Genomic DNA, 51104 nt, shown 5'->3' with positions numbered 1-51104 from the left:
ATATATACATTTTTGTTTTATTAGGTAAACGTCTGTTCCCATGACGACATCTTATCCTGGACTGTGGATAGATTATTTGAAGAGGCCATTACGGCTCTCCTCCATGAGATGCATTCAGCCAGTGATCTATTCAGCTTGAGGCTATCAGGACAGCCATTCCCTGCCAGCTGTTGTGACCGACTTTGCTTGTCTGTTCTGGACACATATGCGAGACCTCCGCTTCAGCCAAAAATAATGTAAAAATGTTATTTTGTTCCCTTTCACACACAAATATTGTTACTGACTCTATAATATTCAATGCATGTCGATGACTGTATCAAGACATTGTTTATAGCGGCTGTTCCTGAGCTGTGTGCTCCCCCACTCCAGTTTCCTGTTTGGGACATGAAGCCATGGCTGCTAATTCATTCACTGTCTGATCGCTGTCATCTCCAGGCTCTACCCCAAATTTTACACAAGAGAGCTGTGGTTACTGACATAGTAATCCCCTGTGTAGACTCATTTTCTATGATTCACTTCTCTTTCAGTGTGTCTCCATAGCAGTGTTCATTTAAGTGGTAAACATATTATACAAAGGGGTATTTTCTAAATCAATATGCAGCAAAATGGACATATTTTAAACCTAAGACTGAGAATAAAACGGGTAGTTTCCAAGCATTTACACATCAGCATGGATTTTTATATCGTCCTCTTATTAAGCAAAGGTCATAATGATGATTATATTTGTATCTCCATTGATGACATTTGACCCTTTTAGAAAATACTTTCACATTAATACGAATGCTGTAAGGACTTCTTTTACTCCTAATGGAGGATGATCTGTTCATATTGTTTACTGTGTTATTATGGGATTTTACTCATCTTATTAACATATGCAGATATAGATTACATTTGAATCTGAAGTAAATAGAGATTGTGGCCCACTTCTGTTAAATAACAAATACTTTTAATTTATATTGACATAAACCATACATGTTCATTACATCTAACTTAATTCAATCAAGGGATTAACCAGATTATAATTATATATGCAAAGATCAGAAACCAGGTCAAACGCATGATCAGACTTCCTTAAAGAAGTAATCATAGCGGTAATTACACAACTGCTCCGGGTTTTTTTTGGGGGGGGGGAAAGAGTTTTGTTGTTTCCTCACCCACCAATTCATCTTTTCAGCACCAGGGACAGCTCCTTGTGTTGAGCACAAACAGCTGTCCCTGGTGCTGAAAAGATTCTTTGCAGATGCTTACTTTGCTCTGAAACACATTCCTGGTATATGTGTAAGTACTGACCCACATTCAGCACGTGAAAAATAAGGCCAGACAGAGAATTGAGTGACAGATCGGTCAGCATTTGAGAGCAGCTTTTTTCCTCAAAACAGTCCCTTACAACTTCCTGACATGAGGGCCGTGTTTCCTCCAGCACGGAATCCATAGTAAATGAACACAAACACAAAATAAATGCGTAGAACAAATTTTATACCCATGAGCATGTGTATTCTTTATAACCTCCATTATTTTTCTAGTTTTGAGACAGAAGTTTGTGTGACATCATGGCAAAAAGTGTACTGAGCACAACACTTGATGACAACAACTCTAAGCATGGAACTGCTTTGTACTAAATGGGTCTTAGCAGCATTTTGCAGTGTTAACTTTTACCATGTTATCCTAAAAAACACCAACCCTGATATCAACCTTTCCAAATATCCATCCCTTCAGTTTCTATAGCTGCCTGTCCTGCATTGCGGGGGTCTCAAGGGGGGTTGTGGCCAAGTCTCATCATGCTCTGGTTGAGATACAGTGAACACTCTCGTCATGTCATCTTGTAACACGCATGGACCAACACATTCACACCTTTGGGTTACTCTGATTTTTCCAGTTCAGCAAGAGGGTGAACATGCAAATTTGGGAGGGGGCGGGGCGCATGCAAATCTGTTTGTGTCTCCTGTATTTTAGTTTTGTCTATGGCGGTATTGATTTAATTCCTTGATGATCATTTATTTTACACAAATAGTGAATGGGACAATGTGCTTTTTTTAATGGATGTAAATGAGAGTGAACCTTGTAGACAATACACAATTGTCGTCTGTAGAATCTCCCCCCTTCTCCACCAAGCAGGCTATGTTGAATTACACAGCCAGTGTATATACATATATTTATTTTTTAATTTTTTTAGGATGTATTCTGCACACCACCAGTCGCACTGGTTCTATAGCTACACCCCGATATCATGTTTCTCCTCGGGACATATTCCAGAGAGAGGAAATGAGTCTCGTGCATTATAGGGTCCACCACAGGCATTTTAAATACGATTATGTGACCTGACAGTCTGAGGTCTATCACTGACAGTGATCCATGTGGAGGGAAGGTTGTGATTGTCAGTGCGAGGCTTTCTCGCCGCTGCGCCTGAGCCAAGCGCTCAACATGCGGCGCGGTGCTGCGCCGCAGAATCGCTACCGGCAAATTAAGCCTCCTTACGACTCCAGCGTCCAGGCCTGTACAGACAAAGGAAGACGCACATATGCGAGCCACAGAACATGTGTCCATGTTTGCGACCACGTTTTTTCCCGTATGTTTTTTTCATTTTAGAGGAGGTGATGCTGAATATTCTGACCAATATAGCCATGTCCTCGCTTTTATGCGCAACAGTAAGAATTACGCACGAGGAGTAAAATCTCTGGGTTATATTCTCCATTTCAGCAAGTCCTCAATGAATGTGCCAGCCATGTGCTGCACAGCAGTTGTGATTTATTTTTACAAACTGAATGACTGGTGTCGCTGGATGCATTAAAAATTGATGCAGCCGTTCTGTGTGGTCGCCTCTCCTTCATAATGGAGGTGCTTTTAATGTGTAGGTTGCTCATTATCTCCCAGACCATACACCGCCGTCGCAATGGAGGGACGAGAGGAGGAGAGAGAGATGGGTGGGGAGGGAGGAGGGCAGCTGCGCCACGGCGGAGAGGAGAGCGCTGAAGTCTGGGTGCGCGCTAGGGTGGGATACGGTCCCTCCAAGGTCAAGTCACCTATATTGAATTTCGAGTGTTCCGGTAAATCTTCTTCAAAATAAATCCCGGATAAATTAGCACGCTCTTAATTCTCAAATAGACAAGCTTTACGCAGAGCTGCTATGGCACATAGAGTATGGTGACTTAAACAAAATAAAAAAGAGTTATACAGCCGAAATAATTGTTTATTTATTCCAAATAGACTAACAAACTTGGAAAACCCCTATAGGTTTTGAACTAACTAACCCAAACAAACAAATATCAACCCATTACGCGCAGCTCTTTTTTTGGCACATTTAACCGAAGGAGCTCCGAAGTTTTAGCTCTCTAAGCCTGTACTACAGCTACGTGAAAGAGACCTTTGACACTTTCCTCGCCTTATTTTGAAAGGCATGCCTCTCTTTTCCGGTTTGCAGGGGCAACATTCGTCAGTCTTGACGGAGTTCACAGCTCCAGCAGCAGGGAAACACACCCGTCAGCAGCGCGCACTGGAGACAAAAAAAAAAGCGCATCGCGGACAAAGGAAATATGGGTGCGCTGAGGAGGATCCACCTCAGCCCGGTCACACGATGGATGAGCCGCTTCTGTTTCATTTACCGGGAGACCAATTAGCCCACCTTAATGAGGTGCTGGGATGCGAGGTACTGCAAGCTAAAAAGGCGGAAGGCTGCGTGTAATCCGTCTGCGGATCCTGTGAGCTTGCAATGGCTGTGGCGGGGATATGCAACCGGATAGGGAATAATGTGCCTTTTTATTTTGTGATATTTTCCTTATTTTGTGGCCTTTCGTGCGGACAATTGCGTTATTCTATTGCGGAAGAGCTGGAAAATGGGGCACTGGTCGGCGATGTGGCGCAGGACTTGGGGCTGGATATTCGAAAGCTCGCCACCCGAAAAATTAAGGTAACCTCCAACAGCGGCAAACGCTATGTGATTGTGAACCCCAAAAACGGGAAATTGCTCGTCAATGAGAGGATCGACAGGGAGGCACTGTGTGATCTGTCCAGCACCTGCCTCATTAATCTGGAGGTGCTGGTCGAGAACCCCAGCGAGGTGCACCATGTCGAGGTGGAGATTGTGGACGCCAATGATAACGCGCCGCAGTTCCCCAGAGAGGAGTACCAACTGGAAATCACAGAATCTGCTTTACCGGGCTCTCGGTACCCGATTGAAAACGCTCAGGACCCAGACATCGGGTCCAATTCAGTTCGTATGTATCAGCTCAGCACAAACGACCATTTCGCGCTGGTATCCAACAAACCCTCCCTAAATACAAAGCACATCGAGCTTGTGCTCAAGAAGCCCCTGGATCGTGAACAGACGCCTTACCACCAAATCATTCTAAGTGCTGTGGATGGTGGGACCCCAGAGAAAACAGGCACTGCTAAAATCAATGTCCGGGTCCTCGACTCAAATGACAATGTCCCCCTCTTTGACAGCTCGGTGTACAAGGTGAAGCTGTTGGAAAATTCACCCAAAGACACCTTGGTAATCAAACTGAATGCAACTGATCTGGACGAGGGCACAAATGGAGAGGTGTATTACTCCTTCAGCAGCTACACTCCAGAGAGAGTGAGGCAGATGTTCAGCATGGACACTAATTCGGGAGAAATAAGAGTGAGGAGCAATGTTGACTACGAAGAGACCAACTCCTATGAGATGTACATCCAGGCGATGGACAAGGGGCCCGGGGCCGTGGCAGCACACTGTAAGGTCGTGGTTGAAGTGGTGGATGTGAATGACAACGTCCCTCAGATAGTGTTGTCATCCCTGTCCAGCCCTGTGAGAGAAGACGCCCGTGCAGACACAGTCGTGGCCCTCATTAGCGTTACCGATCGGGACTCTGGCGCGAACAAGCAGGTGAGCCTGGAGATCCCAGCAGGCCTTCCCTTCAAGATCAAGTCATTCAGAAATTACTACACTCTGGTTACCTCAGCCTTCCTGGACCGTGAGACCACTGATGCCTACAATGTCACTCTGAGTGCCACAGATGGAGGAAACCCTCCCCTCTCCTCCCAAAAGACCATACAGGTGGACGTGGCTGATGTAAATGACAACCCACCTCGATTTGAGCAGACTTCATACACGGTCTATGTGGGTGAGAACAATGGCCCCGGGGCCTCTTTGTGCACCGTGAAAGCTCAAGATGCAGACATCAAGGAGAACGCGCGCATCACCTACACAGTGCTCAATGACAACAACCATGGCATCCCTGTCACCTCGTATGTGTCTGTGAAGGCCGATACTGGGGAGGCTTATGCCCTGCGAGCCTTCGACTATGAGTCACTGAGAGAGTTTCACTTCCAGGTCAAAGCCCAAGATGGGGGCATTCCTCCGCTCAGCCGCGTCGCCACTGTCTACATCTACATAATGGATCAGAATGACCACGCACCACTGATAGTCAACCCTCCTGGCAATGGCACGCGCTCCTTGGAGACCGTGCAAAAGAACGCAGAGCCCGGTGCCTTGGTGACCAAAGTGGTAGCATACGATGCAGACGCTGGTCCAAATGCCTGGTTGGTGTACTTGCTGGAGACAGCCACTGACCTGGACTTGTTCAAGGTCCATGAACACACCGGTGAGATCAGAACCACTCGGAGGATCCTGGAGGACAACTCCACGTCCTTTGCTCTGACTGTCTTAGTGAAGGACCATGGGCAGCCTGCTCTCTCCTCCACCGCCACCATCAACGTGGCTGTCATGGAGGTGCCACCCAAAGTGGTCCCGGACCCCAAGAGGATCATCCGGCCTCACAGCACCCTGCTCTTCTCCAACGTGACCCTCTACTTGATTGTGGCTTTGAGCGCCACCACCTTTGTGTTCCTGGTTACCGTGGTGGTGCTGGCCATTGTCCGCTGTCATGCCTACTGCACCCAGCCCGGGTCCTGCTCCCCTTGCTGCGTGTCACAGAAGCCCCCTCCAGATGGCGGGAGCAACAGCGTAAGTGCTGGTCCGCCAGGCGGAGCTGGCGCCGGGGCACAGCCCAATAGCAATGTGATGCTTCGTAGAGACCTTAAAGTGGAGCCTCACTACATCGAAGTGCGGGGGAATGGCTCCCTGACAAAGACTTACTGCTACAAGACCTGCCTGACAGCCACCTCTGGCAGTGACACTTTCATGTTCTACAACACAGGGCGTCCCATCAGTGGCACCTGGGGCAGCGGTGCCGACCGCTTCTTCACCAGTGGAAGTGGATTCGTACGCAGACTGAGTATGCCTGATGCCTCAATGCAACTCTGCCCAGAGGTGTGTCATTAACTCTTTATGTTTATCTTTGTCTGCAAACCTAGGAGGACATGAATCATCATGTTTACATCTACGTCACATTTGAATTAAATGTTATTTAGCTGCAAACAACTATTTGAAGCACATAGTAAAACACCCACATTATTGCTAGTCAGTTTTTTTGCTGCTGCAGGATGATGATATTCCTGCACGTACCCATTCTCTTTGTGCAGCTCCCAGTTGTACTGTGCAGTCACTCCTTCCAGTTCAGCTCAGCACTCACACTGCATCAGTGTCAGTCCTGATTCCTTTCAAGGCTCCAGTGTTATTTCTGATGATTCAGAGATTTGAGTTTCAGTTTGAGGTTGTCATCACATCTACACGAGAACAGGTCACGCCCTCTTCACTACTCGCCCCGTTCCCCGTGCATGTGGGCTTGACTTCTGTGCGTGGGTGTGAGAGAGAGTGTGAGTGAGTTAAACTGAACAGTTACACTGAAGCAGTCGGGGGTTAAGTGACTCGATCTAAACCATTGCAAGACTCGTTGATTAGCTGTTGAAAAAGGACTTGAATATCTTTTTGGTTTGCCTGTGTGACAGTGGGAGAGATGTGCACGTGTGTGATGAGACTAAATATTGTGTCAGAGTTTGTCATTACACCCTAAATGTTTTTCTTTTCCTGCTCTGAAAGGCTGTGCGCCACTTCAGTGACACAGTGCTCCTCACTAATAAGGACTTCTGGATGTGTGAAACAGTGATTGCCTTGTCAATTAACAAAAAACTATTAATATTGAGGCAACAATGAAAAAATACTGCTATTAGGTGTTGAGTTGGCACAAGCTCAACTCAACAAAATTAAGTCTGGCACCTGCCTTTCTTGCCAAAAATGATCCAAACGTGCAGTTCCTAAATTCTGAAATCTTGTTGTCTGTTAATCTTGCATTCAAGCAGTCTGTCTTTGAGTCTAACTTGAACAGATGAATCCTGATTTTGTGGAGTAACATTATTTATTGTACTATATCTTTGAATCAAAGGCTCCTCAAGTTAGTTGTTTACCTCTGGATGCATCATCTGAATCATGATGTGCCAGTCTCTGGTACATTAGTACCACAATGAGAAAATCTCTCACAGAGACAAGTGTAGCAGTGACTTGAATTAACCTCCAGCCTGTGTTCCTTAGCCCCGCAAATTAGATTTGCACACAGAGGCTGGGGCGGCCGGCTGAAAACACTCCCCTCTGAACTGAACTGAGGAACAACATGTGCCATCTTTATCTGGGACACTTGCTCCAGCAGGTTGTGTGCGTCTGAGACCCCCTGATTTTCCCTTTCAGTGTCCTTGAGATCTGAGGCTGTGACCCACATGATGCTGACAGTTCCCAGTGTGAGCTGCACTACCAATGTTCACAGTCAGTTCACACAGTGCATATGCACGGCGCCAACTCATGAGGAAAATCATTATGAAAGGGTCAGGCACAATTAATGCTAATGAAAGATTAGCTCATTAAAAAAATAGGACTTTCCCCCCCATGAGGTTTCTATGGGTCTTTGAATTTAAAGTCGTAATCCTGAGGCTAGCATGATAACACATAGGGCAGTGTGATACAGCCCAAAAAACGCCATTCAACACTACTTAGATAAATATAGTTTGGTTTAGAATGCACTTAAATAATTAGCCAAAAAAAATCTCAATCATATCGTGAATAATATCTATATTACCTGCAGATGTATTCTTCCACTAAGAAAATAGAGTAGAAAGAAAGATAACACATTTGTGAGTGATTGCTCTTCCCACTGATCTAAGATAAACCAGAGGATGTGGTTGCCCTAGCGACAATGGCTCATCCTTATTTTCAATAATTTACTAGAGGGCCAATCAGAGTTTCAAACACCTCAGTCCAGGTTCATCAGGAGCAAATAGATTTACTCAAAGTTGTAGACAAACACACGCACAGAAGTCTGTACAAACACCTCAGCGCTCAGGGAAAGGGCATGAACCTCCCAGTGCTCCCATTTACAGAGCCACCGAGTGAGAGTCTGTCGAAAAACCCATCAATATGGCTCTCACTCACTGCCCTTTTTAAAGCCCTCAGTGTGGACCTCAATATGTACGCATGCGTGTGCGATTCTGTGCTTGCAACAGGGGGAGACACAACTGCAGTGCTCCCACCACGTACAGTGCTGGGATATGCATGATGATTAATTGATGAGACCATGGCCCAGCCTGGCTCTGCACTGTATGAGAGCAAACTAAACCCACACTCTTCCCTCTCTCTCTATCTGTCTTTCCATCCCCCCACCCCTCTCTCTCTGTCTCTCTCTTGCTCGCTCAGCCAAAAGCCCCGAATGCTGACTGGCGATATTCTGCATCTTTGAGGGCAGGGATGCAGAGGTAAGCACTTTCCATCTTTAACTCTTTTGCAACTTGTGATCATCATGAAATAAGTTATTAATTCCTGGAGTGTCTACGCCCAGTCTGTGCTACCACCACAGTGACCCTGTATGTTGCTCTTTACCTCGGATGATGCATTAGTCTTCATGCAAATAGCCATTCCTAAAAAATCGGATAGGCTAATAAAACAAAAAAGGTATCTATCATAAGCAGAAATGACTGCTAGTGACCCCTCAGCATCTGTTTCAACCTCCTCCTCCTTAAGGAGAAGCCATTTGCTGCTCCCATCAGTGGAGGCACTGCATTCCTCCTCTGCAGTGAAACACTATATAGGCCATCTACATTCTGAACGCCGCTTCCCCCAGTTACAGTCTTTAAGCAGGAAGCATGAAGGACAAATGAGCCGACTATGACCTTTCTCAGATTATCAGATGCACACACGCTTCAGTGTCTGCATGTACAAGCGCCCTGCGTGCACACGCACAACACATGTACGTGTGCGTGTATTCGTACACGTCCGTCTGCAGATGAGGGGAGAAGTTGTGAAGTCGGACAGCAGACGACATTTCAGACACCGCACTCATACTTGTTTATTCACTGAGCATATTTGCAAGCATCTACAGCTCCATAGAGCCCCATCGCTTGACACAATTATACAAATCGCAACATAGATAGGTCTGAAAACAGACAGATGCACTCTATATTCCAAATATTACACTGGAATAGGATAAAGCTTTTAGAACCCCAGGTAAATGGGCTTACATCTATACATACTGCAGGACTACTACAGGTAGATTGTCCTTTCCCCAACAATAATAGGCCGACTTCTAAAGTTTAGGTTTGAGGTTTGTATTGTCTCATTTCAAATGATGTGTTTTCAGTGTGCTTGCTCTTAAAAGAATAGAACAAATATGAAGAATTCATTAATTCTGAGTAAGTAAAGCACTACACATGTAAGCTTTCTCGTTAATTACCTTTTTCACAAATCAGAGAACACAAATTAAAAAGATGCAACAATTTGAATAAAGTCTGTAATGAAGTGTTTTGCTAATTTGTTATGAAGACAGCTGGAACGTCAGGGCCTAATGAGTTTTTCCTCCACATGTCTATCGCTTGTACCGAATTTTCATAATTTCATGCTAACAATGCTCACCGCTCACATGTGCAGTCTACTGGTCCGTCTAAGTTTGATTTAATTGGATATTAGTGTTAATTTCTATGGTGCTCAGGGTATCATAATGTGCATCATGTCATCAAGTCACTGTAACACGACATGGTTTAACATAAATCATCACCGCAATTTGCCGCTGTCATCTCCAAAATGGCTGAAACGCACGCAGACCCAGAGACGGCTCACATTAACACTTAACCCGAACGTGCGCGCGCGTGTGTGCTGTAATCTCCCTCACTACACTGCAGCTTGTAGCACCGACAGTACTGACCCACATTCCTGGTGTAGTCGGTTACTGTAGGAAACACCAGTCCTCTCTCTGTGTGTGTCATATTCCCACACATTAAAACTGCCCCTCTGCTTGTGGAAACGCTCAAAACTCACACTGCCCAGGACATCCATAGCCATTTTATATTCATGGCAAATCCCTAATTATCACAGCCAGTGTGCTGCAGTTTGAGACGGATTCTGGATGTGCTGCAGTGAGAGGCCCAGGGGGATCGCAGCCTTGGTTTGAAACGTGCATGTGTTTAATATCGACAAATTATTAAAAAGACACAATCATACATAGTGAGCTTTAGAAGTGGAAGGTAGATTATTATTATTATTATTTTGACAGAACCAGACTAGTCATTTCCCTCTGCCTCCATGGTAAATGCTAAGCTCAGCTAATCAGCTGTGGGCTGTAGCTTCACATTGAGTGTGTAGGAAACAGAGTGACAAAACATATTTTCTAAAAATTATTCCCCCTTTTCAACAAGGAAAATATCTACCTGCAAACCTTTACATCCTTTTTGTACAACCACATAAATCACTCTAAAAACCACAAGTTGTGGTTTTGAGTGGAGGTCATGTTGCTCGGCAGCATCACAGGATGATAAGGTGGCAGGAAGTTCTTTTTTTGGGGACAAACAGCTGTTTCTCCCGTTCTGAGTCTTAATGCTAAGCTACGCTAACCATCTGCTCACTGTGGACTTTATTTAACAGAAACTGTGTCAGTGGCAAGACTGCAAATAATAAAATAGTGTGTTCACGTTTTCTGAAAAAGTTTAAATATTGAATGATATCACAGACTTTCAAACAAAACTGCAGAGCACATTTGAAATGTGTTTATTTATTAAGATACTGGCAGAGACATAAATGAATAACAATTGTTCATGTCCATTTGAAGGGAAAATAAAGGTCATCAAGCATGCAACATCAGAACTTGGTTTCCCCCATGTAATGGGTTTCTAATTGATTTCCATGAGTCATCGCAGAGTGGAAGTGCATCTTGTCAGTGAAAAGAACAGGAAGATGAACTGTGTCTGTTTTCACTTTGCCGTCTCTCTGAGTGCTGTCTGCCTACCAGCTACGTTGAATGAAAAAGTAGAGCTCAGAAAAGTAGACCCTCTGGGTTTGCACATCACCAGAAAAACAAACTGAAACTGAAACTTAAAAATGTGGGTTGAGATTGTAGGATGAATTTTTGTTTCCTGCTTTTTATACAAATACATATATAAATATTGCTTGCTAGGTGCTTGTTAGATTAATCCTGTAGCTAAAACCTGACAGGTCAAAAACCTCAAGGATCGTAAGAGGTGCAGCAGTTTATAGTCTTCAGAAATGCAGCCCAGGGTTTTGTGTAGCAGCACTAATGTGGATTTCCATTAGGATGGATATGTGCTCGGCACCATGCTGTGAGCAACCACAATCAATTCCATATCCCTGAGCTGCATTTTCTTTTTTCTGCAACACTTAAAACCAGGCCAGCGTCAAGGATAAGAATAATGTTTAAATGTAGATATTAGCACAGTTCAAGAGGGTTTACGCATATAAATCTTTCACTGCTGCAAAGGCAAGAGTGTAACACACCAAAGTTCATATCTAATTATAGAAAGAAATTAATAAAAGTAATATCTTTATTTATATAGCACTGCTCAAAATAGCCATCACAATGTGCTTCACACAGAGGACAAAATAAATCAGGAAAACTCAATATCAAAGACAACAAGCCAATTCATACAATAGCATTTAAATTCTAAGACATCAAATGTTAAAATCAAAGACAACCAATGATACAACATCAATTAAAAGTAATGGCAAAAGAATAAGATAAAAGAAACATAGTTAAGTTAAAAGCAAGTTTAGAGATCATCTGTTGGATGAAGGGAAAATAAACAGAGATACATTTAAAAAAAGGAAGTTCTATTAGAGCAACTGAATTAAAAGTCCTCTGAATACCTACATTTTAAGTTGGCCACCATCTCCAGTAATATATGAAGAAGAGAATGTGGATTTTTATGATAAACTAAGTTGACTATGACAGTTGAGATGATGAAGACACTTATTTATGTATTCTTTATTTAAAAAGGGAAAATTTGTACCGTGTTTAGTCTCAAAGTTTGTGAGCGCAAAAACCATACTCACAAGCATTTCTGTCCCACGTGCAAAACCTCGGCTCCGCAGGCTCAGGGATGAAACGAGTGCGAACTCACCATTCCCCATATGCTCGCAACTGCTCAACACCGCCCGTCACATCTCGTCAAGTTCAATTTTGAGACTATGGACGTTGGCTGATGCTCCCCTCCTTTGATTGGTCACCTGAGAGAAGGCCTTTCCACTTGTGGATACTATTCTTTGAGCTCGGAGAGTAGAAACGCTCCCTCACCAGTATGGTTTGGGCTCGCACAGGCGTGAGTTTAGAAATGCGATAAATGTACATTTATTTACATTGATGCAAATTTTAATGCACCCAGGTTGGCTAATAGGCACATTTTCATTGACAGGCCCTTTCAATAGTTAAAAAGCACACACCAGTATGAGTAGACAACAGTTGATAAAGGTACATTTGAGTACAGTCCTGGTAAAATAATATCAGTAATGACATTTTTTTAATGCTACCTTTAAAAGATACAATATGATGAGGACTCTCTAATAAACTGTGGTGCTGCATTCCATTGGTGTGATGCCTTAAAGGGAAAACGTCCTGGCTGAATTCAGTGTTCCTCAGTGGGAATGTGCAGTGCCCACTGGCTGCACCTCTGGTTGTTCTATTTGAGGAGTGTTGTGGAAATTTATCATGAGATTTGAAATAATGAGTTTCTCAGACCGGAGTTGTCTTAGAGGTTTAATTATTAGCTCTGCAGAGGTTTACACAGTCAGCAACATGGCTCAGAGTGCAACAACAAGAAAGTTAAAAAGGAGGGTTTTTATACAATGTGATAAATGGGAAACAGAACAGAAAGCAGACAGGACCGTCTGCTGTCTGGCATCACTGGTACAGAAAGAGGAATCAAATCTAGCACACAGTTGCACAAATAAAGGTCCACAGGAGGTGGAAGTTTGAGGTTGCATCAGCTAAGTGCACAGAAAACAGTCAAAACAGTAGAAAGATATTGATCAGTGGAATTTTCCACTACAGGAGCATCTGCTTTTATTACTCACATGTACTGGTTTGGTGTTTACGGCACATCAGTTAAAGGTAATTCATTAGATGACTGAAATCAACTACACCGGGTTTCAAGAGGCAAAATCTAAGTGGTGCGTTACCCTCAGTCTTGTATGCATATTTTTTTTGTTCGTTGACCCATCAGTGGTTCTGTCATTGTCGCCACATTGTAGGCTTGCCGTTATTTCACAAACAAGGCTTGACAGACACAGTAGGTGTTAGAAATAGCTGCCAGGAAACCAGACGCAGCTTTCCATTGCCAGAGTTCACAAAATACTTTCTGCCGATTCTTCTTCCGCAAGGATAGGCACATTTTCTACATTTGTACGTGAGACATTTTGACAAGTGACAGCAGGGAGGTGGTGTAAATAAAATCAATGATGGCAAAATTGTATTTAGCTGCTGGTCGCCCATGGCTACTGGGCTGTCGAGGCCTGAAACTGTGACTAATACTGCTTGGATTCAGTTTTTTTATGCTAGATTACCATGTCAGCAGAGGCTATCAACAAAAGCAAAATTTTCTTTTTCTTTTTCTTTCATAATAAGTAAAGAAAATTGTCTAGAGGTCAGGTCTGTGAATAATTAGTTTTGTTTTGATGTGTCGTCTGACTTTGCTGAATGCGTCCTTCGTTTCAGTTCGGTCCACATGGAGGAGTCCTCTGTGATGCAGGGAGCCCAGGGGATGCTCGTCCAGAACTGGCCCACTGTTTCCAGCGCCGCAGGTGAGTGGTTGTGTAGCAGTCAGGATGTGTTAGCTTCACAGATGGTGACGAAAAATATGCAAGTAATATATTTTGCCCGTTTTATCTGCAAGAATAATGCATAAAAAATGTTTAAAAAAAGATAAGAGATGTTTACTGAAAGTCAGAGTGACTGAAATGCATTTATGTTATATGCCCTATTATTAGTTGAAACAGATTCTGGGAAACGATTTTGGGGACAGGAGCCTTCTGGTGTCCATTTCTAGTTTGACCAATCATGTTTGACTAGGCTGTTATCCGCAGGTAAACAGTCCGTGTGAAGAGCAAAAGAGGTGGAACACGCTGACCGAAATTCATCGGCTATCAGCCTTTTAAATTGCCGAAAGTTGTTAATATAGATTAGCAAAAACAACGTCTGGACCTACAACACCTTCAAAAAGTATCACTCTTTGTGTTTTGTGTGGGGAAACGTAACCAGAAGGTCGGTGGGGTTGATTTCCGGCTCCTTCAGTCTGCATTCCGAAGTATCCTTGGCCCTGACAGTGTTTGAATAATGTGACAGACAAACTGCTGTGTATTTAAGCGCTGTATGAATGCCTGTGTAAATGTGACTTGTTCTGTAAAGTGCTGTGAGTGGTCGATAGGACCGTGCTGTATAAATACAGTCCAATGCTGTACATTCTTGTGTATCATGCAGTTCAGAAATGACAAAAAAAGAAAACAAGATTAAATACATTAAAAAAACAAGACAATCAGTGGAAATGCAGTGATTTGCAGTAGAATGTATTCATTCAACCATAGTACTGAATATGTCCTAGGTAATAAATGGTTAGCTTTGCATAGGAAACCTGAAAACATCTAGCTTGGCTCCGTTACAAAATAAAAGGAACTCAGCCTACTAACACCTCTGAAGCTCCTTAATCAATATGTTTTATCTCATTTCATTGATTCATTATAAATAAAAAACTAAGCATATAATACCAAGTTGAAGCATGAAGTTTTCAGAACTGATATTTAGTAGATTTCAGAGAGTTCTTTAAGCAGTTTTTTAGTTTTTCTTAGTTTTTATCTTCTCTCATCACATTAGATTCCATTTAACACATTGAATCCATTACGCTGAATGCATCTCAGCTTTTTTTTTTTACTTTTGGATCAGATAATATGGTCAAACTGGGGATTTGACAGAAATGGACATCAACACGGTCTTGACTAATAGTGTGATGCTCATTCAGAGCTTAGCGGAGAGGCCAAAAGCCTGAAGCCGTCGTGCACAGTCACAGACAAACAACTGTATGACCCATGAAAGCAGCTCGCAGCGTGGAGAGGTGCAGACGGAGAAACGCAACCGGTTAAATTAATGAGAGACGAGTTGTCCAGAGTGGCTGCGAACAGTGAGAATGTGCAGCGGCAAAACGGCTCGTGCATCCTCATTCACATAAACACTGGCACAAAGCTAATGACTACGAAAAATCTGTTACTGTACGAGACGCTGAGTGGATCTTTTGCGTCGGCTGACTGGAAGACTTTGTTACTAGGGAACAGTGTGCTGCCCTCCCTTCTTTGGCCCAGCTGCCGCCCATTGATTTCCTGTCCAGCTGCAGGAATTAGAACATAGGTACAGACTTGAGGGTGACGTTTAACATCGCAGTCAATCACTCAGTGAGTCAGTGACAGACCGTATCACTGTCTTCTGCAAACACACTGTGTGCATGCGAAGGCTTTTCTCTCTCTCTCTCCCAGGGAAATTGTTCGAGATGCATGCCGCTGCACCAGTTCCCTGTTTCTCTGTGCCGGTTTGCTGCAGAGAAATGTGAGAAACCTGCGCGTCTGGTTACGTAAAAGCTCAAATATTGTCTTCAAGAAGAATGTCACACTGCAGCCTGAGCATCGGTGCATTGTTGCATCAGGAATTCATTTCATAGGAGTGGCTCAGCGCTAAATGTATAGAAATCTACCGGATTGTAGGTTGATCCTCTTGCAGGTTGTTGCCATAATGAAACTATCTGAGGTGCTGTGATGCATCTAAATGCAGCACCCTCAAAACTGTGTTTATGTAAGTGACCTGTGGTGCAGATGAGACGTTTGTCTGATGCCGGAGGGGGAGAGGAGCTATTATCAGTCATGAGAGAAAGTCATGTGGAGAAAAAAAAAAAAGGAGAGATCCGGTCAAATTAAAAGCAATTTTGAAGAGGGGGATCAGAGGAGATGTACTGGGGGGGTTGGAGAAAAAAAAAAAAAGAAAGGTGTGGGGGGATGGAGGAAGAAAGGTTAAGAGGATTGGCAGGTTCCTGCAGTAGTGTTGTTGCTAGGGAACGCCATGTGACCTGTTGCCTGGCAACACTGTCTAACGGAGAGATTGCTGCAGCAGCCGCACCCTCCATCAGCAGGGAGTGGGCGAAGGCAGTTTCCAAGGCAACCGGTCATATCTCTGAATGGGAGATTTAGAGACGGGGGATGAAGGAGCGGGGAGCAGAGCAAGGGACGGGGACTCTGCAAGGGCAGGTATTAAGAAGAAAAAGAGGGCACGCTGGAATTTAGAGGGAACACTGGTTTAGGTGGACGTGTCTCATGCAGAATAGATGCGACGTGCCGCATATATTTACACGAGCACCACTGTCAGATTTGAGCAAGTGCTACAAACCACCAGAGGGACTGTTTTAGATGGGAGCGTATCTCGGAACTAGACAGGAAATAACACAGCCTATTTTAAATGTAGGACACCAGGTTACACGAAATGAGGCTTCAAACGCCCACATATCTACACCAGGTGTCATGGCAACCTCCTCCCAAGGAGTTTTACTGTCCTGCTTACCAGCAGTTACACCATAATCCGATTCAGACACGCATCCGCTGTGAAATGTTGGCTAATGTGAAGCCACCGCAGAGTTACAAATAATCCTCCAGGTCAGAGAAACTGTAGCACAGAGGAGGCAGAGCTCCTCCGAAATGTGTCAACTCTTGACATGACCCGCTCCTTATGAATGAACTTTTCACACGCACACACACACATACACAGGCCTCAAATTAATACGTGGACCAGGTTTCTTAATTAACAACGTCAGGGTCATTAATTAGTCACAGCCAGTGCAGAAAACCCTGGGGTGTCCCAAGACGACGAGACAATATTCACTTGATTAAACGCTACACAGCAACACAACATTTCAGCTCAGATGGTCATGCATAGGCATGTGAAATGCTGCAGCGTCCGTCAGGTGCACATAAGCCAAAGATGCACTGCTACGCTGCAAACTGCCCAGTGTTACTGCTGTGAAGAAAACCATGTTCTATCACAGCTGCTTGTCCAGTAATCGTACGCACATTTCTCTCTGAAGCTGATTACAGACACGAACTCTGGAAAAATATCCAGAAAATTGGGTCTGGACAAAGTTCCACATATGAAGAATGCACGCTAAAACAAGATAAACATTTGCAATATTCAGGCGTAAATTTATTGCATTTTTGTTTTTCACATCACATTGACACCTTTGTTGGCCTCTAACGCCAAGAGCTCTTGAATCTCGTTCTCTTTCCAAGTTGACATCTTTGTCTGCTAATTCTATGTGTCTGGTGCCTCCTCTTCATCCTGATATATTTTTGCATTCATCCGGTTTTGATAGAAATGTCATGAACATGCCCACTCGCTCGCTGTGAATGTTACTGCTGTATTCTCACATGGGCTGGCTCTGTAGGCGCAGTTTGAGACAGGAATCAAGACACAGAAAACTGATTTACATATGTTTCCTTTGGAGATAAAGCAGACAGAAATTCAGTTCTGTGGAGAGTAAATAAGTGATAAAAAAGGTCATAAGGTTTTCAGGTCACACACAGTTCAGATCATAAACAGTTCAGGTCGTAAAAAGTATTTAGACAGGTCTGCAAAAACTTACTTTTCAACTACAAAATAGGTTTCAACCACACTTAGTTATATTTCCACTACACTTCCCCCCTTTTATTCATTTATGACAACAAAAGAGAATGCACAACTACAGTAAAACATCAAATACATCAATTCACAAGGATTCTAAATGCATCATCACCAATACTGTAGGAGAAAGCAAACTGCAAGGAGTCATAAGGACCTGACTGAGGAGCCGGCTCAATATCCATAGCTGTGCTGGTCAACGCTGCCCCACCTTCACTGATCCTATGTTTTAATTATTCAGTGTGGGTGCAGCGGGTAGATGGTCTGGTTCTGGAACTCTCTTGCAGTGACTGGCATGAATCCACGTTGTCCTTTCAGCGACCTCTACTGCTGTGTGTGTTGTTAGCAGGATCTGGTACGGTCCTGTCCAGCGTCTATGTTGCCAACTTTTCCCGCCTAAGGTCTTTCACTACCACCCAGTTACCGGGCTTCAGGTCACGGAGTGGTCCAGTCGCCGGGGTAGGGAGTGCGTCTTTAACAACCCATCTGTGTATGTGCACTCCACATTTCCTCCAAAGTACACGCTCATCCACTGTGGCTCTGAGTTGGAGTTCCTGTAAGTCAGCCGTGGGGGGGTGGTTGAGTCGACCTGTAAGAGAATGTGTGAGGCAGGTAGTGGCTGGCGAGCGGCTGCTTTCGCTGCTGCATCCGCTCTGGCATTACCTTGTGATACTGGGACGTTATTAGGTGGAGGAGGTGGTTGAGCCTGGGCTCCTGCCTGTGGAACACCCGCTTGTGGTGGAGCTTGGTGTTGTTCAGGTTGTCGTCTTCTCGGCGGGGCAGAGTCGAGGTCGGAATCCTGCATTTTGAGACTCCGAGACACTTGTTAGGAGTTATCTGTCCCTGCCAGTGTTTGTTTTCTGTCCCTTTGATGCAATTCTTCGAACCACATTCTGCATACCGTCCTATCTGCCTGAAATGTAAGTTTTACATTTCTGGCTTGACTTCCTTTTTCTTTCTCCTCTAGCTTCAGTCTCAGCTGTTTTAGCTGCCTTATACTAAAACTTCCCCCCAGCTGGAAACCCACATTCTTTCATCCACACTTGTATCAGACTTAGTGCTGTGTCACCATAGTTCCTTCACATGAAGTTCATGTTAGGACATAAATCCTAATGCTTTAGAGAAATTGTCTACGTAGTGCGCTTTTGGAGTCTTGCTTCACCCAATCCAAACACTACCCAGTATTATATCATTCCGTGGTTGTGGTCTTAGCAAACTCTAAGGTACCTCGTCAGTCTACCTTCCAGGTTTCTTCTAAACCTTGGTTAAAAATGTACGGAGCTTTCACCCGTCTGGGATCCAATCCCCTTAGACCAACTTTTCCTTAACACTATGTATGCCGGTATAAAATACACTTGAACTTTCAGATTCTCACCAGATAGATCGCAGTAGGTCTCGGTCCCTACATCTCACCCGTCCTTTTGGGGAGGTTGAGGTTGGAAACTACTTTCCCAAGAAGGCCACTCAACCGTAGACACTGAGTCCAGATGCGCCCAGTCATGCAATCCCACTTCTGACACCAAATTGTGATGGAAATCTGAAAATACAAGAGGCCGGAACACCAAATTTGTCTAGGTGTATTTCTGCAGAAAGGATCAACACAGAGAGTCACAGGGATCTCAGAGTGAAGATGCAGAGCAGTCAAATGCAAGGATCTTATATAGGAGAACTAAGGCTGTTTGTCTGAGCCACTTCAGACTGGTTCTGTAGGCGCAGTTTGAGACAGGAATCAAGACACAGAAAACTGATTTATTTACATGTTTCCTTTGGAGATAAAGCAGACAGAAATTCAGTTCTGTGGAGAGTAAATAAGTAATGAAAAAGGTCATAAAGTTTTCAGGTCACAAACAGTTCAGGTCATAAAAGTATTTAGACAGGTTATAAAAGTATTTAGACAGGTTATATAAGTATTTAGACAGGTCCTAAAAGTATTTAGACAGGTCTGCAAAAACGTACTTTTCAACTACAAAATAGGTTTCAACCACACTTAGTTCTAATATTTTCCAGACAGTTTACTAAGGGGATGAAAGGGAAAGGTTCTGTAAAACGTGACTCAGACTATTTACCTTCTCACATACAGGAATATTTCTGGAAAATGTTTGAACTTCAGTGCATGTCTGAACGCAGCGTTAGAAAGCTGTGGACGAAGAACCTACCATCATATAACCGACAATTTAAAAGAGCACAGTTGCACTAGGTCTTATTCTACCATGCTAATATTTAATTAGGTGGCTCATAGCCCTACCTGTGATGTTCTAACCTAAACCATCAGATGAGGTTATAACCATAATTAAAGATATTATGTCCACATACTTTGATCAAATCGGGACATCTCAGAAATTACTGACTGATTTAAAAAAATATGAAGTTGATATATTTATTTTGTTGCTGAGGATGAATCCATATGTTTCTATGAATCTCTCCCTCTGGTGCAGTTTCGATACTGTGCCCTCGTTCACCTCTCATATCCGACAGTGCACGGGAAATATCATAATCCATAATCTAACAGGCACAGTGACGGAGCATCAAATCGCCATTAAACAGCAGCTTCAGGTAACAGGAAATGATATGAGAGTTATATAAAATGGAGGTGAATTGTTTACAGCACTGCATCACCGGCTCAATAAGCTCATCCACAGTCTGCCTCAAACATCTCCTTTAAACTCACCGGCTCTCTTTTCAGTTTATTTCAAGCAATCTTCCTCGCCCCAACTATTAATAGCGATTGACTGGGACTCATTTCCAACACTGGAACCTCTCTCTGGGATTTAATACCCAGATTAAATACAGACAGGCCATACCATCAAATGTCATAATCCTCAGAAACAGACGAGTATTAGAGCATTAGCCCACTGACTTGACTAATGGTATCATGGTAATCATGGTAACATCTGACATGGAATAATCATGAAACAAGCTAAATTACCCGAGTCAATTATCTGCAGCTTTTTTTTTTTACAGACCTAACAAGCTGTACTTTAAGTGAAATTACACAAAAACTAGAAATACGATGTTCTTCTTTATACATATAACAAACACAGTTATACTCTAATAAGATGTAAAAAGTGGTACTTTATATCAAATGACACTAATAAAACACTTTAGAAAACACATTACCTAAGATATAATATTCTTTGACACCATTATACCAAATTATACTTAAATTAGAAACCTCATAGGAGATTTAAAAATACACTATAAGACACCGATGACCAACTAATGCTATAATTACTTATATTTATAACAGTCAAACAAGAGAGCCCAGAGGACATGTTTGGTTTTAAACATTTCACTTTCACTTTCCCATTTATTTTTTGCTCATGAGAAGACATTGGTCCACATTTGGCTGCTTCTTCCCACGTCCCCTCATAGCCTAGATGTTCTCCAGAGAACCGCTGAGGTAGTGGTACAGCCTAGACATGGCTTTATAGTACATGCACCAACTGGGACTGTTATCAGACCATGTCCCTATCCAACTCCAGGGGACCGTCTAAAGAAGAAGATATTATTGTTAGTAATGTCTAATTTGATAGGAAATTGCTATGTTTTATCAGAACATATTCAAATAATTTAATTATCAATTTGTTTTGACAAATGTAGGTAAAACACTTTTAGAACCAAAGCCATGATTAATCTGGATTTTTCATTTTGACAAAAGACTTTATTTTGTCATGTTCTTGTCTTTCATATGCAAATATCTTAATGTAGGTTAACATCAGTCCTTTACAGCATCATATCTGCACGAGTTAGTACAGCACACGATCAATTTGCAGTGAGTCATGGCTCAATAATAAAACAACGGCGGCCTATTAAATGTGTCCAGTCGATACACTGTACAGCTGCAGTCCTGCAGAGCCACTGTATCTATTGACCAGTGCAGCGATGTCCATGACACTCTTCTTATAATTCATCCTCGAACATGATGAGACTCATTCTCAGATGGACAGTGTGCATACGGAGACTGTGCATTTTCTGAATACTGTATACTTCCCTGTGGGGCAGTGGTTGAAACCATTTCAACGCTCCCGCAATGTCATAAATAGCCGATAATGAAAAAAAAAAGAAATCAAACAGAATCTTTTTGCATGGTTCTGTGTTTGATCTAAATAAAATCCAGACGGAAAGTAGGTCAGCGCAGCGGGAACTGGTGTGGGCCTGAGAGCACCATGTCTTCAAAACCCACCCACCCCCATCTTTCTTAGTATCTCTCACCCCGTCCGTCTCTCTCTCTCCCTCCCTCCCTCCCTCCCTTTCTCTTTCTTTTCTTCTCTCCTCATCTCATCAAAAATCCTCTTTTAACTTTTTCACCTTAATAGCCGTCATACCGCCACTTTACATAATATTTTTTTCTATATATAGATCCTATCCAATGATGATGATCTTTTTATATATTTTTTTTTTTTTTGCTTTCTGGGTTCTTTCTCTGTCACCTTTCGTACTTGAACACTATTGAATCCCAGTCTCTGGCCTCATATGAGGTTGTAGGATTATGTTGCAACCAAACATCCCAAAATACAAATACGAGTTTAGCGTTCCTGTGTTTTTAAAGGTTAGTCCCCTCCAGTGTTGCCTCCTGTGGTCTTGGCTGAACTGAAAATATCTACTCCCTGTGGCTATCGCTGCACTGTCAGGCTATCTCTCTGCTCGCTGTTGCTTGAGTTTGATCATTCCTCACATGCGTGTGTCAGATTTAGGAACATCTCAAGTAAGGGACAATGCATGACGAGCAGAGCAGTTATTGTAACATAGATCACAGTGTCAGGCTACTGGCAGGATGGGGTTGGAGGGGGAAAAAAAGTTTTTCCAGTGAATTTTTATTTGAGTCTTTGGATTGGGCCCTTTTTCATCTGTACCTACTAAAATATGTGCAGTGATGACGCATTTGTGTTGTTCTTGCTTAACAGTTTTGCGCACACAGGCATAACAAATACAGATGTGTAATGTTTCAGTCATATTGTATTTGCCAAGGAAAATATATCCTTGGTTGAATAGAAATGAATAGAATCTGGATTGTGTTGAGGCCTGAAGTTTTATGCTAACCAGATCTTGTGTAATACCTAGTACAACAGGAAACTGCTGTTTTTATGCTATGACTTGACCGGGTCAAACAATACCAGAAACGTATGTAACTACATATGCTGGTCGTCAGATTTTGTTACCAAGGCTGAGTGTTTCTCCTGCTTTCTGTCCTCATGAGTTGGATACCTTTTTCCCAAAGTTAGCAGGTTATGCAGGTTTTTTTAAATGCCAGTAGACCTTAGTGAGTGTTTGCATGTTTTTCAGCAAAGCAAACCAAACAGGCTGGAGCCATAGACTTAAGAGTCACTACATTACATCTCATTTAGCTGACGCTTTTATCCAATTAGTGCATTCAACATCTATGAGGGGCTATTAGGGGTTCAGCCCATGCCAAGGACACTTCAGCATCGGCTGGGATTCGAGCTGCCAACCTTCTGGAGGACGACTGCTCTACCCTCTCAGCCACAGTCGCCCGAGTGGTACCAGTATTATCATCAAACTCTCGAGAAAACTTCCTCACAGGGAGCAGTGCGGTTATAGTGGTAGTTGAATAAATGAATTGTGTGTATATTTAACAAAATGCCCACTATTTGTTTTCTGTCATACTCTCTGTAGACGGTGATGGTGGAGAGCTGTCACCCCCGGTGGGAGCTGGAGTCGACAGCAACAGCTGGCACTTCAGATACGGCGCCGGGCAGAGCTACGGTCCCCCTCAGCCCATGATGAGGCCCGGAGAGATTCCCCCCGAAGCCTTCATCATCCCCGGATCCCCCGCCATCATTTCCATCCGCCATGACGCGGGCCCAGTGGACGACAAGGGTGACTTCATAAGCTTCGGCAAGAAGGAGGAGGCCAAGAAGAAGAAAAAGAAGAAGAAGGACAAGAAGGACAAGAAGGATAAAGGAAAGGATGACGGTGACGAATAGAGGAGAAGGAGTGATTTGAAAACAGAGCTACCAACAAACTTTCATCCCAATTTCAGAGCCAGAAAAAAAAATCGAAATGCATATTGTAGAACCGAGGGAGCCCCTTTGCACCATATTTGCATAGACACTGTACAGTGGCCAAACCCTCATTAGACCAGGCCTGGCTCCCCCGCACCATGCAAACCTGCAAAGCAAATGTACGTCTCCCTTGCTTGGCTCATTTGGCCCATCACTTTGGCTAAGGTTTATGGTAAACAAATGTTCTTAGAAGCTAGATTTCATCTAAAGGTTGGACCAAATTAAAACAGAAAGCAATTTATCAGATTAGAATAGCCCTGCTGTGATTTCCACTTTGTATAATGAAACACAAAGACACCTGAGAAGGTGTACGATTTTTATCTGACCATTGTCAGCTGAGGTGGCCCCGCGTTGGCGTCTCTGTCTATATGCAGCCCCCTTACTTTTTGACTCGCCTAGTTGGAGGTGAAGTTGAAGCCAAACTAAAAGAAAGGAAACAGAGGCTTTCGTCTTTAGTATTATGGAGGCCTTATGGTCTTTTGTAAAAAAAAAAGAAAAACGAAAAAGTAACAACAATACAGTATATGTACCATGAGATTAGCACCTTTTTAAGAGAACGAGGTGGCTGAGACGAACAGGCCCACTCTCGGATAAAGAGCTCTGTTTCAGTGTAACATAGCACATCGCAGAGGCTGAGGACCTGGACTGGGTTGCACCAACTATGCGCAAGTTTGTTCCCAGGTTAAGGTACAAAATAAAAGTAGTGGCTGCATAACTGCTGGTTCATTTGCAGTTAGCGAGTTACTGAATTAGAGCGGACTAATGGATACTACTCTACAGCTGTAGCTATAGTTAGAACATTGAGATTTGAGATGAGTAGCTGAGCAGTAAGAGCACTACCATGCTGATGGAAACAAACCACTTTGATTTGTAGTAGATTGGCAGAAAAATTACGATTGATAAATAGATCCCAAACTTGACACTTGAAGGACAACACTAGGATTTCTATGTTTTAGTCCGTTCTCTACAAATCAGTTTAAAACTAACATCACTGCTTGCAACTTTCCAAAGCACAACAATGGGGATTTGGGGAATTCCAATGTGTTTTTACCAAAGTTCCAGGCAGCAAACGTTATATTTTCATCACATGTTGATGAATCTCGAGTGCAGCTTAGTTTAAAAACTGCCCTGCACCATCACAATAAGGTCATTTTTGGCAGAACGCCACACAAAACATGATGGATCACAAACAGTGTGACCAGAACTTGTTAAATTTTTTACAGCAGATTCTGCTTTAAAAAGGAAAGACTCATAGAAAATATTAGTCAGTAATGTGTAATTTGTAGAAAATGGACATAAACGGTCAAAATCACTGATATCGTCCTTTCGGTTGCAAAGTGACCTGGGATTAGTCAAGAAAAAAAAATAAAGTGTGTGCGGGAAATACTCCTGCTTTACTGTTAGTGAGTGCAATTGTGTGACTTTGTATCATTTGCACCTGCTTTATTGCTTGCTTAACTACTTAGTTGTTACTTGAGGTTATGTTGTAAGAGATTTTTGTGGTGCTACCGCTTATATTTTAGCAGTGCGTGAATCGGGATCAGTGGCTACTTGGGACATAACTAGGGAACCTACACGTGCAGCTGATGCAACCGGCCCCTGACCTTGACTCCTCTCTCGGAATATGGCACAGGTCATCGGGGGGTCTCAATCCCGCCGTGTATCAGCACCAGTCTGACACACGCTGACAACACAAACATCACACTGACTTTCTCTGCCTCTTACGCACACATGCACACATGCACACAAGCAAACACACACGTATCCCCAGACATACACACATATATACGACAAAATTATCCTAAAAGAAAACCCCCCCTCCTCTCTGGAAAGTCCAAAATCCAAGACGAAAGCCAGTGCCACCCTGAATATGGGAGTGTATTATATGGCTGGGACACAGGAAGGTTGCTTGTCGCTTCGTTTCTGTTCAAGCCTGATCCCCTCTACTTCTGTCTCTGAATGTTAAATAGTCGTTCTTCAAGCCCTGCACCACTGCCTCAACTGCTTCAGTGCTTGTAGGATTCGCTTTGCCCGCTGCCCGTTTTCCTCCCCTCTACTCCCGCTTCTTCGGATCAACATGGTCGGACGCCATCTTTCAAGTCGCTCTCCCTCGATGAACTGTGCGGCTTTTGTGCATTTGCATATTCACACACATAGACACACACACACACACACACACGTCTTTTGTTCAAGTTCAAGTGAGCTTAGGTGCTTCAGCCTCAGAGTGTCTCTCCTGATCGCCGCTCGCTGACAGCACTGTCATCTTTCGCATTGGTCCTCGTGTGTCACGTTGTAAGGACTTCTGACGGGTTCTCTCAAACTGTGCCGGATATAATGAGACAGGATGAAGAGGGTGGAAAAAGAGACGGAAAGAAAGAGAAAGAAAGGAAAGCAGCCATTGTAGTGTCGTGTGTGTGCTGCTCCAACGTTCACGATCGGGCAAGTCATGCCTCTTTTGCACGCACAGTGGTACTCCAGTCATTCCTGTGTCAGCCATTAGTGACAATTGAGTAACTTGGGTCAGATAAAACCACGCTCAATGGGAAGTGCAGCACTGGGAATGGTGGTCGACTTGGAAAGGGAGGAATCTAAGGAGTTAATGGAGGAGAAACACGGTGCTCCACTGAGAGGCATTAACATTTAAAAGGAACATTTTTAATAGGACTTAAATGATACATTCATTTGCTCGACTGCTGCACATGAACATTAGAAACGAGGGCTGCTGTGGAAGTGCCGCGTCAAAGAGAAGCCTGCCGATCGACTTGATGCGACCCTGACGTTGTGAGATCAGTCACTGGAGAGTGTGCTCAGAAAGTGCACTGGTGGGTAATGGAACCGCATCAACATGATGGAAAGTGTCGTGAAATCTCACCTCAGTGTTCCTTTTTTATAAAAACCCCATCGTGTTACCAGTCACAGTAGGAGTGTATAGGTGCTGCTATCAGGCTCAACCCCTCCCATGCACACGTTCCCTCCCGCCCCCCTGCTCCCCCAACCCCGTCCTCCAGGTGTACTTCTGTGCTGTCAGATCACCAAGTGGCTGTTTGCATGTTATAAGCAAAAGGAAACAGATACTATATAGATAATATATATCATAGATATGTTTTTCCACTGGGAAACGCGTATTGGAATACATATACCTCTGATACACATTCTCAAAGGCGACACACACACATGTTGAAAGACCCACAATCATCCGTACACACATGAATAAACCCATACATCCATGTACTCTACTGCGAACAGTAATTTGTGGAAAAACCTGAAAGAATCACATTTTTTTATCCTGCTGAAAATGAATTTAATCTTCTAGATATACATAATGCTATTGTGTTATGCTGAGAAATGCCTTTGTTTTTACCCCATATGGTTTTTTTCATTGTAAGTAAAACTTTAACTTGTGTTAAGCTATGGAACGATGATCAAACAAACACTGTTGTGAAATAAAATCATGTACTCACCCTCCATATCTATTCTTTGCCCAGTAGAGAAATAAAAAAATGTGAAAATAGACAGAAAAAAACATCAAAATATATAAAACGGTATTTAAAAAAAATAAAGTTGATGTATTCTCTGCTTGTGTATAGTGAATGTTCTTCAGTCGCTGGATGTGACACATCCCAGGCGACTGTGACAGTGCAGATCTGTTCATAACTTTTTTGTACACCTGCTTCTCATTGTAAAGGTGATAATAGTGATTCTTATGATTTCATCAATCTGGTGATGTGTTTTGTTTATAAGTCACAAATAAAGTTTTTCTTAAATATCTTAAGCCGTGTGGGGAGTGGATTTCATTGCAGAGTTAAGGTGATATCGAATTCTGGGGCAATAATAAGTGAGGAATTGAGAATGAGATAGTTCTATTGTCACATCTACGAGGACACGAGTGGTGTACTCCATGTACAAAACCATCATGAAAAACTTGGGCCATGCTTCAGAGAGGGAACTTTTTTTCAAGCTGATTTCTTTTGTCAAGCTTGAGAGAAAAGGGAGAATGTTTTTAAGGCTGATTCATAAAAAACAACAGTTTTTGGAGGAGATTTTGACAATAAAGTATAAAGTCATTATTTTAGGCTATATGTGTCATTTCAGAGGGGGACACCCGAGGATCAGTCTATCTCCTGCATTAAAATGAAGAATGTGGAGCTTTTTGTTTAATTAGACTTTAGGATAAGTTTTGCAAATAAAATAATACTTAATCACATCAGCACCAAATTATCACAAGTATCAGGACTTTGAAAGATTGTGTCTATTCTGAAGAAAGAACCACACAGACATGGAGGAAATTGCCTCTTTTGTGGAGGAGGTAATGTTAGAGGTCGGCTGTGGGGTTATCACTGGCTACATCCAGAACTCTAGTGAGCACGAGTTCTCCTTGCTGCTAATTCCCCAAGAAATATTAAATTTTCCTTGATAATGACTTTTATTATTTATTATCATTTACATTTCTTATTGTTGAGTTTGACTTGTATTATTTTCATCAATATAATCACAACTTTATTCTTGTAAAATTACGATTTTTCCATGAATTACAATAGGATTTTATTCCTATAATAATGTGACTTAGAATATATTTTTTTTTCTTTAATATGGCATTCATACTCCAATATAGATATCAGATATAAATTAGAATATGTGTTTAAAAAAAGATATATGTATACATATTTATGAACTTGACCACATAAGAGGATGTTAGAATGTAATGTCTAGTGTCAACACAACTGTTGCCATAGTATTTTTAAGTGGATGGAAAACAGATGGTCAAATTTAAGGAAGTGGATCTTCAGCCGTGTAACTGACCTCATGACTGCGGAGAGAAAGAAAGAGTCAGAGTCAGCAGATTTGTATTCAGCAGGGATTCAAACACACTCACAGGGTGTTGGAACTTAATCGTTTCCTCCACTGGAACACGGAGTTCTGGTTTTTTAATGTTGTCTAAGAAGCAGGGATCTGTTGATGTCTGCAACAAGGGCTCCATCTGTCTGCGGCCTGGAGAAATCCACCTCCCTTACTCCTCCCTAGGTCAGTGATCTCTCCAGTGATACCGCCACCTACTGGTCAAAGCTAAAACTGGCAGCTGACCCACATTATTCATAGACAGAACAATTAGTATTCACTTATTGTACAACAATTTGAAGGAGCAGTTTATCTTGCTTGTTTGTCAGAGAACTTACCCCTGTGACAAAACTTGTATTTTACTAAACAGTCAATACTGACATGGTCCACAGATAATGTGCAGACATGGGACCGTGTGTAACAATAAACAGATGATAAAGTATTTATCACACACTCTACACAAACGCCTTATATCAGGAGGAAATGGTAAAAACTGCAGTGCTGTTACATTTCTTTCTTTCTCTTACTTAATTATTTAATAATACAACACATCTGGGGGCTAAATAGTTAAAACAGAACAAACACAGTTTATTCTCTTTAAGTTTTTTATATGAGGATGATGTAATCCACTATTTGTTATTCCCAATTGTCTCTTGTGTCAAACTCCAAACTGGAATCACATTTAAAAAGCTGTGTCTGATGTCCATCTGCCCCTCGGTGGTCATGTTCATAAATGCAGCTTTGAACCCAAGAGACTTAGTTTTTACATTCAATATTTTAAATTTGACTAAATGTTTTAAACCTGCTTCAGCCCCACTGCAAACATTAACTTAATTTTAAACTCACAATATTATATAAACTGAACTATTAATGTGTTTTCCCTGCAAATGTACTAGGCTATTTTCGGTGGATTCCTTCATGCCAACTCTCTACTTACATTACATACAGTCATTATGCCATTTACTACAATTAACCTTTATGATCTGGCACGATAAAATATAACTATATTTGGGAACTAAATGTTATCAGTTTTTCAGCTGTTTCAACGTGGAGCATAAGCTTATGCTGTTGAGAATCTATTGTTCCTGTAGTGAACATGGTGGTTCCTCTCCTCGTATTATCCTTTAATGAACCATTAATCTGGTGTTTTTAGTTTCAAACAAGCTGAAGTCATGACTCATTTTGAATAAATGAAATAATCTCCAAATATGTAAGGAACAATAGCTAAATTATGAGTGTATGAGTGGAAATTCCTTGGTATAGGAAATTAAATGTATAAGTGGTGGAGGTGTAAATCCCCTTCATTAGACTGATGGGAAATTGTTGCTTATAATTATTATTTATTTATATTGAATTAAGAACAATCTAGTTTATAATGAATTCTTTAAGAACTACAATTGATAAATAATTTAGTTTTTGACTTAATGACCATTAAAGGATGACAATGTGTTTCTCTTCCACTTTATTGTTAATTCAATGAGAGGATGCTTATGGTGGTTGAGTCTTACTGTGTGTGTGTGTGTGTGTGTGTGTGTGTGTGTGTGTGTGTGTGTGTGATTGTATTAGTGGTGGACCACAGGAAGAACAGACAAAGCTTGTGCTGGTGCTAATGTGCATCATCGCCTGTGGGCAGGGGGAAAAAAAACGTTAAAAGTAATAACTAAGTGAAAGAAACTGAAATCTAATATTTATACGCTTTCATACCAGCTATTAAAACGAGTAAATGCAAACCACACAGAGTTTTTTTCTTTTTCTTTACAGTGACAGTAAAACGGTTTTGCCAAGTTATTAAGGCATCACAGCACATTTTCTCTGATACAATATTGTGCAATCACCTTCAGGTGATGGAAGAATTTTGACACTCACAAAGTCAGCGTCGAGTTCCCCAGAGCTGCAGTGATGGAATATCAGTGCAATCTCCTGAACACAGCGGGAACCTGTTTCAATACAAGAACAGTTCATTTCATTCATTACTGATAACTACTGTCAAATGCCACTTTAAAAAAGATCTCCCCCTATAATAAACGGTGTGGAAATGCTATTAACATTTGTTCCTGTTGTCATTTACTGAGAGTTACTGATTTAAATAATGATAATGATTAATTTGCCCAGGCCCCTGCTTGAAAAATGACATGCCCAAAATTAAAAGTGTATATCTCTGCAAATACAGGGTCTATATGAATAATCTTTGTATCTATATAAAGGTATGCATTGTGAGATTTCTGCAGATGTTTTAGCATCATTATAAATGTTAGTGGGTCAGATTAAATTTGACTCAGGTCTGCCTTAAAATTTCAATTAAATTGTAGCATGAATAACTTGAAGCCCCTAGTGCAGGTGTAGCCCAAACCCTCTTGTAATCCATAGCACAGCATCTGAACATTAGCTGTGCCAAGTTGTATTCTAATAAAGTGAAGCAGAGCAAAGTTAGAGAGGTCTCAGTAGAGATATGTACAGGCGTAATTTCCAAATGGCCGTTTTGGCACAAACGGTGCCATTTGAGATTTCTCACTATAAAACTCGTTTATTTTCACTCATATGTCAATATTCATATTGATTCCATCAAAATACAACTGTTTGCCAAAGAAACTGGAGTAAAAAGCGTAGAGAATAGCAAAATGGCAGCTGAGCTCTCACGCAACAATTACTGTATCCGCAGAGGACATTATCTCGGCAATCGATGGGTGACCTTAAACAGTTGACCCCTCTAAAGAAGCATCAGAGCCTATAGAATTGAGGGACAGCCTCTAAATCCATGTCAGCAACACCATTCGTCAACTAAAAGGAATCGATGTTCTTTAATCTGAGGCACACAGGTAAGTCTGGTTCAGTAAATTGAATAGCTTAATGTGTGACATCAAAATAAGTAAATCAAATTTACTATCCACTTTTTTTAGAGTTAAAAAGCAGTTTCCAGTGACAGTGTTATAATTTGTCCTGATTGTTGCTTCCACAAAACTTCTCAAAGAGACTCCCCGACTCTTTGCTGCAGCAGAACATGAATTCAATGTGACAGAACTCCCAGCGGAGCAGTTTGACCGGACTTTAGCTTCACTCAGTGCTGTCATTACTGACAGGCCTCTTCACATGTACACACATACACACAGAGAGGTTCAAAATGGAAGATTGAATTCCCCATGCACTGCAGGCAATTTATATTGGATGGAGTTACTGCGTTAAGAGAATTTCTATTAGCTATGCATACTTTGTTTTAGGAGTAAAATGTTAAAAGGTATCATATTTGAATTATACAACAGGTGAAGCCCAATGCATTTGTTTTATTCAAATTCATTTTGCCCTTTTCATCAATTGCATGTTCTTATCTATTTGTCGATTTATTTTAACCCAGCATACAAAAGTTTTCTATTATTTATGATGTTTGTTTTATTTTCCAGTGATGGACAAAGTACTCAGATCTTATTTACTTAAGTGAAAATAGCAACAACATTTTATAAAATTTACTAAATTAATTTAAGTAGTACCAATACTGCAAGCATTCATTTTGCACAGTAGTCTATTTCAGAATAATGTGTATTGTGTTATTGGAAAATAATAACAGTGATGCATTAATGTGTAGATTGATTGCTGCTGATTTTAATTACTTTATATATTGCTGGGTAACTCATTAATTTCCTCTGGAACCAGCTTATCTCAAAGTATTAAAATAACATAACTAATCCGTTGATTGTATTCTCTTTCACGAATATGAATCCTCAACATAACTGACTCAAATAAATGGGACGGTGCAATATATGACTGAGTAAAGGTGTAAATAGGATGGGATCCTCAAGTAAAATACAAACAGAGCAACATTGCGCGGTACTTGAGTCAATGTACTTGGTTACATCCATAGGTGTGTGAGTCTTGTCAGAGAAACATAACAGTTGTGTCCCTTACGGTCTGATAATATTTCACACAAAAACAAATCAACCTCAGACCATAAACCCAAAGGCAAGACAGCAGTCAGGATGGAGAAATAAATGGACAGTAACAGTGAATTAATAATAAATGAATGTTTATTATTCTACAGTCCAACATTAGAATCAATCAGAGAGAGCATACCTCCACCAGGGCCCTAACAGTCCTCTTATGAAAGAACATTTAAATTCACTAGTATCTGATTTTTATTTGGATCTGCACCAAAACAGTCATAAATATCTTGATTTTTTTCATCAAGATCCATGAATTATTCCCTTTGAAATGAACGACGATGTCGAGAAATATCAAATCTCGCAATGATAAAGTTACTCCTTGATCCGCCCCCTCATCTTGATACGCATCAAATTTTAATGGGTTCTTCCCTGACCACATCCTTCCACCAGGTTTCATGGTAATGCGTCCTGTCGTTTTTTCATAATCTTCTAACTAACAAACAAACAAACAAACAAACAGACAAACTGGAAACAAAAAAAAGGTGTTTGTTTGACAACTGATCAAATTCAGTCCATTTACATGTTAACCTCAACAACTGAACCACTGCCAGTAAAGAACAACCTAGATATGAAAGGAATTCTTCGTAATATCAGTGAGAGTCTTCAGATACCTGAATTAAGCAGGTTTTAAAATTCAGCATATAAAATTGGGGTTTTCCCGTGGAAATATAGTTCTGGTAAAATTATTTTCCCTTCATTTTCTTAAATTATTCTATTGTCCCATCAGACTGCAGTGTTGTATACATTCACAGCTGTCAATCCATTTTCCTGCTTTTTAACTTGCATGATAATTTACACACAGTCCCTACACCACTGATGCAAGTCACTTCCTCTCTCTCTTTCTCTCTCTCTCTCTCTCTCTCTCTTTCTCTCTTTCTCCACCCAGCTGTAGATCAGGATGCATGAATTCTGGGTAGGAGGATAGGGGCTGAAATAAGAGAGAGGGAGAGAGAAAGAGAGAGAGGGGGAAAGAGAGAGAGAGAGGAGGTAAAAAGGCAGGACATAGTAGGACAGAGTGTGTTGGAGAGCGGCACACAGTAGCACACTGCTGTGTTGTGGTTATGGAGAGAGCATGGGAGCAGCCGGACCAAAACAAAAGAAGAGAAGGGGGGGATACAGTGAGGACACCGCTTTGGTTTTAATGCCTGATCAATGCGAGGCAGATTAGTTCAGAATCTGAGCATTAGAAAAAAAACAGGAGGGCTCATTTAGCAGCACTGCTTTGCAGGACGAGCTGCCTGCAGACTCCTCTGAGTTTGGACTGAATACCGACAAGGGATTTTTACAGTATGAACTGTCACTCCAAACCTCGAGGACCAGGGGGGACACGAAAACAGAGAGCGGAAAACTAGCTTCTGACATTTGGACTCGCGTAAACAAGACAGCTTGCAGCAGGATCCAATAAACACTCAGGTATGTCTGCTGAATAGAAACACAAACACAAACACACACACACAAGACATTGATTCTGCTGAAGACAAAAAAAATGCTCCTTTTGAATTTTTCATAGTCCTGATCATTCCTGTGTGATGTTGCGGGAACGAGTTTATTCATTTATCTAGCAGTGGGATTTAATGGTGAATTAACACAGCAGGACAGTTGTCACTTAGCGTTAGACAGTGACAACAGACATAGGTCACTTTCATGAGCTCATGATAATATACATGGTACATGAAACAAGACAAAAATGTGTCCCTAGATGACTAAATGTTCTTTTTTTTGCAAGTTTGACATCCCCTTATGAAGGCTGTTGGGAGGGGGGGGGATGAGGAGAAGGAAGCCTTGTCAGAATGTGTTTGCTTTGCTGGACATTTCTGTCATAAATCAAAGCACACACACACACACACACACACACACACACACACACACACACACACACACACACACACACACACACACACACACACACACACACACACACACGGATAAACACACAAACACGCACTCACTTTCACACTGGATATTTTGCTGGACAGTAATGAAATGCCAGACATGCGCACATTATCGCACTGTTGTCAGATGCTGAGATGGTGTCACGTAAATCATTAAAATGACCTCCTGCACACACACACAAGGGGCACATGTGAAATCATGGGTGGTGCACACACACACACACACACACACACACACACACACACACACACACACACACACACACACACACACACACACACACACACACACACACACACACACACACACACTGACGCCCTCTGTGTTCCAGTTAAATGCCCACGAAGCCGTATGAACCCTCTACTGTAGCATCAGTGTATACATTATGGCCTCTTTCCAAGGCGAGCTGAAAGTGGAGGACAGCTGAGTGGAGGCTGGTGGCTACAGCATGACAGACATCACAATGAGACAAGAGAGAGAGAGTTCACCACAGGAGCCAAGTGTTGAATTTTACTCCACAAATAAATTATTCCGTGTGCTGTCAGACATCGAGACGAGATCTGTGAAGTTTGTTTGAAATGCTAATAACACATCTAACTTGTTCTCGCAGCCACAGCCTCCTCTTATCATCAGCACCAACACACCGCCAGTCCCATTTCTTACCCCGTCACATCAGAACTTTGAAAGTGAGAGTGTAATTTCCTCAGCCCGATCGAAATTCGTCAAACAATTTTTGACAACCCTAGTTATCTTTTTATTGTGTATTATTTGAAGCAGAGCCATGTCTCAATTGTAGGCCTGTGCATTGTTTCAATTTGTCCTGCTTACTCATGCATTCCCTTCACAGCACCGTCTCAAAATGCCTCTCACTGTAAACTTGTTCCTCTCTTACTTCTAGAGGGATGTAATGGTGTGGAAACTCTGTCGCTCCCTCAAATTATCCCACTTTTGAGTCAGTCCGACAAGGGATGGGGAGGCGAGCGGCTGACCTGACGACTCCGGTTCCAGTTTTAGGTGTCCCCGCTCTGGTTGGAGTGCGTGGTTTGAAGACAACGGGAGGAGACAGAACTGGAGGGGCCCTGCTGCAAGCGTGGGGACTTCATTCCAGCATTGGTGTTCAGACGTCCCCGGGGAAAAGCAGACCACCTACCCAGCACAGTGTATTGCTAACTGATACGCTCTCCACGGCATCAGATAGAATTACTCCAACATCCAACAGCTGTATTACCAGCGAAACGGAGTACAAGGAGATAATACTGCTAACAAAGAGTTACAAGGAGAAAAGGGCTATTTTAAAACAGAAATGTGGGGAATCCAAGACGAAAAAGGAAGTGACTTTCAAAGCACTTGGAGGTGAGGCCTCTAAGGATGTGGCCTGCAGTCAGAGGAACAGTTGTGGGACTTATTGCTACGCCAGGGCAATCAAGACGAACCCGCACTTGGCAGGGAATGCAACCAGTGTCAGGCCTAAACTCAAATCTGCCGCCCGCTACATCAATGGCAGCGTGGTGGATTCAGAGGCGATCGGTGGAATCAGCGCGGATAGCGATGAGGCGGAGCCAGTAAACAGTGCCACCTCTCATGGAAGGGACCAAAACAGAGTGCAAAGTCATAATGCAGAGCAGTCTGGGAGGATGGCACTGTTTTCTGCTGCCCAACATTTTGGGATGCCACGCAAAATATGCATCCTTTGCGGTGGGAGACAGACTGTAACCGCAGGGGCTGCCACTTTGGGGGAGAAAAGCCCTGCTGCTGACGATTGCCCATTAAAGTCAGCCCTCACCACGCTTTCAACTACCGCGCTTTTCCAGATGCCCCATACTGAGGGAGACACAGACCTCAAGGCAACCCAGCATCAAACCCCTGACAACAGTACAGACAGAGTCCATCCACAAATATTATATCTTAACGAAGAACTGAGGTATAGAAAAACACCACATCCGGCATGTCCGGTGCACTCTAGAGGCAATCTGGTCCCTTTGTCATGTGCACATGCTGCTGCTGATACAAAATCCCTTACCCTAACCCAACCCACAACCATCCTACAAGCTAAAACCATCACAAAAGCAAGTGTAGAAATAAGAAAAGATGACGCAAGTTTAAAATCCTCTGCAAAACCTACACAGGACGGTAAAATCCCCCGACCGACGAGTCTCATGCTGACTCCACAGATGGCCACGGCCACCAGACCCAACGACCCGCATTCACACACTTATCCTAAGCTCGTCAAGATGCCGCAACACAACTTTATACAACGGAATGTGCCTCAAAGTGTGTGTGTATCTGTGCATGCTACACCTAAAAAGACTCTGTTGCCAGCTCCCCATTCATACACTACAGCCGTGGGACCTGGAAACACCTCCGACACTCACACGACAACCACGACCTTTAACACGGCACTGATGTCCTCAAAAATCGCACCTACTAAAGCTGCTAATGCTGAGGATGAAATTAAACTGCTGCAATCAATGCACACGACTCGAGTGAACGCGGCAACAAACACAACTGATAGCCCGCAAATGTCTCCAAAATGTCCGACCCTATCTAAAGCAAGCGAGGCAACAGACAATGTTGATAAAGGAGACGCAAGTGTACGACATAGGGCTGCAAGTCCGCCATCTACTTCACGCAATCCATCTCAGAAACCACAAGAAAGTCCATCGTCAAAGGTTAACGTTAGCCCACCTGCACGTCCCCATTTGGCTCATACACCCCAGAGCACTTTGTATCATAACCCTGCTTCAGATCAAACTAGACATACAACCATTAAGCGTGACGCTAAATCTGAGGCGAGACAATTTCACCCGATTCAACCAATGTCCTCAAATTCTGAGCCTGCAATTCATGAACCTACAGCGTCAGTTAACACTGCAGCAAGTGCAACTGGACCCCCACGTTCAAGACCCCGGTTTCCTTCAAGTCCCGGTTCCCCATCTACACATCACAAGACTGTATTTAAAAGTATTGCCCTCAAGAACTACTCAGGCAGCATGAAAAATGTACCGTCTACAGCCAGCTCCTCATCACCGACATTGACAGAAAGACAAAGAAACGTCTGTGTATCAAGCACAACTATGCTTCAGCCAGCAGACAGAAAACAAGAAGAACTTTATCGTAACGAAGCGTCACGCAAAAATAAACCCGGTCATGCAACTCCAGCCAATGAAAACTCTGCTTTCTGCTGCGTTTCCAATCAGGAACACAAGTCCAAAACAACTCTGCTTATATTATCTAGGCCACCGAATGTGTCAAAAAGCCATAACAGAGACAGTGGTGCGAGCGCCCACAATTCTGAATCAATAATGAATCCCGACGCTGAATCACAAACTGATAAGAACAAATTCGGTGGTAATCTAAGCAACGAATTTGTGTCGCATGAGTCAAAACGCCAGGAAAATTCAAATCTATCACAGGTCACTAAGCTTCAGAATCACATTTCCTTAATTAAGTCAAGCAGCATTTGTCTGCAGGGCTGCATAAACACAGAACAGCAAAGGGTTGCGCAAGGATACACAAAAACAGAGCATGAGGGATACTGTGCTCCTGTCCCACCAGTGAAAAGAGCCCAGGAGACAGATTCAAACGCAGAACATTTTACCTTGGGTGTATCACCCAGGCATGCAAATATAAAGCTTAAATCCCATGCAGATAAACAGACACATTCCACTTCTGTCACAGCACAAACTAACTTCCATAGCTCATCAACGGCAAACACTAGAGGACAAGTTGACCCCAACCCCTCATCTCCTGTCCATCAAGACTCTCATACAGATACATCCTCTCTTCTGCAAGCTCATGCAGGTCTTCCCGTCACTGCACCAGCCACATTGAAAATCGAGGAAGATCTTTGTGCACACACAGGCCCTGGTTGTAATTTCATTTTGCAGTCGTCAAAAATGCACTTGGTATCCCAGCCCCGGCCCCAGTCCCGCGAGGCAGAGGCAATCGCCAGAGCGGATTCGAACTCGAGCCCTGCTCCCCCCCGGCCCTGCCCGGTGGACTCCAGCCTGGCTCACTCCCACCCGGCTGATGCAGCCATGTTGCTGCCCAGCTCCCCACAGTGCTGCAAATCAGCAGCCCTACAGCAGAAGCTGGAGACGGTGGAGGCCAGCCTGGCAGCCAACAAGGACAGGATCACTACTCTGCTTAACATTATCCACGACCTCGAAACATGCCACACACCCACCAGCGGGTAAGAGCAGGCGTTGGTGTGTGTCTTTGTGTGTGTGTGTGTGTGTGTGTGTCCGCAGGTTATGCTGTACATTGTGAGGACCAGTTTGACATTTAGACCTTAGCGAGGAGATTTTTTCCCCCCATATTAACACCCACATTAACTTGAAGTGACAAATCATGGAGGCAAATCTTATAGCCAAGCTGTGCACCTCAACTGTGCTGCATCTGGTGATTGAAAAGTAGTTGAAAATGAACGAAACTAAATTTGCAGGAGATGTAATTGATGGTTTATTTTTTATTTCATTTAGATGCAGCAAATTGTCTGTGATTTTATTCACTTTCTAAAGACACTGAACTACCGTCCACACTGGTTCAACCAATGTGGGTAAACTTCATGAGACAAATCCATTACATAAACTATGATATAAGACAAAACAGATACTATTGAAAGGCCACCACACCGTGAAGACATTATAAAGTTTTTTTCGGTCCATATTTATGCTTTAATTCAGGGTTCGTGGCGTGATGATGCAAATCTGTAACATTGCAAGTTTGCAAACAGGTTTTGTGGACGTGCACCTCAGTGTGACAGAAACCTACTTGGGCATTTCAGCAGGGCACGTCTCGGAGAGATTTATTTAGCTGTGTAACTCTTCTGGGACAAATAACAGGAATTAAAACGGCCTGCTGGCAATGTGCCTCCGTCAGTCATCCTCATCCGGAGTAATGCGCTAATAAGTTGTGACTGCCTCTGCGGTCATGTTTCAGAATAACCAACTCCTAATAAGCGACATAATGCTTGTTATACAGCTCATCACTGCCATCAGCGACAGTCTGAATGATTAGCAGACAGAGATGATGAGCGGGGAGAATATCAAACAGTGGATCTGGAGCAATGAGTGTTTTGGATGTTTATTACATTGCACACATCAGTTTACTTTTGTTCATTTCAGTCGGCGATGCTTCAAAACTGGAAAGGACCTGCAGAACTGCTCGACCTGCCAGAAAACTGCTTGTATAATCTACAGGTGAGATAACAGTGACATCCAGGGTCTTGTCTTTAAGCACTGCATTGAACTGTAAGTGATCAGAGGAGCTCCGGAATTCAACTCTTGCCCCAAAAACAAAACTATGGCTACAGAATATAAATTCCATGAATACATCGTGTGTTATCACCTTGAGCTATTACATGGTGTTGATTATAGGGAGGCTCCGTTTGATAAAGTTGAAAATTAGTTTGGATTGAGAAACGTTCCCATGAGAGGAGATTAATAAAATATTAGAAAGAAATTAATTTTTCAGGCTCAAACTTGATAGACATTTTATAATTGCTACTGGGTGGCTCTTCGCTTAACTCGGACAAAAAGAAATGTACCGTAAAATCAATTTGAATAAAGTCAGAAAAATCTGTTTAGACTTTTACTGTTTCTTCTCACTTGTTTCTTCATTACTTTTCCTATTAAACATGGTGACATGTGCAGCTGCGGAGTCAAGTCAGTGTGCTCAAGGACAAATTCAACATTTGAGTTACAGTTTCAGAAAAACACAACAAGGTTAGGCCAACTTGCAATTCCAGTTGGCAAGCAGTTTCTCACCGTCCTGCTCACTTCACTTCACAGAAAATGAATGACTTACAGTTTGGGCAGCTCACCAAATGAAAAGCTGTGCGCTGCTCATTTGTTTCTTGCTCAGAATACATAGGGAGATTACATTTTGCTCTCTGAGCACGCCATAAATCTTTTGGAACAGCTGTCAAATTGAAGCACTTAACTGCATGTGACTCAATCCTTTCACACGACAGATTTATGGAGATTACGGAGGACTTTTCTAAAATTCAGGCAAGCAAAAAGGAATAGTTCCTGCCTACGCAGCCTGTATAATGGATTCAGCGTATGTTTGCTTACATGGCGGTTTTGATTTCATGTCAAATATTTTAGCAGTTGGAGCGAGCTGAAAGAGCTCAGTAGTATCTTCAAATGAAAGATTAAGCATTTCGATATTTGCACATCCTGAAGCAATTTTAAAGAAGACGTCACTTAAAATCCACCTTTTGAGAATACAAATAAAAGAAAAATGGATGATATAGACACGTTTTCCGATGGTGGTCTGAGAAAAAACTTTAGGTTTTCAAAGATGTAGTGTGTTAAAGCGTAGCATGTAAGAGTCCTCTTATGCTGCCTTTGGTCTAGGTTTGCACCAATTAGATGAAGTGTTGCATCAGTTGGAGGCGACAGACATATAAAAATCTCAACAATACTCTGTAAAGAAAGGAGGCTAAAGGAGGCCAGGAAATCTAAAAGTCTTCTCATCATCTTTTTTCTTTTTTGGAGGGGGAGGCTCATGCTCCACAAAGGAAATCCTAAAATGGTGTTTATCTTGAAATACTCAGAACATTCCCCCCTTGATCCACTTACTTTCAAAACCGCTTTTGCATGACAAAAAGATGTTACGTAAGTCGATTTGCTGACTGGTGTGTGTGTGTGGGTTGGCATCTGATCCCTAAAGGCCAAGTGGATGATAAGAGCCCCCCCGGGAATAAAAGATGTGTATGTACCTTCAGAGAAAAAGGATACCCTGCTGGGGGAATGTCTTCCTGCCCAAACCAATCAACCGCTTGGAAATCTGACTAGCACAGAGCTTCCCACAGTTTGAGTGGTACCGCACAAAGCAAAGGGAAGTGTAGCGACACAGTTTACAGTGATGTGTGGGATATATCAAAACAGCCCTCTGCTGTTAAGAGAAATGAGCTGGTGAAATGCAGACCTCACACAAGGAAGAACTCATTTGCATTCTTTGGCAAGAGCTGAATTTAGCTGTTTTCAGACATGAACTCTGCGGAATGTTCGCACAACGGGGTCTGACCCAACTCTGGAGTTTGCCTTTCACGTGTCGAGAAGGAGGTTCTCTGGTTCACAACAACACAGAGATCTCAGCCTTTAGATGATGGGTTGCAAAGCATGTAGGAGGGATGTATAAATACCGCTGATCACGTGTTTTTGTTTACAGCATATTAATATCAGCGTCGGTGCATATCACCAAAAGGTCTCGAACCTCACGTTTGTGTCCGTCGTGTGTTAGAAATGTCATCAATGCTCGCCCTTCCTCGGAGTGAATCCTCCAGATAATCATCTGCTGTATTCTCACATGGTCTCAGACATAATCCAGAGGTATTTCCAAGGGGGTTGGCAGGAGAAACTCCGGAAAACGTCCGCAGCAACTGATTTTGACATTTGCGTTCTCACCTACAGCTCCTTCAGATTTGAGGAGATTATCTGGAGTCTAGTTCATGTCTGAAAGCAGCTTTTGATAACTGTTTCTATTTCTTACGTTATTTGGGTGGTTTTAGTAATTTTGAGTTGCATGTCTGTTGTGTCCAGTGTGGAGTACGACTTCAGGCAGCAGGAGAGACGCTTCGCGGAGGTTCTGAATCGCTCGGCGGGGGGGAATAACGCTTTCTCCATGCATCTGTCCCCGCATTTGAACTTCGGCCTGCTCAGAAAAGTCATCATTAAGAGCTTAACAAAATCAAGAGTGAAAAGCAAAAAGCTGTGCAAGACTCTCTTCAAATGGCTGCCCAGGAAAATCCAGCAGGTGTAGATCTCTTCACAACAGCCTGGTGCTGTTTGACAGCCATTAGCCTGTGTTCCCAAGTGACCAGCAGAAGCCTCTGCAGTGGACTTTCGTGATTCGCCTCCTCCTCACAGAATGGGATTACTCTGAATTAGGTTCTTGCCCGGTGGAGTTCCACTCCCCTGCACACTGTCAATGCTTATAAGCAGGATTTTGTACTCAAACGTGCCCCTTCTCTTTGTGACCTTCACCATCACCCCAAAGGATTTCTATACATCACTTTTGGAAAATTTAAGGTTCATTTGTCCTCAACTTGCCTGCTGGAAAATTAATCACTCACCACGGCCTCAGATTTAATTTAAATTTCCGAATGAGAACCTGTTCTCTTAAGACTGTTATGATTGATGCACTACAAGTTTCCCCAAGAAGACATTTCTCCTTCATCTGTCCCCTAACCTGCTTCTCCTCAGAATAAATGTGCGAGATGAATCAAGTTTTTGAGATGATTTATTAAATGCATCTGAATTTACTGACAGTTGATTTGTCTGTAAATCTGTTTGTCTATCCAGAACTTTGTTTAAACTGTGAATGTTAAACAGAGCTTTATCCGTTTATGAATGAAATAAACACAATTTTCAGCTAAGAAAAAAGGGCTTTTGTGCATGTTTCATGGCTGCAAACTGGTCATCAGGGTGCAGGAAGTAGAGAAACGCTCATTATGCTTTGGCCAATTGTGTCGATGGTCTCCAAATCCCCGAACAATATCAACTTCACAAAGGGTTTCTAAGTAAAACAATGATGTGACGAATGGCTGCAATGAAGCATGAGTCGCAATCACAGCGTTTATGTGAACTGACACACACACACACACACAGACACACACTCACTCTCACACACACACACACACACACACACACACACACTCACTCTCTACACACACACACACACACAGGGACATACAAAGCAAACCGGAGCATCCACAAACCTTGGACGGTTTCACTGAAGCTTTCATAAATTATCAATGTTAAGGGAGATGCAGAAAAACTTAGGATAAAAGCTCACGGTTTGAGTAATGACTGTATGAACAGTCAAGCATAAGTAACGGTAAGTCAAGCACAGACTGTGACATTACGCTTTGAGCAGACTTTAACTCAGAAAAGCTTTAATTAAAAACACCTCTAAGAAGAAATAATACCGAGTGAAAATGAAATTCTTTTAACAATGGCACTAGAGGGAAATAACTTTAACAGCCTTCTAGCCTCATGGGGGGAACACAGCTCTGCCACTAAGATGCATTTAACAACTGTCGACTGGAAATTATAACGCACGCACAGTTGCAATGTTCAGCTAATGACCAAAATTCTAATTATTTCAGCTGCCCAACTGCAACCTATAAAGATATGTCACAAATACAAAAGGTAAAGCATCGTGAAATATTCATTTTCGACTGTTCAAACACTAAAACCAGAAGAATACCAACAAACGTTGTTTTCATACTGTCTTTAAATGTATAACGATCACAAAATAAGTTCATGTCACGTTTAAACATCAAGTGTGTTTACTGTTGTATATGAGACCAAAGAGTCACATAAGGTTTTTTTGTAACACGAGAGAGTGTGAGGCAAATGTGATCAATCGCTGATCCGAGCTGGGGACCACACGTTTTTTAAAGGCAGGGTTGGAAAGTTGTTGAGACACTTTTTTGCCCTGTCCTAATTCACCCCATAGCCCGACCACTTGGCCCTACCACTTTGTTTTGCGCGTGGCCGTGAAGGGGTAGTGTCGTCCCATTGTGGTGTAGGGGTAGTGGCCAAATAGCCCTTCAAACACCCCTTCAACTGTAGTGTATTCAGGACCCCCCTAAAAACGGGGTAGACGGAAATTCCCAAATGCCCCCAAAAATTATGAAATCTTGCAAAATAAACAAAAAAAACAATGTTTGTGGCCCTTGCAGGACTGTAATAAAGATGACCAATCATTTTAAGTGTAGCCTGCTGTAACCAACTGGCATATGATAATGCATTATAGATAATATAGGCACTAGATATTGAAAGCGGACAATAAATAACCAAAAACTAAAAGATGGTTGCACGGATTCTTTTTTCTTTTCTTTTACCGTCCAACAAGTCAAACAATGTTGAAATGTGAGATTACAATTATATATCAGTGAAGGACTTTTTCAACATTATTGCCGAATTAGTATGTATACATGTGTCATACAGTTGTTCTAATGGGCCTATAAGCAGTGTCAGTTAAACACAAACCATTTTCCTTAACTGAAGCTAGAAGTGACACGTCAAATGTGGGCCAAAACTACATCTATGTATGTGGAATGTTCTCCTGTCACAGAATTAACTCCAAAGAGACACTGCCACGATACTTACAAACAGGGACAAAGTTCAAACTTATAAATGTGAATAACAGACTGCAGCCATGCTAGTTTATGCAGAGGACTCTAAACTGTCTACTTGAAGGTTCTGGTAAGATTCTGTGGTTCTCTCATAATGGACCTGCCGATTTTGAGAAGTGGTTCTGCTCAACACTGTATTGATTTAACAGCACTGCACTGAGCCCGACAGCCAAAGACAAATAGGTCCATAAAAAAAACAAAATACACAGCCCAGACCACATATTGCATTTATATGATCAGAGAATCCCACAGTGACTGGAACTACTTGTCCCTTTATGTGATGATAAAAGTGTCAAATTGCTAAATGGTTAAACAAGAAGTCGCACAATATCACATCTGAACTTCTCTGTAGCTGTAAAAGTTTTAGTGGAATTCACGTAATGGCGGAGAAGAACAATTTACTGTCTTTCAGTTATGTAATCAAACCATTGTATTGCTACTTTTGAAGTGTGGCAGCTGGGTATAGAGCTGCAGACAGATACTGAGGGAAAATTACAGAATCAATACCAACATGTCTGTTATGCCTCAGGAGATAATTCAGCACCAGTCAGGCATTGAGCTGCTGTGCTGGTGCTCTTCAGACGTCACACTTCACACTCCCCTAAATAACTGCAAAGGAACCTGTTAAACGGTTCAGTAAGTAGCAATTTTCCCTTTAAGTCCCTCTTTATTTACAGTTGAATGTTACCTATTTAAAAACACATTATTCTGCATGTACTGTCTCACAAAGTCAAACCTTGCAGCGTCCAGATTTGGTCTTGAACATAACGATATATAGTTATAGTATATTAAATGATTCACAGCCCTTTGGACCAGTTTTGGTTTTAATGTTTTATATTTTCTATAAAGGTTTTCATGAAAATGAAAAAGTAATTGGAAGAATCCTCCTGCTACAATGATTCAAGCTTCCTGTCTTGGAATGTTCCTCTTATAGTCACACATGTTTGTACAAAATCAATTTAGTGCTGTTTTTTCTTAAAGTTTCTGTGTGTACGATTTAGTGACATCTAGTGGTGAAGTTGCATGTTGCAGCTGAATAACCCTCACCTGAACCTTCCCTTCCAAACATGAAAGAGAACCTGTGGTAGTCTTCAGTTGTCATACAAACTCAAAAGGTGTTTAGTTTGTCCAGTTTGGGCTTCTGTCAAAAAAACATGGCGGCCTCCGTAGAGAGGACCCACTCCTGATGTAAATATAAAGTATTTAAATATAAAATGGCCCATTCTAGGGTAAAGAAAACAACAATATGTACAATTTAGATGATTACATGATTACTTGTGAAAACATAGCTAGAATTATTTGATATGCAATTTCTGCCTTTCAGCTAAATCTTACTTGTCTAAGTGCAGTCTTCTCATGACTTTTCCAAGCACATGCCGATTATAAAGAGTGTATTTTGCCCCGGTTTGAAATGACATTGCAAAATAACCTAATATGTAACAAGTATGACAACAGTTACAAGTGTAAGACAGCTGTAAATCTGCACGTGTGAACACTACATATATCAAAAACAAACATAAAAGGTCCTTCTATGATGGCAGTTCAATTTGCTGCCGTTGGTGAAAAGCAATGCGCTTGAAATCAGCAGCACAAATCAAGCACTGTCAGGCCCATTATGAGGGAACAAATAAAGCCTGTTAGGTGAAAAGCTTCAATCTCCATCAAGTGACATTGCTGATATGTACTCTGTTCCAAGTGACTCCCTGTAAGGTGAAAGAATTACTTTGGCTGCCAACACCACTGAAAGTGACGCCACAGTCTGCAGCTCTCTGCAGCCTTCAGCCACTTTCAGCTCATTATTTTGGTTCACTGGTCCGTCTGGTTGAGGTCCAACGACTTTCACCAGCCCCTGCAATATAAAAAACTGGGGGCAGCTGCCAGCTCACAAGCTCAAACATGTTGTGTCCTACCTGTGCAGTGAAAGGTGCCAGAGCACTGCAGCAGGGCTTTTTCTGGTTTTCAAAACAGGACTTAGGGGTGAGAGGAAATATGACAGGGGACTTTCTCATAGACACTATATGAGCAAAGGTGAGGGTCATGGGGCAATGGCAGCCAAGCTATCTCCAACCTCTGAGCCCATCAGCTGTCGTCTGATTACGAATTAGCCTCTGGAGCTCGTTTCCTTTTATCACACAAGTCAAACATCTGTCCACACAAAATACAGGTGTTGGTGTTTTGGGCCCAGACGACATTTTGACTAGTCTTCATCAACACTTTTGGCCCATGGCTGAAAGTAAGTTAAAAAGCCAATAGCCGAAGCATGTCGATGTGTTCCCCTTCTCTTGCTCTCCGCACGTTTACCTGCGGGCAGCCGAAACCATCTCAAACGTGATTGGTCAAACTAGAAATGGTAACCAGAAGGCTTCCTTTCAACAATAATGTTAGTTAGCCACTCTCGGAGCTCATTGTGTTAAATTAAAAGCTAGGAGATCACCATTACAATTCATTATGGTTTGAATGGGTACGTTTCCTAAGGCTAATAGCGGAAATATAAACTTTTTGCTATATTATATACAGGCGACTTTCTGTTCTATTTTCACATTCTTACCAATTATAACGTCACTTTTTTCTGGCACCTGCATTATTCATCTGTCAGTTGATTTTGTCAGTTGTTTCAGTAACTACTGGACAGACTGCTATGAAAGATTTAAATGGACATTATGTGGTCCCCAGAGGATGAAAGCTGCCCACTTTGGTGATCCCAAATAAATGCTGTTATCATGGAAACCTGATTATGCTAATATTACTTAGTGCAAACTGAAAGCGTGCCACAAACACACAAGCTGTCCCGGAGGGTCCACTCGTGCTGATTTGCATTTTTTTGCATTTCTGAACCACCATAAGCTATACGTAGCGCCGATGATTCATGCCTGCTTTTAATCCAGTAAAACATATGCTAATCATTCGAAAATGCAATACAGCGTAAAATGTTACGATAGTAGCAAGGGTAATAAATGCCTATTTACCCAAAATGCCCTTTACCAGAAAGGGATCCTGTATTTGAAATTCAGGCAGCAGAGAGATATTATTTCTGAAACTCCTCAAGTGGCATAATTGGACTAAAGTGGAGACTCTGAGCTAAAGGTAGAAATATTTGTTTGAATAAATAATGCATGTATTTAAGTTCTGTCCACCCCGTGTTAGGCAGTTTCAAAGAGATTCATTTCTGCTGCAGTACTTTTCTCCACAGGCAGCCTGCTGTGCACTGACAGTCATTTTCTTTAGACGGAATTTCTGTGCAAATTGGCCTGTAAGTTGTCTTTCCAGCACAGTGAACAGTGAATGGCTACAACTACAGTTTATGTAGACTTTTATTTCTGTTGCCGACATAATCCTGTTTCTAATCCGTTGTAATATCTGTTAACAATGAGTGTGAGAACGAGTGTCACTTTTTTTCCCCTTTAAATTAGCTCCGTCAGTGTCATTGTAATGTTTCACACAATGAGATGCACTATCAGCTTCAACCTTGCTGTGACACCAAGAGTGTTTATTGTTTAATCCCACCTCTCCCTGTGGGGAAAAAAAAAAAAACTCAAGGATTTTTAACAACAGAAGGACACAGAGTTCTCTTTTGTTCGGTAAAAAAAAAAAGAAAGAAATGTCCTGTGAATACCAATGTGATGCTTTTATGCAAATTGTGATCTCTGTCGTGCGCTCGGTGTGAATGACCACTGCTGGGGAAAGAGCTGCCTTTTAGTAAGCCAAATATGCTTATAGCCAATCTATCACCTAAAAGCAAATATGCTTTTAGCCTAATACATCATCCTATTCAGGACTCTACATTCATCTTCTGTCATATAAAATGATATCAAATGTCTGAGACACTAAATACACTAAATATATCCTGCTCTCAAACTTGAACCTGTGCTAGAGTTAAGTTAATAGTTAAAAATACATAATTTTAAATACATTTCACACAGCAACAGTAACAATTACTCACACTTACAGATGCTGAGTAATGTTGGTTTTCACACGTGTCATGTGAATGTGACAAAAGTTAAAGATTTATGGGGGGAAAAAACAACACCTTGAGCAAAGGAGTGTCTCAGACTATGTGGAGGAGCCGGCCCTGTGCATCTTGTTTACAGATCTCAACAAACCCTGGTGCTGGTTGGTCAGACTAACAGGTTGCACTGTGGGATTCTGTTACATCTTCACCTTCACCTCCTTAACAGCAGGTCACGAACAAAACTCATATTCAGACTCTCAGGATGCCAAGTCTGCAGCTGCTGCTGAAACTATGTGGACTGCATCAGCATGGTGAACTTATTTATCTCTATTTTATCCCTATCGATTATTATTGCATGTATTTACTTATAGAGACAAAGAGGGTTGTTTGCTTGGTAAGCTGATCGGTGTTAAGAAATTAGAAATGGTTTCATAAATGACTGTATTTCTGTTGCAACTGACCTATTGGTGTATATATGTATAATGCAAAAAATGTTTTATGCTTCCATAATTAAGTACCAACTCCCATTAATCTTAGGATACTACATTTTTCTCATGAATATATTGTACCATATTGACACCTCTATTAGCCTAAACAAATTACACTATTTAAGGGAATTTAGAGTTCACAGAAAGGTTAATTAAATTAATTAAAATTAAATAAGAGTCACATTTATATTTGCAAAGAATGAGAAATAGCTTGATAACAATAATAGTAAAAGTGACACCAAGTAAAGCATAGAAAATAACATAAAAATTCATAAAGTCATAAAAAAAATATAATAATAAATGTCTAAATGCTAAAATAAGCATGACCACCCACGAATTATATTACAATAATAAAAAACTGAATTAGGTTAAATCAGGGGGATGCGGTACGATTTAAGTAGGTTTTAAGGTTTGGTTTAAAGGATACTGACTCAGCCTGCTGTTTTTATGGTGTCAAAACAACAACACTTCATAAAGTACGTGGTTCTCTGGGCTGTGGATTTAAATAGACATACGTGTTGAGTGATCTGATGTGACACGGTTAATTTGTGTTGGTGTTAAACAGTTTTTAAGCTTCAATGTGGTAACGTGCAATACAATGTTAAACCAATTACATCATGAGATAAATTATTAGGTTACATTTTCGCATTTCTCAGCACCAGCACAGTTTGGATGCAGAGTTTGATGTCTTCCTGTATAGTGGACGTATGAAATTAAGTCAAATATAAGACTAATCTTCAATCATTGCATCTGACTAAATAGTGGTTTGCTATCAAACCATCACTATTTGTCTGTTCTGGACAGTTAACATGCAACTAAACTAAATACAGAATCATGAGGCGGTCAGGATGACCTGAGCCTGAAGTATGGTTGTCAAAAAAAAAAAAAATACATGCTTACATTAGGAACTGTGACCTCATTGGACAAACTGCTACTGTTGTGTGAATGTGGCCAAACATTCAACAGCTTCTCACGCAGAGGATTTTAGTTCCCATGTCAGTATCTGTTTGTCTGTTTACTTCCGTTTTTTTAAATTCATATTCTTTTTTCTGCCGTTATAGCCACCAAATATAAACACTCCTCTCCTGTCAGCTTTGCTGTCAGTTGGATTCCCAGACAGAGACTAATGAGTCATTTTGACGTGACGACTGGCTGGCAGTGGTCCTTTGGGGACGCGGAGGGGTTGAGGAGGGCAGATTAGGGTCTGCGCTCACTCCTCCTCTCAGGGTCGAGAGTCCTCCGGGGGGCTATAGAGGAGCAGTAATGCGTTGAGATGGGAGAGATTGGCTTCCCCGGGGATTTAGATGTAATATGACAGAGCACAGTGGAAGTGGAAGGCGAGGGCGCTGACTGCATTTCCCCACAAGAGAGCAGGGGATTGCCTCTGGCTTTCATATGGCCTTGAACGTGGTGAAATTTGGCTTGATAATCCCGCGTAACACACAAACAGCAATTTCCACTCCTACGTCCATTATGGGCCCCGACTTCACTTTGTCATGTTCAACACGGTGTGGCACTATTTTTAAAAAGAATGACAAAGCGTTGATATAGCACTTCCACTGCAGGAGATAACCTTGTTCTCCTCAAGAGACAAACAATATTAGGATCACACATGCAGTACTTTGTCCAGAAACTCCTTGGAAACTTTGAATAATGTGAAGAAAAACCCACTATATCTGGTCATCAGTTCCTTTACTGCCCCAAGGTGGGCAATTCATTAGGCAGACAAGGATCTGGACAGGCAGTGATACCACACACATACTGTACAAACACACAGAAGGCAAGCAAATGATGTACAACACATCAACAATATGAAAATGTGAAATTTAGCACCATTAGATAAATAAATAGTGCAAAACCCATCAGCTGCAGTGGAGCTGTTTCTGCCGTTTCTACCATCTGCTGCCGCTCCATCATGATTTCAATGCTATTTTCCCCAGATCTTAAAGGTACAATGCAAAATGTGAATGAAAACAAGACTAATCCTACA

General features: G+C 42.0%; 2 protein-coding genes across 3 annotated transcripts; both read left to right on the top strand.

Annotated features, from left to right (window-relative positions):
* The first annotated feature begins 3430 nt into the window (after nucleotides 1-3430).
* On the top strand, nucleotides 3431-27635 carry LOC118122524 (protocadherin alpha-C2). 2 transcript variants are annotated; one of them, XM_035179259.2, is made up of 4 exons: nucleotides 3431-6247; nucleotides 8558-8616; nucleotides 13854-13939; nucleotides 23475-27635. In XM_035179259.2, exons 1-4 carry the CDS (start codon nucleotides 3707-3709, stop codon nucleotides 23783-23785), a joined length of 2997 nt encoding a protein of 998 aa, XP_035035150.1. In that variant the 5' UTR covers nucleotides 3431-3706; the 3' UTR covers nucleotides 23786-27635. The 2 variants fall into 2 exon arrangements, with proteins under 2 accessions (XP_035035150.1, XP_035035151.1); XM_035179260.2 differs by lacking the exon at nucleotides 23475-27635 and adding an exon at nucleotides 14222-14665.
* Nucleotides 27636-33521: 5886 nt separating this feature from the next.
* Nucleotides 33522-42833, top strand: LOC118121776. The gene is made up of 4 exons (XM_035177888.2): nucleotides 33522-34044; nucleotides 35423-38716; nucleotides 39651-39725; nucleotides 42075-42833. The coding sequence occupies exons 2-4, from the start codon at nucleotides 35493-35495 to the stop codon at nucleotides 42292-42294; spliced, it is 3519 nt and encodes a 1172-aa protein (XP_035033779.2). The 5' UTR covers nucleotides 33522-34044; nucleotides 35423-35492; the 3' UTR covers nucleotides 42295-42833.
* The last annotated feature ends 8271 nt before the right edge of the window (nucleotides 42834-51104 follow it).

The sequence above is a fragment of the Hippoglossus stenolepis genome, chromosome 15 (genome assembly GCF_022539355.2).
Source record: "Hippoglossus stenolepis isolate QCI-W04-F060 chromosome 15, HSTE1.2, whole genome shotgun sequence".
Lineage (NCBI taxonomy): Eukaryota > Metazoa > Chordata > Actinopteri > Pleuronectiformes > Pleuronectidae > Hippoglossus > Hippoglossus stenolepis.
The sequence above is the reverse complement of the archived record's forward strand: the minus strand, read 5'-3'. Positions and strand labels throughout refer to the sequence as shown.

Bases quoted from the DNA above. Each gene is read 5' to 3' on its own strand.
- LOC118122524 (XM_035179259.2), top strand. From the start codon at position 3,707: ATGGCTGTGGCGGGGATATGCAACCGGATAGGGAATAATGTGCCTTTT. The intron at 6,248-8,557 runs GTGTGTCATTAA...TTGCTCGCTCAG, and splicing joins CAATGCAACTCTGCCCAGAG to CCAAAAGCCCCGAATGCTGA. The intron at 8,617-13,853 runs GTAAGCACTTTC...CCTTCGTTTCAG, and splicing joins TTGAGGGCAGGGATGCAGAG to TTCGGTCCACATGGAGGAGT.
- LOC118121776 (XM_035177888.2), top strand. From the start codon at position 35,493: ATGGGGAGGCGAGCGGCTGACCTGACGACTCCGGTTCCAGTTTTAGGT. The intron at 38,717-39,650 runs GTAAGAGCAGGC...TGTTCATTTCAG, and splicing joins TGCCACACACCCACCAGCGG to TCGGCGATGCTTCAAAACTG. The intron at 39,726-42,074 runs GTGAGATAACAG...TGTTGTGTCCAG, and splicing joins ACTGCTTGTATAATCTACAG to TGTGGAGTACGACTTCAGGC.